This window comes from Delphinus delphis, chromosome 1 (assembly GCF_949987515.2).
Source record: "Delphinus delphis chromosome 1, mDelDel1.2, whole genome shotgun sequence".
NCBI lineage: Eukaryota > Metazoa > Chordata > Mammalia > Artiodactyla > Delphinidae > Delphinus > Delphinus delphis.
Window position 1 is genome coordinate 18,340,289 of NC_082683.1, and position 72,089 is coordinate 18,412,377.

At 44.2% G+C, this 72,089-nt stretch overlaps 2 protein-coding genes across 3 annotated transcripts; both read right to left on the minus strand.

Annotated features, from left to right (window-relative positions):
- Positions 1-6,065: 6,065 nt before the first annotated feature.
- FUCA1 (alpha-L-fucosidase 1) lies at positions 6,066-27,702 on the minus strand. Its single transcript, XM_060016089.1, has 8 exons — positions 27,277-27,702; positions 22,373-22,507; positions 15,134-15,271; positions 13,338-13,443; positions 9,932-10,132; positions 8,453-8,643; positions 7,057-7,156; positions 6,066-6,832 (listed from the first exon to the last, which is right to left on the minus strand). Exons 1-8 carry the CDS (start codon positions 27,663-27,665, stop codon positions 6,692-6,694), a joined length of 1,401 nt encoding a protein of 466 aa, XP_059872072.1. The 5' UTR covers positions 27,666-27,702; the 3' UTR covers positions 6,066-6,691.
- A 5,914-nt stretch (positions 27,703-33,616) lies between these two features.
- CNR2 (cannabinoid receptor 2) lies at positions 33,617-56,604 on the minus strand. 2 transcript variants are annotated; one of them, XM_059998237.1, is made up of 2 exons: positions 56,543-56,604; positions 33,617-34,744 (listed from the first exon to the last, which is right to left on the minus strand). In XM_059998237.1, exon 2 carries the CDS (start codon positions 34,697-34,699, stop codon positions 33,617-33,619), a length of 1,083 nt encoding a protein of 360 aa, XP_059854220.1. In that variant the 5' UTR covers positions 34,700-34,744; positions 56,543-56,604. The 2 variants fall into 2 exon arrangements, with proteins under 2 accessions (XP_059854220.1, XP_059854306.1); XM_059998323.1 differs by lacking the exon at positions 56,543-56,604 and adding an exon at positions 42,481-42,532.
- Positions 56,605-72,089: the final 15,485 nt, after the last annotated feature.

Here is a 72,089-nt window from a genome sequence, read left to right on the forward strand (position 1 = left end):
ATAAAAGGTAGAAAATTAAATGATATAGGGAAAAAAGTTACAATTGAGAGGGAATCATCCAATTAAAAAAAAAGAAAACTGGCTTTTTGAGACTAATAAAATTGACAACATTGTATAAGCACATTGATCACACACAAAAAAGCCATGAATAAAACAAGAGGACAGAATTAAAGACACTGCACTGTTTAATATACAAATTTATGGACAATAAATCTGAAAACTTTGTTGAAATGAATTTCCTGGAATATTGTAACTTTAAAAAGTGGTTTGAAAATAAAAGAATCTCCCCACATCCACTAGGATGGCTATAGTCAAAAAGACAGAAAATAGGGATTCCCTAGTGGCGCAGTGGTTGAGAGTCTGCCTGCCGATGCAGGGGACGCGGGTTCGTGCCCCGGCCAATGCAGGGGACGCGGGTTCGTGCCCCGGTCCGGGAAGATCCCACATGCCGCGGAGCTGCTGGGCCCGTGAGCCATGGCCGCTGAGTCTGCGCGTCCGGCGCCTGTGCTCCGCAGCGGGAGAGGCCACAACGGTGAGAGGCCGGCGTACCGCAAAAAAATAATAATAATAATAAAAAAAAAAAAGACAGAAAATAAGTGTTGGTGAGGGTGTGGAGAAATTGGAATCTTTATACATGACTATATAAACAGTGAATATAAATGGTGCAGCTGCTGTGGAAAACAGTTTGGTGATTCCTCAAAAAGCTAAACTTAAAATTACCATATGATCCAGCAATTCCACTCCTAGGTATATACCCAAGAAAGTGGAAAAGGAGGAACTCAAAGAAATAATTTATTCATCAGTGTTCATAGCAGCATTTCTCATATCCCAAAGGTGTAAACATTTCAGGTGTTCATCAGCTTGTGAATGGATAAACAGAATGTGATATATATGTACAATGGAATATTAGCCTTCAAAAATCCATTTGACCCAGTAATCCCACTCTATATACTCAAGAGAAATAAAAACATATGTCCACAAAAAACTTGTACACAGATGTTCATAGCAGCCTATTCCTAATTAGCTGGAAAGTGTAAGCAACCCAAATGTCCATTCAGTGATTAATAAGTAAATAAAACGTGGTGGTGTGCCCATACAATGGAATATTATTCAGCCATAAAAAGAAATAAAGTACTGATATGGGTTACGACATGCATCGACCTTGAAAAAATTATACTAACTGAAAGAAGGCAGACACAAAAGACCACATATTGTATGCCTCCACTTGTGTAAGGTACCTAGAACGGGCAAATTCACAGAGATAGGAAGTAGATTCGTGGTTAGCTAGGGCTGGGAGGGTGTTGAGGGGAGATGAGAGTGACTGCTAAAAGGTAAGGGGTTTCTTTTGGGGATGATAAAAATATTCTAAAATGGATTGTGTCAATGATTGACAACACTGTGAATATACTAAAAGCCACTGAATTGTACATTTTAAATGAGTGAATTGTATAATGTGAATTATATCTCAATAAAGCTGTTTTTTACATGGCAAAAGCATAATTAATAAATAAATTGAGGGAAAGTCCCTGAGATGACTGATGGTAGAGTCCATTGGGCCTCAGAGGCCCAGTCCCACCTTTCCACCTGCTCGAGGTTGACCGGCTGGGTCTATGGTCCAAGAAAGTCCCCCCAAGTGCGGTGTCTTGGGCCTGGAAAAGGTCTCCTCGGCTGCACCACACGTCCCCTGGTGGTCACTGTGGCAGGATTGCCTACCTTCAGAAAATTCTCAGCCCATTAGCAGACTATGGGAGTCACTTTTATCAGTTTTCTAAGATAAGCACAGTGAAAAAATACTTTGATGGCAGATGGGAGGACGTGGCCTCCCAAAGTCCCCGGCTGAAAAGTCCAGACATGCCTTGGGCCAAAATTTTGTAAGGGGTTCAATCCACTCTTCACTGCAAACTATCCAGTCCTGGCCTGGTAATCCCAGCACTGAATTATTTGAGACATTTGAATTGAAGGCAAACCCAAGAAGTTCAACTTACTCCTCTCCACTGAGATAAATCCTCCATAGTAGACTTACTAAGGATATTTGATATAATCTAGAAAGTTTAAGAGTTGGGGACACACCTTGAGCTTCCATTTTGTAAGGGGGTCCATCCACGTGGTTGCACAGCAAACCATCCCGGCCTGTGACCCTCCACTGAGCTATTCCACTGAAAGAAACAACACACCTCAGATCTCGATTTTGTGAGAAGTCAGATCTACTCATCTCCATTGTGACCATTCTGGAATCTGGAATCCTGTCCTACAGTGTGGATTTACTCCAGACTTTAAGATGCAATCTAGAAGTCTTAGAGTTGGAGACATATTCTGGGACTTGAGTTTGTAAGGAGTTGGATCTCCCTGTCTCCAGTGGAACTATCCTGGAATCAAGCCCAACAGCGCGGATTTACTCAACACATTGCATGCAGCCCTGAAGACAGAGTTGGGACCATTCTTTGGGATGAAATTTATAAGGATTTGGATCTACTCTTCTCATTAGAATCATCCTGGAATCAAGCCCTGAAGTATTCCAGACGTTCCGTATCTACTGGAAAATTTACGAGTTGAGGACACACCTGGGGCCGTGATTGTGCCAGGAGTTGGATCTATTTGAGGATCCACCCAACAGGATTTACTGGGAAACTTCCATACAATCAGGGAGACTGGGGTGCCAAAGCGTCCAAAAGGTCTGAGGTGCTGCCTGGAGCCATCTTGTTGCCCCGCCATCTCCTTCCGGTGGGAAATGGCGGTTGGAAACTTAGAGAAGTTGGAACTTCGGCTGTTGAGTCTCTTGCACAACTTTTGCTAATTTTGTTTTAGGTATTTCATATCTTTTGTTAAAGTAAATGGAATTGTTTCATCGTTTTCTAGTTTCTGGACTGTAGGTATGCAATTGCTTTTTATTGATGGATCCAAAAACCTGCTAACGTATCTTATTAATTCTAATAACTTTTTTTTTGGCTATGCCCTGAGGCTTGCTGGATCTCAGTTCCCCGACCAGGGATTGAACCAGGCCCCGGCAGCGAAAGCCCCGAGTCTTAACAACTAGACCACCAGGGAATTCCCCTAATTCTAATACTTTATTTGTATATATTCTTTGAAGTTTTCTATGTGAATAATCCCATCGTCCAAGAACAATGACTGCGTGGTTTCATCCTTTCTGATTCTTACGCCCCTGATTTTGTTACTTGTTTTACTGCCTTGATTAGGACCTCCCAAACAACATCGAATAGTAACAGTGAAGCTTGGCGCCCCATCTCGCTTCTGGTTGGAAGAGCTTTTTTCTAAACATCATGTCTTTAAGTATTATGTTTGCTATAGATTGTTAGTGTTACCAAAAGCAAGTCGTGTGCCCGATGCACAGTGAGGCCAAACAATACCTAAACATCAGAGTTTGGAACAGAGAAAGGTTTATTGCAGGGCCATCCAAGGAGACGGCTGGCTCATGCCTTAAAAACCCTGAACTCCCGAGGAAAGCTTTCAGCAAAGCCCTTTTATGGGAAAGGTGAGGGAGGGGCGTGGTTAGCTGTTGCAAACTTCTGGGGTCAGATCCTTTGTTCTTGAGGTCAGGTCACGATGTTCCTATAAACCTCCACTAAAACAAACGTTAGCAAATACCAATCAGAAACTTGAACGGAGAGACCGAAGCTGGTGAAGCTATCACCTTAATGGCAGTGTCCGTATACTTCGGTTGCTGAGCCCTCCATGGACTGCAACCCATGGAGACTGCTGCCACCATTAGGTCAAGGGCTGGGCCCAGCCAGTGGGCCGCGTGGCAAGGGCTCTGGAGTTCTGCAGGACACAGCCCTCAGCCAGCCCTCCGGGCCTCCCAGCTCACCCGCCAGCCTGAGACCGGGAGGGAGAAGCCCGATCCTCCTCTCCCTGCGCTCTCTACCGTGATCACTGCCAGGCTGACCGTTGGCAGAGCAGAATCTCCAACTGCTGCACAACAACGGTCTCGCGCTAATGGTCGTGCGCCAGTGGGCGCTTGCCAACAGTTACGCACCCGTCCGCCCCCATTACAGTGGCAGATACACCTGCAGGTCAGGCTCCCGAGGCCGACTGGGCACAGGCCTGTGCTGCCTCCTTGCCTTCTCCCCGGCCGCCTGCTTCACCTTCCTGTTATAGCCATTCCTGCGGGGAGCTGAGCAGGAGTCACGGATGGCCAGGCCAGGCTGGGGGCAGTGGCGGTGCGCGGGGCAGTGCATGACAGGGCGAGCTGGCTCCGTCGGATGTGGTGCACGAAGCTGTGACTCCTGTCCAGCCCCCCGCCAGGCTCGCAGCAAAGCCCCGGCCTGGGACGCGGCACTGCTTCCTTCTGGAGCCGCGGTGCCCGGAGCTGCCGCTGCCTCAACGGCCCCAATGGCCAGCCTTCTGCCCCATATTCTTTTCCATTATGGTTTATTACAGGATACTGATATAGTTCCCTGTGCTATACAGCAGGACCTTGTTGTTTATCCATTCTATATATAATAGTTTGCATCTGCTAATCGCAAACTCCCAGCCCATCCCTCCCCACCCTCCCTCCCTCTTGGCAACCACAAGTCCGTTCTATATGTCTGTGAGTCTGTTTCTGTTTTGTAGATAAGTTCATTTGTGTCATATTTTAGATTCTACATATAAGTGATGTCATATGGTATTTGTCTTTCTCTGTCTGACTCACTTCTCTTAGTATGATAATCTCTAGGTCCATCCATGTTGCCGCAAATGGCATTATTTCATTCTTTTTATGGTTTAGTAGTCCATTGTGGATATAGATATAGATACATGTATCTATCTATCTCTCTCTCTATATATATATCACATCTTTTTTTATTTTTTGGCTCGAACAGGGATCGAACCCAGGCCCTTGGCAGTGACAGGGCAGAGTCCTAACCACTGGACCACCAGGGAATTCCCAACTATACACACATCTTCTTTATCCATTCATCTGTCGACGGACATTCAGGCTGTTTCTGGGTCTTGGCTATTGTAAACAGTGCTGCTATGAACATAGGGGTGCATGTATCTTTTTATAGTTTTTTTCCAGATACATGCCCAGGAGTAGGATTGCTGGATCATATGGCAGCTCTATTTTTAGTTTTTTGAGGAACCTCCATACTGTCTTCCATAGTGGCTGTGCCAGTTTACATTCCCACCAACACTGTAGGAGGGTTCCTTTTTCTCCACACCATCTCCAGCATTTGTTATTTGTAGACTTTAATGAGATGGCCATTCTGACCGGTGTGAGGTGGTACCTCATTGTAGTTTTGATTTGCATTTCTCTAATAATTAGCAATGATGAGCATCTTTTCATGTGCCTTTTGGTCATCTGTATGTCTTCTTTGGAGAAATGTCTATTTAGGTCTTCTGCCCATTTTTGATTGGGTTAGTACTGTAGTATTTATTTTAAAAATTTGCATATAAATGGACTTGCACAGTTCAAACCCATATTGTTCAAGAATCAGCTACATATATATACACTTCCATGTTTTAGCTATTGTGAATAATGCTGCTATGAACATGGGTCTACAAATAATCTCTTTGAGATTCTGTTTTCAGTGCTTTTGGGTATATATCCAAAAAGTGGAATTGCTGGACCATGTGGTAGTTTTGTGTTTAATTTTTTCAGAAACCGCTGTACCGTTTTCTGCAACCAGTTGCATCATTTTACACTCCCACCAGTGACGCACAACAGTTCCAATTTCTCCATATTTTTGCCAACACTTGTTATTTTCTGGCTTTTGTTTTTTGATAATAGCCATCCTAATGATTATGAAGTGGTATCTCACTGTGGTTTTAATTTGCATTGCCCTAGTGCTTAGTAATTTTGAATATCTTTCATGCCTTATTGGCCATTTGTATATCTTCTTTGGAAAAATGTCTATTCAAGTCCTTTGCCCATTTTTGCTGAGGTTTTTTTTGAGTCACCTCAAAAGAATGGTACTAGAAGTGAGGAGTAGAAGAACCAAAGGAATTACTTTCTTTGCTCTGCATTAAAGAGACTTGGCAAGTTATCCCCCTTCTATTTTTTTATAAAACATAAGGCTATAAGCAATCCATATAGAAACTGGAAGAAGAAAGCTACAACATGCTTTTTGGTAGAAAATAATTTGATGTACAAATTTATTTATTTGATTGTATTAAAGAAAGCAGGGCAGAATCACATTCATTTTCTTCATAGTATCACTGTAAACAGACTGAATTTCAGAGCTCTTAGTTTGCTTTGGAAACTTCTAAAAAGCTGATTATTAGCAGCCTAGGAAGCACTTTCCTTCCCCTCCAGGATCTCCTGCTCCTGGGGGTAGGTGGGAGTAACTGGTCACATTTGATGCTAAATAAATAGCAAGTGGTGGATTTTGCCAAATCCTTTTCAGCTCCTCCTATAGGCAACGGGATGACTTGGCTTATTCTTGATCTGAAGTCATTTGAGTAAACAAGCAGGTTATGAAACACAGAATGGAGTGAAGTTTCCATCGTAGATAATTCCCAAAGTTAGGATGAGCTTAACTGCTCAATCCCTTCTGCTGATCAGAGAGAGAGATGCTAGCAATCGATCTCAGATCTTTGATCCTGTGAGACATCAGCATAACGTAATTCCTTCCTTTTATTAAAATGCGTTGGAAAAGAGATGTGTGAGTAGACAAGAGTAGTTTATTACAGTGATGGTACTGTAAGAGGAAAATCAAAGTGTAGGCAGTGTCCCTTTCTGGTTGAACTCCAATGATCACTCCACTCCTGTCAGCTTTACAGTCCAAGCAAACTCAGTCGGAAGAGCAGAGGGTGGTAACTGGGGCAGGTACACGAGGAGACCTTTACCTGGATTTGGGGACCACTTCAGATACTTTTCGATTCCCAGCATTGTTACCTGCAGAAAGCAAAAGGGAATGGAAAAAACATGAATGCACTGATGGGCACGGAATGTGGCCTGAACATGGTGAGAAACAACTATGCTGGGCCATGGCAGGGAAGACAGTCCAAAAGGGGAATAAATATGGGAGAAACCTGGGGAAGGAAGGAAGAATTAGAGAAGACTTGCCAATTCCTTTACAAAAAGTTACATCTCTGACAAGACTGACTGAGGCTCTTTACCTCTGTAGTCGAAGTAGTTATGGGAGATTTAAGGCTTAAGATTCCATCTTCTGGCCAGTGTAGGAAAATGGCATAAACAGCTGATCCTTTTGAGGTATACCTGGGAAAAAAGAAACATCACTGTCAAAGATACCTGGCTTATTACCCTGCCACATGACCTTATATGTTCCCCTTTCAATTATCCACCAATTCCAAGACCTTCAGTCTGTCACTGCTACAAGGAAGCACTAATAACTCGATACCAATTAAGGTCTGTGGGAAGAAAGCAGCCCTGGAAGATTCTTTCTGGTGATATCTTCCATTTTCTCTCTCTACAGGGTTCTAAGTTTTCTTTAAAAAATTTGTAACTCTTATACTAGTTACCTCACACTGAAGCCATTTGCCTCATCATTCAAATCATTCTTTGACTCCAAATCCATATGAAAAGTCAAGGATATAACAAGGGCAAGGTGTGCAACGAAGACAAATCTGGGTTTTTGTTTTTAATTTAAAATTTTTTTTTTATTTTTTAATTTTTGGCCACCCAACACAGCTTGCGGGATCTTAGTTCCCCGACCGGGGATCGAACCCTGGCCCATGGCAGTGAAAGCGCAGAGTCCTAACCACTGGACCGCCAGGGAATTCCCAAGACAAGCTTGTTGTTCTGAGATTTCACCACGCTTAAAGAAGAGGGTGAAAATCACTACATAGAAACTCATCCAGAACAGAAGGATGAACGTGTTTCCCCTGACCCAGAGACCCCTGCTCTCTGGTATAACATTTACAGAGGTCTTTCACTGAGCAGTTAGTTTGTGCCTGGCACTCTGATGATACTTTACATATGTTATCTCATTCAACCCTCACACTCTAGGAAGTTACGTATCATCACCCCATCTTGCCATTGAAAAACACTGAAGCGCAAGATCAAATAACTAGATCCACAATCCAAGCATGAATCATGACTTCTCCATTTAGCAGCTCTGTAATTCTAGGCAAGTGATATTCCTGCCCTGAGTCTGCTTTCTCACTTGTAACCTGATAATGATAGGATCAACTTGGTGGGATGGTTGAGGGGATGAAATTAGGGGAAAGAATTTAGAGCGAAGCCTGCATATTGTGAATGTCGTGCAAATATCAGCTATTAGTATTTTTAGGAGGTGGGGTAACATTGTCAAGCAAATTGACTGACACTTTGTAGCTCTTTCTTTTTTCACCAAGCCTTCGGCCTCCCTTACTAGTCAAAGATACCCTGGGGCCTAAAACATAAACCTGGGCACAAATTTAATAGCAAAAGGACCGCTTTTGCATTTCCTCAAGATGACTCCCAGCCTGGCTTGTACCACTGTGGACCCAAGGAGATGCCAGCTCAGGGTGGGGCCACATCCCATTCCTGCACGTAACAGAAGACTAGACTCACCACACAGAGGTCGTGTTTTTTTCCAATTGTACCCTCCATGGTTTGGAGGCATAGATAGCCTCCCCATTGATGCTCAGCCACTTCCCAACAGCAAGAAGCCTTTCTTGGAAGATGGGAACAATCAGTCCATCTTTAGTTGGTCCAACGTTGAGAAGATAGTTGCCTCCCAAACTTACTGTCTGAATCAGTTCCTGGAGAGAAAAGAAACAAGGAAATCCCAGCTCTGAATGTCAAGACTGGAGAAATGCTTATAACACACAGATGAAGGGAAGAAAAAGAATCTAGGCTACATTCTCCCTCTGTTTTGTGAATAGCCTTTACCCTTTGGAAAATACTATATATTTTTGTCATTATAAAAGCAGGATAGGCTTATGTGAGAAAATTTTAAAATCCTGCCACAAGGTGGAGAAATATATTAACTCGAATTCCAGGGAGTATCACAGGCACTTGCCTGTGAACCGGCACCTGCTGTGGTGCCGTGTGCAGCGGGAAGGGTCGTGTGTCAGAAGCACAGACTGTGAGCAGGGAACTGAAAACAAAGCACTTGGCCATGAAGGAATCCCATGGAGCCATCCAGAGAGAAAACAGGGATCAGAGAGGACAGATTTAGAGCAGGTGCTGTGGAGACTCTGGGGAGGTAGAAAAGATCTGATGAATTTCAGGACACTTTGTATGTGGTGGGCTATATAAGTGTGTATGTTGCCCCTTCAGGAAAACATGCTGTAAAGAGATATATTCTTTAAGATTTCTGGAGGGAGATGCGTGTGTGTTTAGTGTGACCTCAAATGGTAGCACTTCAAGGCAGCCCAGAAAAATTAAGGCTACATACAGAATACTTTAAAAAGGAGGTTTTGTTACAGTACCCCAAAGACACCACACCATTAATTTTTTTTTTTTTTGGTGGTACGTGGGCCTCTCACTGTTGTGGCCTCTCCCGTTGTGGAGCACTGGCTCCGAACGCGCAGGCTCAGCAGCCGTGGCTCACGGGCCCAGCTGCTCCGCGGCATGTGGGATCTTCCCAGACCGGGGCACGAACCCGTGTCCCCTGCATCGGCAGGTGGACTCTCAACCACTGCGCCACCAGGGAAGCCCCACACCATTAACTTTTGATGTTTCCTTTTGGTGCTTTTCCTATGCAGTTAATTCTATATAGTTGTGATACTACACCAACCCTCTAAGCATTAATCCATGTTACATTCAGAAACATTTTAATAGTTAAGGAAAATCCCTAAATCTATGTAATTACTCCTTTATGGTTGCAAGAAATTGAAACCACCCAAATGTCAAACTGAAAATAATCCTGGGAAGAACATCTCTGTACAGAACTCTTCTTAATTATACCTAGTTCCTTAGGACAGGTTTTATGAGTGTGTTCAATAACCCTAAAGGGATCTATCAGCCTGCACTTCCATCCACAGTGCTTCCACCACTCTTAGTCAGAAGGTAGTTAACAAATCACTACCTCACAGGTACTCTTACCGAAATGATTTGAGATTCACTTGCGATGTCAGCCATTGCCATGTTGCGACGATAGCCCCAGGACAGCTTGTCTATTGAGGTGCACATCTCCCACTTGTGATCTGGCAAGGTCTCTGGCTTGAATTTATCTTGACAGTTGTAGTATCCTCCATGGCGACAGGAACAGTTCTGACCCCATCGGTCATTTACTACGACAACATCCTAAAGGAGGAAGGAGTACCGGGGTCATCGGGGGTAAAATCACTTAGGTTCCTTACGTAACAGTTTGATGTATTAGGTGCTTACTTGGAAGCAAGAAGCAGACTTAGTCGAGAGCAGTGTTTCTTTTTTTTTAAATTTTATTTTACTTTTGGCTGTGTTGGATCTTCATTGCTGTGCGCGGGCTTTCTCTAGTCGCGGAGAGCGGGGGTTACTCTTCACTGTGGTGTGCAGGCTCTAGGTGTGCGGGATTCAGTGGCTGTGGCACGCAGGCTCAGTAGTTGTAGCTCACGGGCTGTAGAGCACAGGCTCAATAGTTGTGGCGCGCGGGTTTAGTTGCTCTGCGGCATGTGAGATCTGCCCGGGCCAGGGATCAAACCGTGTCCCCTGCATTGGCAGGCAGATTCTTAACCACTGTGCCACCAGGGAAGCCCAAGAGCAGTGTTTCTTAACTGGGGGCCATTTTGCCCTGGACAAGACTTTTAGCAAAATCTAGAGACAGTTGTTTTGGTTGTCACAACCGGGGCGGGGGTGGGGGTTGCTACTGCCACCTAGTGGGTGGAGACCAGGGATGCTTCTAAACATCTTAACAACATACAGGACAGTCCCCTCACAACAAAGAAATATCCAGCCCGGAATGTCAATAGTACCGAGGCTGAGAAACCCTGGCCTAGCAATGTGTAATGTCAGAGCTGGAATGGCCTGTTTAAATAATCTAGTAAACCACTTATTCTATCAAAGGAGAAATGGAGAGGAGACTTGCCCGAGGTCACAACCCCAGGCAGAGTTTCAGAAAGCTGGGCCTGTGAATCAGGTATTTAAACCCAGCCCAGGATACTTTCCACTATACAACCCTGACTTTCTTTACTTAGGTAAGAAAAAATCAAACATTCTTTTCCCTTCCCTCAAGGTTTTGCTGAACTTTGAGAAATCCTTATATGGAATAACCTAATGTAAATGTTTACTACTACTATAAGGGACTTCCCTGGCCATCCAGTGATTAACAAGCCACCTTCCAATGGAGGGGATGCAGGTTCGATCCCTGGTCGGGGAACTAAGATCCCACGTGCTGTGGGTCAACTAAGCCCGTGTGCCCTAGAGCTCGCACGCCACAACTAGAGAGCCCACGTGCCACAACTACTGAGCCCGTGCACCACAACCAAGACCTGATGCAGCCAAATAAATAAATAAATAAGTGTTTTTAAAAAAATACTACTATGAGGCTCATACTGGGTTATCTAGGGTAAAAAAAACACAGTTCTTGCCCTCAGAAATCCATCAGAGACTAGCTGAGGAGACAGATATGTGAAAAATTATAATGTGACATCACAGCAGAGTTAGGGATGAACATAAACAGGGAACACCGATCCAGGAGTGTTTCTTGCTTCTTCCAGGAAAGAATATAAATTGCCAGGAGGCAGATTTAGTTTACATTGCACCAATACTTACTATGCGCCTAACTGGGCCAAGTACTGTTCGTGGGGTTGGGGACACAGCAGTGAACAGACCCAAACGCTTGCCCTCACAAAGCTGACACTTCAGTGAGGGAGACAGATAGTAAAGAGGCAAATGATATCTGAAATATGTTAGGCCAATATCAATATCTTAGTGGTAAGAGAAAGATAAAGCAAAGAAAGACATACAGTGTGACAGGGGCATGCTGCAATTTTAGATAGGGTGACGGGGAAGGTGACCTCCCAGGGAACACCTGCAGAGAGCTCAGGAGTGAGCCACGTGGGAACTAGAGAGAATGGAGAATAAGGAGAAGGGACTATTTCTCCTAGAAGTACTTTCCTAACATGAGTGTAACTCCAAAACCACCCTCCTTCCCAATGTGTGAGAAAAGCATTCAGAACAAGAGTGGGTAGAACAGGGTCTGTGGTGTCCCACCCAAGGATCCACAACGGAGCCACCCCAGCCTGAGGACCATCGGGGAAGAAGCACAACACTGTGCCACTAGAGGTCCCCACACATCTTGCAAGTCCCAGAAAACCAATCTGAATTTGCTTCAATTTGTCACATAGGATCCTTCCTTTTTTCTTTCTCTCCACTTTCTGAATTTAGTAATATTTACCCAATGAGATCCTTAGAGGTTTATGAATCTACCAAGAAAGCTCAGTTCAAACTGGTCTTACACTTAGGCTTTTCTTTAAAATCCACAACAAATCTAGAATATGTAAAATTTTTCAAATTTGCTATAGTGAAGATTAAGATGTCTGCTGCTTTGTAAGTGTATTGAAATACAAACTTTAAATGGGTAGCTATCGTGCAGCGTAATAGTGTTGATTATGGGGGAGAGGACAAGGTAGGCAAAGTTCCCTCAGGAATTTGGAGGGACTCCCCTGGTGGCACAGTGGTTAAGAATCCACCTGCCAATGCAGGGGACACAGGTTCGAGCCCTGGCCCGGGAAAATTCCACATGCCATCCACGGCAACTAAGGCCGTGCGCCACAACTACAGAGCCTGTGTTCTAGAGCCAGTGAGCCACAGCTACTGAGCCCGTGTGCCACAGCTACTGAGCCCGTGTGCCACAACTACTGAAGCCCACACGCCTAGAGCCCGTGCTCCACAACAAGAGAAGCCACCGCAATGAGAAGCCCGTGCACCGCAACCAAGAGTAGCCCCTGCTTGCCTCAATTAGAGAAAGCTGGGGCTGGCAATGAAGACCCAACACAGCCAAAAAAATAAAATAAGTTAATTAATTTAAAAAAAAAAGAATTTGGAATATAAGGGAAATGAAATTTCCCCTTAAGAGTTAAACTACATAATCAACATAAGAGTAGGTGAAGTCATAGATATTCACATTTTATTCTTATCGTTTAATTTTACATGTTTTATATATTAATTTTTGGGGTGCTTTTCTCATTTATAATGTCTGTTTACTTAATAGTTTATTTTCTCTATGGTGGTCTGGGACTTCGCCATACTATTTCTAGCCTACTTAAATTTAAGAAGATTTAAAACTATCTTGTAAAAATCAAGAATTAAAGGAGAAGAAGAAAGATTATACTCCAAGTAAGAGGCCAAAAAAGAATTAATGGAGAAACCTTTAACATCCACTAAGTTCCCTGATCCCTACCACACCCACGTTGATATTACTATTTACTATTGTTGCTGTGGTCATTATTGTTATTACTCCGGATCTCGGTTCCTCACATTTTCTTTTATCATAACAGAAAAATAAGAGATAAATCATATAATCATGTACCTTAACTGGGCTATCATTGTAGAGCCAAGCAAGAAAATTTGTAGAGTTCCAATAAGTATCAGGACATTCCCACTCTCCATCAGACCAAATCAAGTCAGGTTTGTACCTGAGAGACAAGCAATGAGAACAATGTTTATTATCTGAATTCATTCATAGTAAAGTCTTACGGATCTATCTTTGCAACAAATATTTAAAAATTAATTTTCTCCTATTTGGAAAGTACCAAAAGACTACCGCAATGCAGAGAAGGTGGAAAACTAAAGAGACAAAAATGACAACACAGACACACACACAAGCCCCTTAGCTAACACAACCACTGTTTAATACACAGCACTTTGGTGTATTTCTTCCTAATCTTTTTCTTTTTAATGTCTTAACTTAAAAAGTAGAGTTGTAATCAGTGTGTATACAATTTGGTTTCCTTCCGGCAACTAATTCCAATGAAAAGAGTGGTGGTCCAGAACTACAGGATTAATGTTTCTGCTTTTAAGATGTATTAGAGCTTGAACTGTTCCGCCAAATGCATTTTTGGGGACAACTACCCAAAACTTTGACTATGAAAATCTATTGAATTCACTTGAGCCACAGTTGCATCTTTCACATATTATTACTCTGAGCCCTATGAGGTGTGAGTGTGTGTGTGTATTCATAACTATAAGGTAAGCATTATTATTCCCACTTCAGAAAGCTAGAACCTAATGCTCAGTAGGGTACTCTGCTTTAGGTGACAAAGCTGGTAAGTAACAGGAGCTGGAACCCACATGCAAGTCTGCCTGATGCCTAATCGTGTGCTGTACTCCGTAACTACTTAGGATAGCAGCTTGATTCCAGGAAAATGACTGCCTGTCTGAGAGGTGAGAGAAGCACTGCTGGTCTGTGTTCCACTGTGTACGAGAAACTGTACTGGGCACTTTATACTCATTACCTCATTCACTCTCAAGACAACCCTGTGATGTATAAACAGATAAAGAAACTGAGTTCTAGAAAGATGAAGTCGTTTTTTCAAGGCTATCCAGTCAGTAAGAAAAAAGAACTAGATTTCTGACTTAAAGCCTATGCTGATCTCTTACAACTGTACTATTTCCTTAGAGAAGTCATCTGGATGCAAGGAGTTTTTTTTGTCTTCTGGTCTACAATGGGAGTCCAGGCAGAGATGGCTGCCTCTTAATCTTTAAAGGTCCACCATCCTCTAGGAGGCCCCAGAAGCAAGAAGGGCAAACTCAGAATAAAACGTGGTGAAGCCTAGGGACAAATGCCAAAGTGAAAATCATCATTTTAAGAATAACGGCAATAACAACACCATTATTCGATACCAGGCATAGTGACAAATACTTCTCACATACTATGCTGAGCCCTACACAGAAGGCATTATTATCCCCACTTCACAGAGTAAGAATCTGAGGCTCAGAAGGGTGACCTGTTTAAGGTCTGTAAGTAACTAGAGCCAGGATTCAAATACAAATCTGCCAGATGCCAAATCCTCTTCAGGGTCCGTTAGACCATGTTGCCCTTCTTCAAGGTCCAGACAAAGAAAATAGCATGTAAGGAGGGAACTGAAGTTTTGACTTACTACCATCCTCAGTTTTGTTTGTTTCAATTTATAGAGGCAATATGACCATATTATGAAAGTTCTGAAAAGTAGGAAGAAAAAATATATTTTGTCTTAACACAACCACTACTTTTACTATTTTGATGTCCTACCCCTTTTCCCCTTCCCGTCAACTTAACAGTATCCTATAAGAAGCTCAGGTGTCATTGCTGAAGGTCATAAGGCCAAAAAAATTTCTGTTTTGTACCTGCTAACAAGGTCATATAGCTCTGGCATTGTTTTTGCATGGACAAAATGCTGTGTTTTGAAGCCATTTTTCTTATCACGTAGGTAGAGTGGATGGAACCATTCTAACAGTGAGTGATAGAGTCCATAGCGTATGTTCCTTAAACAGAAAAACAGGACAGCAACTGTCATTAAGCAAAGAAAAAATAATTTATTTTAAGAAAAATCAGTTGCAGCATTTTTACATCTCAGTGAAACTTATCCATAGGGCATGCAGAGGGGCAGGATCCACAACCTTTTCCTTAAATTATCTCATCATTCACTTAAGCAGAATGATCGGGCTTACTATGCTTTTGATAATACACATAACAAATTATTTTCATACATAAATATCTTAACACCAAATGTCATTTAAACCATCTTTTGTCTTTTAAGTCAATTATCTCAATAACACGTAGTCCTATTAAAAAATGTTTTCTGTCAATCGTAAGAACACATATGGAAGAGATACTAGAAAATAGAGACAAGTATAAAGAATAACTAAAATCTTATCACTTAAATAATCATTAGTAACATTTTCTGTGTAGCTGAATTAATTAATATAGGTTTATTGTTTCATATAAGATTTATTAATAGTTCTTAACGTGAGCAGAAGCAAGAAGAACTACAATCCTGCAGCCTGTGGAACAAAAACCACATTCACAGAGACAGACAAGATGAAAAGGCAGAGGGCTAGGTACCAGATGAAGGAACAGGATAAAACCCCAGAAAAACAACTAAATGAAGTGGAGATAGGAAACTTTCCAGAAAAAGAATTCAGAATAATGACAGTGAAATGATCCAGGACCTCGGACAAGGAATGGAGGCAAAGATCAAGAAGATGGAAGAAATGTTTAATAAAGATCTAGAAGAATTAAAGAACAAACAAACAGAGATGAACAATACAATAACTGAAATGAAAAATACACTAGAAGGAATCAATAGCAGAATAACTGAGGCCGAAGAATGGATAAGTGACCTGGAAGACAGAATGGTGGAATTCACTGCTGCAGAACAGAATAAAGAAAAGAGGATGAAAAGAAATGAAGACTGCCTAAGAGACCTCTGGGCCAACATTAAACGCAACATTCACATTATACGGGTCCCAGAAGGAGAAGAGAGAGAGAAAGGACACGAGAAAATATTTCAAGAGATTACAGTTGAAAACTTCCCTAACATGAGAAAGGAAATACCCACCCAAGTTCAGGAAGCGCAGAGTCCCAGGCAGGATAAACCCAAGGAGAAACACGTGGAGACACATAGTAATCAAACTGACAAAAATTAAAGACAAAGAAAAATTATTGAAAGCAATAAGGGAAAAACGACAAACAACATACAAGGGAACTCCCAGAAGGTTAACAGCTGATTTCTCAGCAGAAACTCTACAAGCCAGAAGGGAGTGGCATGATACATTTAAAGTGATGAAAGGGAAGAATCTACAACCAAGATTACTCTACCCAGCAAGGATCTCATTCAGACTCTATGGAGAAATCAAAAGCTTTACAGACAAGCAAAAGCTGAGAGAATTCAGCACCACCAAACCAGCTCTACAACAAATGCTAAAGGAACTTCTCTAAGTGGGAAACACGAGAGAAGAAAAGGACCTACAAAAATAAACCCAAAACAATGAAGAAAATGGTCATAGGTACATACATATTGATAATTACCTTAAACGTGAATGGATTAAATGCTCCAACCAAGAGACACAGGCTTGCTGAATGGATACAAAAACAAGATCCATATATATACTGTCTACAAGAGACCCACTTCAGACCTAGGGACACATACAGACTGAAAGTGAGGGAATGGAAAAAGATATTCCATGCAAATGGAAATCAAAAGAAAGCCAGAGTAGCAATACTCATATAAGATAAAATAGACTTTAAGAATGTTACAAGAGACAAGGAAGGACACTACATAATGATCAAGGGATCAATCCAAGAAGAAGATATAACAATTATAACTATATATGCACCCAACATAGGAGCACCTCAATACATAAGGCAACTGCTAACAGCTATAAAAGAGGAAATTGACAGTAATACAATAATAGTGGGGGACTTTAATACCTCACTTACATCAATGGACAGATCATCCAAACAGAAAATTAATAAGGAAACACAAGCTTTAAATGACACAATAGACCAGATAGATTTAATTGATATTTATAGGACATTCCATCCAAAAACAGCAGATTACACTTTCTTCTCAAGTGCGCACGGAACATTCTCCAGGATAGATCACATCTTGGGTCACAAATCAAGCCTCAGTAAATTTAAGAAAATTGAAATCATATCATCTTTTCTGACCAGAATACTATGAGATTAGAAATAAATTACAGGGAAAAATACGTAAAAAACACAAACACCTGGAGGCTAAACAATACATTACTAAATAACCAAGAGATCACTGAAGAAATCAAAGAGGAAATCAAAAAATACCTAGAGACAAATGACAACGAAAACATGACGATCCAAAACCTATGGGATGCAGTAAAAGCAGTTCTAAGAGGGAAGTTTATAGCAATACAAGCCTACCTCAAGAGACAAGAAAAATCTCAAATAAACAATCTACACTTACACCTAAAGGAACTAGAGAAAGAAGAACAAACAAAACCCAAAGTTAGTAGAAGGAAAGAAATCATAAAGATCAGAGCAGAAATAAATGAAATAGAAACAAAGAAAACAATAGCAAAGATCAATAAAACTAAAAGCTGGTTCTTTGAGAAGATAAACCATAAGTCAGACTCATCAAGAAAAAGAGGGAGAGGACTCAAATCAATAAAATTACAAATGAAAAAGTAGAAGTTACAACAGACATTGCAGAAATACAAAGCATCCTAAGAGACTACTACAAGCAACTCTATGCCAATAAAATGGACAAATTCTTAGAAAGGTATAACCTTCCAAGACTGAACCAGGAAGAAATAGAAAATATGAACAGACCAATCACAAGTAATGAAATTGAAACTGTGATTAAAAATCTTCCAACAGGGCTTCCCTGGTGGCGCAGTGGTTGAGAGTCCGCCTGCCGATGCAGGGGACACGGGTTCGTGCCCCGGTCTGGGAAGATCCCACATGCCACGGAGTGGCTGGGCCCGTGAGCCATGGCTGCTGAGCCTATGCGTCCGGAGCCTGTGCTCCGCAACGGGAGAGGCCACAACAGTGAGAGGCCCACGTATTGCAAAAAAAAAAAAAAAAAAAATCTTCCAACAAACAAAAGTCCAGGAGCAGATGGCTTCATAGGTGAATTCTATCAAACATTTAGAGAAGAGCTAACACCCATCCTTCTTAACCTGTTCCAAAAAATTGCAGCGGAAGGAACACTCCCAAACTCATTCTATGAGGCCACCATTACCCTGATACCAAAAGCAGACAAGGATACTAAAAAAAAAGAAAATTACAGACCAATATCACTGATGAATATAGAGGCAAAAATCCTCAACAAAATACTAGCAAACAGAATCCAACAACACATTAAAAGGATTATACACCATGATCAAGTGGGATTTATCCCAAGGATGCAAGCATTCTTCAATATACGCAAATCAATCAATGTGATACACCATATTAACAAACTGAAGAATAAAAACCATATGATCATCTCAGCAGATGCAGAAAAAGCTTTTGACAAAATTCAACACCCATTTATGATAAAAAAACTCTCCAGAATGTGGGCATAAAGGGAACCTACCGCAACATAATAAAGGCCATATACGACAAACCCACAGCAAACATGATTCTCAACGGTGAAAAACTGAAAGCATTTCCTCTAAGATCAGGAACAAGACACGGATGCCCATTCTCGCCACTCTTATTCAACATAGTTTTGGAAGTCCTAGCCACGAAAATCAGAGAAGAAAAAGAAGTATAAGGAATACAGGGCTTCCCTGGTGGCGCAGTGGTTGAGAGTCCACCTGCCGATAAAGGGGACACGGGTTCATGCCCCAGTCCGGGAAGATCCCACATGCCGCGGAGCAGCTAGGCCCGTGAGCCATGGCCGCTGAGCCTGCGCATCCGGAGCCTGTGCTCCGCAACAGGAGAGGCCACAACAGTGAGAGGCCCGTGTACGGCAAAAAAAACCAAAACAAAAACGAATACAAATTGGAAAAGAAGTAAAACTGTCACTGTTTGCAGATGACATGATACTATACATAGAGAATCCTAAAGATGCCACCAGAAAACTACCAGAGCTAATCAATGAACTTGGTAAAGTTGTAGTGTACAAAATTAATGCACAGAAATCTCTTGCATTCTTATCACTAATGATGAAAAATCTGAAAGAGAAATTAAGGAAACACTCCGATTTACCACTGCAACAAAAAGAATAAAATACCTAGGAATAAACCTACCTAGGGAGACAAAAGACCTGTATGCAGAAAACTGTAAGACACTGTTGAAAGAAATTAAAGATGATACCAACAGATGGAGAGATATACCATGTTCTTGGATTGGAATAATCAATATTGTGAAAATGACTATACTGCCCAAAGCAAACTACAGATTCAATGCAATCCCTATCAAATTCCCAATGGCATTTTTTACAGGACTAGAACAAAAAATCCTAAAATCTGTAGGGAGACACAAAAGACCCCGAATAGCCAAAGCGGTCTTGAGGGAAAAAAACGGAGCTGGAGGAATCAGACTCCCTGACTTCAGACTATACTACAAAGCTACAGTAATCAAGACAGTATGGTACTGGCACGTAAAACAGAAATATAGGTCAACGGAACAGGATAGAAAGCCCAGGGATAAACCCACGCACCTATGGTCAACTAATCTATGACAAAGGAGGCAAGGATATACAATGGAGAAAAGACAGTCTCTTCAATAAGTGGTGCTGGGAAAACTGGACAGCTACATGTAAAAGAATGAAATTATAACACTCCCTAACACCATACACAAAAATGAACTCAAAATGGATTAGAGACCTAAATGTAAGACTGGACACTATAAAACTCTTAGAGGAAAACATAGGAAGAACACTCTTTGACATATATCACAGCAAGATCTTTTTCGATCCACCTCCTAGAGTAATGGAAATAAAAACAAAAATAAACAAATGGGACCTAATGAAACTTAAAAGCTTTTGCAAAGCAAAGGAAACTACAAACAAGACAAAAAGACAACCCTCAGAATGGGAGAAAATATTTGCAAACGAATCAACGGACAAAGGATTAATCTCCAAAATACATAAACAGCTCACGCAGCTCAATATTAAAAAAACAAACAACCCAATCCAAAAATAGGCAGAAGACCTACATAGACATTTCTCCAAAGAAGACATAGAGATGGCCAAGAAGCCCATGAAAAGCTGCTCAACATCACTAATTATTAGAGAAATTCAAATCAAAACTACAATAAGGTATCACCTCACACCAGTTAGAATGGGCATCATCAGAAAAATCTACAAACAACAAATGCTGGAGAGGGTGTGGAGAAAAGGGAACTCTCTTGCACTCTTGGTGGGAATGTAAATTGATACAGCCACTATGGAGAACAGTATGGAGGTTCCTTAAAAAACTAAAAATAGAATTACCATATAACCCAGCAATCCCACCACTGGGCATATACCCAGAGAAAACTATAATTCAAAAAGACACATGCACCCTAATGTTCATTGCAGCACTATTTACAATACCCAGGTCATGGAAGCAACCTAAATGCCCATCGACAGACGAATGGATAAAGAAGATGTGGTACATATATACAGTGGAATATTACTCAGCCATAAAAAGGAACGAAATTGGGTAATTTGCAGAGACGTGGATGGATCTAGAGACTGTCATACAGAGTGAAGTATGTCAGAAAGAGAAAACAGATATCGTATATTAACACATATATGTGGAACCTAGAAAAATGGTACAGATGAACCGGTTTGCAGGGCAGAAATAGACACACAGATGTAGAGAACAAACGTATGGACACCAAGGGGGTAAAGTGGCGGGTAGGTAGTGCAATGAATTGGGAGATTGGGATTGACATATGTACACTAATATGTATAAAATGGATAACTTATGAGAACGTGCCATATAAAAAAATAAAATTCTAAAAAAAAAAAAAAATAGTTCTTAACGTTCCCCAAATGAAATACGGTTAAAGTGACCTATTTTCATATACAATAAAGCTTGTTTTGAGTTAAGAATAGTGAGTGTTTTGGAAATGCTATAATACAAGTAAGAAGTAAATGTAATATTGCAATGGCACAGATAAGACAGAAACAATTGAAGTTAAGTATTTCATCACGTGATTCACGGACTAAATAAAGAAGGTAAAAATCAAGGATCTTAGAGTCCAGATCTAATCAACACCTCAGAGTCTTACAGCAGGACTATTAGCAGAGCACAGCAGTGGGAAACTGAATATTTAACCGGTGACATAAGTCAGCAAATGCTTTCTCAATGGACCAGATAATATTTGAGGCTTTGCAGGCCTTGCGATCTCTATCCCAGCTCTGCAATTGTAGCTTGAAAGCAGCCAGAGACAATGCATAAATGAATGGGCACAACTGTGTTCCAGTCAAACTTTACTTATACAAACAGGCAGCTGGTCTACCCCTTAAATAGGACATCAAGTTTGCCAAATCACAACAGAGCTGAGATTGGGCATGACACAAATACCACTTTTCCTCCTTAGAGGCAAACATACCCAGAAATATAGGATCCAAACCCAAAATACCTGAGTTCAAATCCCACCTCTGCCATTTCCCAGCATTTTGATCCTGGGAAGTTACTTTTTATTAAGTGGCAAATATTAGAAAACATTAATTAGAATCAACAGGGTGGCTCCTTATCTCACTTTTTGCCCTTTTCAGTTCTCTCTTGATCTACTATTCATCTAACCCTTCCCTGAATGCCTGCAAAGCTCTGTGTTGACAGCTAAGGAGGATAGAAAGAGGAGAGGCCCAACCGTGGCCCCCATCAGATACTGGAAAAGGCCTGGGGTTGGTAGCCTTTCCAGAAAAAATCCTTTGCAGAAGGCAAATGAAGCATTGGGGTCTACACTGGGTATCCTTCACCTAAGCAGACAGGGCTGTGAACTTCTCTGATGGTGTCACCTTTGGTCATATGAAAACTGCCAAGCATCAAACACTGCTAAGGCCAGAAGCCCTTCAAGGTACTGGTTAAATGCAAACTTAGAAAACACACAAGAGTAGAGAAGGCATGGCACATTGGATGGCTAGATCAAAAGTGATGATGGAGTAATCATCTGTGGACACACACCTATTTCGGATGGCTGTTCCCAACTCACCAACCAGATCACGATGGGGCCCCAGATCCTCAGAGTTCCAGTTCCAGGACACAGGACTTGGCCAGTTGGTGAAGCCTTCATGATGCTTTGTTGTCAGGACTACGTACCTGTGGACATTGAAACCATATGAACAAAGGAAGTGGGCAGTGGGCCACCGGCACGAACTTACCCGGTATGCCTGGGGCTTTCAAAATGGTTGGGAGAACTTGACTATAGGAAATGTATGGTTGAACCTTGAACAACGTGGGGGTGAGGGGTGCCAACCCCCTGTGCAGAAGAAAATCCATGTATAACTTTTGACTCCCCGAAAACTTAACTACTAATAGCCTACTCTTGACTGGAAGCCTTAGCAATAACATAAATGACTGATTAATGCCCATTCTGGGGGACTTCCCTGGCAGTCCGGTGGTTAAGACTCTGTGCTTCCAATGCAGGGGGCACAGGTTCGATCCCTGGCCAGGGAACTAAGATCCTGCATGCCATGCAGTGTGGACAAAAACAAACAAACAAACAAAAAACCCCGCCCATTTTGTAGGTTATATGTATTACGTACTGTATTAATACAATAATGTGAGCTAGAGAAAAGAAAATGTTTTTAAGAAAATCATAAAATACATTTATAGTACTGTATTTATTGATACTATAAGTTTACATTGTCTGTTTACAAGAGGAACCACCTGTCAGTACCTACATCAATATTATCTTACATGATACAAAACACTGCAGATGTTATAATTATTACTAAAACTAGATGTAAAAAGTGAAAAGCTAATGTGAAAAAGAAATTCATATTTATTTGTAGGTATAACAATTTGTGCATTGATAATAAAGAAGCAGCAATGTGATTGCTTTACAGTAGCCTAGAGTAATCAATATGATTGCTTCATGATAGCCTAGCCGATACACTAATGAATGAATCATTATAAAATTTTTATGGCCTATGGTATTATAATCCTATTCATAAAACAGTATTGGAAACATTGTTACATTAAAAAAAAACACACTTGCCTGTGATGATAGGCTGATACACAGTTTATCCAATTATGAGAGGGCAGAGGGGAGGGCACACTGTATGGTAATGTAATTCTTTGAAAGCAAAGTTTTAAAACAGTAAGAAAACTGATACATTGGTAATTTTTTATTGTGTCACTTACCATATGCTTATGTAAGGATTGGCTACTCACTTCCATACCAATCTTGCATATGATGTTCTACGTGATGCATACTCAGGCAATGACGACGATGATGATGACACAAAAACGTTTCATACAGTTCTTGCCATCCAGTTCTTAGGTTTTCACATGAAGACACACACTCACACAGCAGATACATTTATTAACTGTATGGCATAATGATTATTCACCGTTCATTAAGTGGAAGGAGATCATCATAAAGGTCTTCCTGGTGAGTAGGTTGAAGAGGAAGAGGAGGGGTGGGTCTTGCTGTCTCAGGGTGGCAGAGGCAGAAGAGGTGGACGGGGAGGCAGGAGAGGCAGGAATTCAGTGTAATGTTATGGAAATACATTGCAATTTCTGTCTGCCTTTTCTGTTTTTACATTTCTCTAAAAATAACTTCTACATGATACCAATCCTTCTTCCACTATTTGCTTTTTTTGTTTGTTTGTTTTTATTTTTTGGCTGCACTGCTTGACATGTGGGATCTTAGTTCTCAGACCAGGGATCAAACCTGTGCTCCCTGCATTGGAGGGGTAACCACGGGACCACCAGGGAAGTCCTCACTGTTTGCTCTAGTTTCAGTGCTCATATCATAGAAGGGTCCATGTGGTAAAAGAAGTCAAAAGCTGTCTTGAGTAATCAGAATCCTTCTGCCAGATTGTCTAACGTCAATCTGTCTTCTGGCACTGCTTCTTCTACATCTCCTTCCTCTGCACTTGCTCAGAAGCACTCATCTCCATCAAGCTGTCCTCTGTTAATTCCTCAGGTGTGATGTTTATTAGCTCCTGAATTTCTCCAAGATCCACATCTTGAAACCCTTCACCCTGCATCTTTTTTTTGGGCCGCATTCGGTCTTTGTTGCTGCGCACGGGCTTTCTCTAGTTGCGGTGAGCGGGTGCTACTCTTTGTTGCGGCACGCAGGCTTCTCATCGCGGTGGTTTCTCTTGTTGTAGAGCACGGGCTCCAGGTGTGAGGGCTTCAGTAGTTGTGGTGCGTGGCCTTAGTTGCTCCACGGCATGTGGGATCTTCCCTGACCAGGGCTCGATCCCGTGTCCCCTGCTTTGGCAGGCGGATTCTTAACCACTGCGCCACCAGGGAAGACCTCCCCCCTCCCCATCTTTTTTGCCGTATCCACATCTCTTTCATGATTTCCTTGACTGGCTCTGTTATAAATCCTGTGAGGTCATGCAAAATATCTGGACACAGTTTTCTCCAGCAGGAATTTATTGTTTGGGGCTTGACGGCTTTCACAGCTTTTTCTATAACAACAATGGTATCTTCAGTGCTGCAATCCTTCCAGACTTTCATGATGTTATCTATATTGGGGTTCTCTTCCACAGCATTGACAATCCTTTTCACAGAGTACCATGTGTAATGAGCCTTAAAGGTCCTTATGACCCCCAAAGATCTAGAGGTTGAATTAGAGATGTTGTGTCTGGGGGCAAGTAGACCACTTTGATGCTTTTGGTGTTGAACTCTTGGGGTTCTAGGTTGCCAGGGGCATTTTCCAATATTAAAAGAACTTTAAAAGGCAGTCCCTGGGCTTCCCTGGTGGCGCAGTGGTTGAGAGTCCGCCTGCCGATGCAAGGGACACGGGTTCGTGCCCTGGTCCAGGAAGATCCCACATGCCGCAGAGCGGCTAGGCCCGTGAGCTATGGCCGCTGAGCCTGCGCATCTGGAGCCTGTGCTCTGCAATGGGAGAGGCCACAACAGTGAGAGGCCCGCGAACCGCAAAAAAAAAAAAATAAAATAAATAAAATTAAGCTGTTTGTTTTACCAAGCCCATATGAATTGCCTCTCATTCACAGAGGTGACAAAAGGCCAAAAGAAAAGGGGAGAAAAGGCAAGTGTTGAAATAACAAGCAAATCACTCACCATTTCATCTACTTTTATGGCAGAAAAACAGCTGGTGCTCACATGTGACAATTTAATCACTGGCCGATGTGGAGTGCTCAAGACTTTAAGGTCTAGACGGTATTTCAGACTCTGTGGATCACAGTCCTCTCTGTGGCATACTCTTCTTCTACTTTTTTTTTTTAATTAATTAATTAATTTATTTTTGGCTGTGTTGGGTCTTCATTGCTGCACGCGGGCTTTCTCTAGGTGAGCGGGGGCTACTCTTCATTGTGGTGCGCGGGCTTCTCATTGCAGTGGTTTCTCTTGTTGCGGAGCATGGGCTCTAGGCGCGCGGGCTTCAGTAGTTGTAGCACGCGGACTCAGTAGTTGTGGCTCGCAGGCTCTAGAGCACAGGCTCAGTAGTTGTGGCGCACAGGCTTAGTTGCTCTGTGGCATGTGGGATCTTCCCGGACCAGGGCTTGAACCCGTGTCTCCTGCATTGGCAGGCGGATTCTTAACCACTGTGCCACCAGGGAAGCCCCTCTTCTTCTACTTTTTAAAAACAACCCCTTAAAATGTAAAAATCCTTCTCATCTCAAGAAACTCACCAAAATGGGCAGAGGACCAATCCCTCTGGCCATGGTTGCAGACCTCTGGTGTGGTGGAAAGAACCTCCACCTTAGAGTCACGGGATTTGGAGTCTAGGACATTAGTTCCCTTCTTCTGTCTGGGCCAGTCATCTTGTCCATAGCAAGGGCATCTTGTCCTGGACAAAGGATGTCTCCCAGATTTTAACTTCTTCATTTGAAAATTATGGATTTCTAAGGCTTCTGGAAGACAGTGAACTCCTCCTTTGTTTGTTCAAGGCTTATATTCCCATACACTTAATTGCAAACACTAAATATCAGTTGTAATTTCTATTTAGTACAAGAGAACTTAAAGTCCAAGAGAAACTAAAACCTGGAAGACAGGTGAGGAGACAAAGTATGGGTGGAAGACTGCCCTAAGCCAGCAGCCGGGAAACCTACCTGGCCTTCATTCTTACTCTCCTCCAACTCACTTCCTGCCCAGCAGCCTCAGAGTCATCATTCCTTGACTTAATACCTGCAACATCCTGTCTTCAAGGATGATTCCTTCAGGACTAGCCCCAGCCTTCAACAACCTTGTGAGTCCTTGCCTCTCTCTTCCCAGCCCCAGTGCTCTGCACTTTCAGTTCTCTGAACCATTCACAAGTAAGTTGCAACAGTTCTCAAAACGATTCTGACATTTCTTGAGCACTCTCTATGTGCAAGGCATTGAGAAGAGCAGCTGAAAGAGAATCTGTATTGTTGCCCAAATACACTGCACACCAGAACTCCCTTCCCTTCGGGACATATTAAAGCTGAAAGGAGGAACACAATCCCTGTCTACAACCATGGAAGGAGGCGGCAGGGAGGTAAAATGCCTTGTTTAAGTTCGCAGCTGAACTAGGATCAGACTCCATACCACCGGCTTAAAATCCTGGAATCCTGATTGCCTTGTTGACCCGGAAGGGACATTAGGTATCACTTAGCTCAGTCTTCTTAATATTCAGGTACAGACACTGTGGGCTTTGCAGTCCATCACCAACCGGAAACCTTTATTTCCTTCTAATCCTCAACCAGACGCACCTTCTTAGGATCAGGCGTGCCATATTCAATTCTGCATCCTTCAGGAGGCAAAACACAGTACCCCCGGTATCTTAAGTCAGACGGACACCTGTGTGACCCGGCAAGTCGCCTAGCCTTCCCCCGCTCGGTTTTCACCTGCCTAAGCCCCCTCCCGGCGCTCGGGTCAGCCCTAGCCGGGGAAGGGGAGCCCCGCCCGCCCCGCGCGGCGGCACTCACTTCGCCCCGGCGGCCTCGAACAGGTTGGCCCAGCTGTCCGGGTGGAAGAAGCGCGCAGTGAATCTTGGCCCGAAGTCGCCATAGGTGAAATTGGGCGGGTAGTTCTCCTTCATGAAACTCTCGTACTGTGGCAGCTTTTCGCCCTTCCAATGCCACCAGAACCACTCACTTCCCCAGGCCGGCACCGAAAACACGCCCCAGTGCACAAACACTCCAAATTTGGCCTCGTCGAACCAGGCCGGCAGCGGCCGGGAGTCCAAACTCGGCCAGTCTGCGGTGTAGCGACGCGGAGGGTCGGTGCAGCGCGGAGGGTGGGTGCAGCGCAGAGCCCGCACCGCGCCGAGCACCAGCAGCAGCAACAGCTTCGCGCCCACCACCCGCAACTTCATCTCGGGATTTGGCACAGCAGTCTTGGAGCCGCACCGCCGCCACTGAACGCGCAAGTGCGGGGCGCGTGGCCCCGCCCACCCTAACTAATGATTGGCTCGGAAGGAAAAGGGGCGGGTCAACCCAGGCTGCTTGGCTACCGAGCGTCTTCCCCTCCTGGTGGGCGGTCCCTACCACCACTGGCTCTCAAAGGGAGAAAGGTGCAAGGAGGATGGGGGTGTGACCGATGATTGAAAACTTTGGAATTCACTGCCGGAGAAATCGAGGGGGTGTGGAAGGCCCGGTGTGTGCAGAGAACTGGGACTGGTCCATTTTGCCGTTGGCAGCTGTGGGAGACTTTTTGAGCTGTAGTATGGAAGAACAAGTCAGGAGGCAGGAATACCAGATGGACGGGCATTGTAACAGCCCTGGCAGAAATGACGGGGCAGAAGGACGATGGGAAGAAGCATTATAAGGGGAGAGGTGGGAGGAAAGTGGGCGCTGAAAGAGGAAGAACAGGTGTGACCATTTTGCCTGTCTAATAAATATTTTTTGAACTTGCTTTGGGAATTTTGAGGCAATTCAAAGAGCTTAACATCTAGTTGGAAAAACAAGACCCATGCACAGGCTACCACGAAGGAATATTTTTAGAGTAACAGCGTGAGAAATTCGAGAGCCTCAGGCCCAGAGTGCCTTGTGTGAACCTTGTCTGGCAGGGAGGTCACCAAATTCCTCTACAGTTGGTAGAGGCTGTGCCTGCGCAAACAGGCGGTGAGGCTGTCAGGTGTGGGAAGTCTAATGACTCCCCCGTGGCACAGCTGGTACCTACATATCAGTGAGAACTGCTGCAGGTAAGAGTTGGAAGGAACTTTGGAGACCCTCGACACTATCCCCTTCTTTACCCTTACCATTTTATGGAAGAGGAAACTGAGATCCAGAGAGGGGATTGGAGTTGCCCAAGATCATGCAACTAGTTTGGATCAGAGGTGGGACCAGAACCCAGGTATCCAGATGCAGAATCTATGTCTCTCAAATGCTGCTTCTCTCTTGCACCCCAGGAGGTGCAAGAGAAACTGACAAAAGCTGTGTCGACAGAAGCAAGCACCTCCTCATTCTAGGAGTGATAAAGAAACACAGTGGCTGTTGCTGAATGAACAGTCATTTTCTTTATTTTCCTTTACTTCCTCTGCAAGATTATATTGTAATATTGTCCACAACAGCAAGCCCAGACACCTAACACAAGCAAACAAACAAAACAACAACAACAAAAACATTCGTACACATCTTGTAGTGATCAGGGTAATGGTCTTTGATGTTACAGAACTCATCTTGGGGGAGATAAAATAGGACACCATGACCTTCATTTCTCCTTAGCCTCATAATCAAAATGTGAATCTGTAGGGGCAGGTGAGAGGCATTGCAATAGGGTGGAAAAACTGGAAGTTGGGAAACCTAGGTTTCTTGCATTGGACGCCACCTTGTTGGGTCTCCTTGGGCAAGTCTTGTCCACTCTCTGGTCCCATTTCCTCATCTAAACAATGAGAGCAGTTCTCTGTGATACCTGAGGTCCCCTTTCTCCCTTGCTCTCCCCCTCCATAAACTCTAAGCAGAAATAGAGTGTGATTGTGAAAGGAGAGAGGAAGAAAGCGTGGAAGTGCATTTAATTCAATGATTTTTAAACTCTAGTTTAAAACTCTAGTTTTATTCATTAAACAGATGTTTACTGAGTATCAATTTATGCCAGGCACTTGGGCATTTTCTTTGCTGAAATGAGATAGGACCCCACCAATGAATAAAGAAAGGCATGCCCCAAATTTAAGGAGCCACATATCCATCTTTAAAAAATCATCCAATTTCTTTGCCTTACAAAAATTTGGGTTAAAATAAAATTCGATTTTCCAAAATGTAATCTAAAGCTTTTCAGAAGCAGCTCAGTTTTCAGAAGCAGCTCAGCCACAGATGTTGATCAGCCCCTTTAAGACTCTATGCTGGGTCTTCACGTAACGCTGGGAACTGAGAGATAAACATGGAGCTCATCTTGTGGGGGAAGACAAGCCAGTGACTCCCACTTAACACAGTCCATGAGATGTGCTGTAAGAGAGGGTTGAAATTTGTCCTTGGGGGCTGTACTGGGTTGAAGCATGTCCCCCAAAACTTCATGTCTGCTTAAATCCTGTGAATGTTACCTTCTTTGGAAGTAGAGTCTTTGGAGATGTAATTTGTTAAATTAAGATGAGGTCATACTGGATTACAGTGTGCCTTAATCCAATGATTGGTGTCCTTAGAAGAAGACACCAAGAGAAAAGACCTAAATGTAAGATGGAAAACCATAAAACTCCTAGAAGAAAACATAGGCAGAACACTCTCTGACATAAATCGTAGCAATATTTTTTTGAATTTGTCTCCTAAGGCAAAGGAAATAAAAGCAAAAATAAATGGGATCTAATTAAACTTAAAAGCTTTTGCACAGCAAAGGAAACCATCAACAAAATGAAAAGAAAACCTACTGAATGGGAGAAAATATTTACAAATGATATGACTGATAAGGGGTTAATATCCAAAATATATAAACAGCTCATACAACTCAATATAAAAAAAGGAAAACAACCTGATTAAAAATGGTCAGAAGACCTGAATAGACATTTTTCCAGAGAAGACATACATATGGCCAACAGGCACATGAAAAGATGCTCAACATTGCTACTTATTAGAGAAATGCAAATCAAAACCACAATGAGATATCACCTCACACCAGTCAGGATGACCATCATCAAAAAGAACACAAACAACAAATGTTGGCAAAGGATGTGGAGAGAAAGGAACCCTTGTACGCTGATGGTGGGAATGTAAATTGGTGCAGCCACTATGGAAAACAGTATGGAGGTTCCTCAGAAAACTAAAAATAGAGCTACCATATGATACAGCAATTCCACTCCTGGGCATATATCCAAAGAAAATGAAAACACTAATTCGAAAAGATACATGAATCCCAATGTTCATAGCAGCATTACTTATAACAGCCAAGAGATGGAAGCAATGTAAGTGCCCATCAAGGGATGAATGGATAAAGAGGATGTGATATACATACATATATATATATATATATATATATATATATATATATATATATGAAATGGAATACTACTCAGTCATTAAAAAAGAATAAATTCCTGCCATGTACAACGATATGGATGGACCTGGAGGGTATTATGCTAAGTGAAATAAGTCAGACAGAGAAACACAAATAGTGTATGTTATCATTTATATGTGGACTCTAAAAAAATAAAACAAATGAATGAACATAACAAAACAAAAACAGACTCACAGATATAGAGAACAAACTAGTGGTTACTGGTGGGGAGAGAGAAGGGGGAGGGGCAAGATAGGGGTGGGTGTTAAGAGGTACAAACTACTATGCATAAAATAAATAAGCTACAAGGATATATTGTACATCACAGGGAATATAGCCAATATTCATAATAAGTAAATGGAGTATAATCTATAAAAACGTTGAATCACTATGTTGTTTTGTTTTTTTTTTGCGGTACGCGGGCCTCTCACTGTTGTGGCCTCTCCCGTTGCGGAGCACAGGCTCCGGACGCGCAGGCTCAGCGGCCATGGCTCACGGGCCCAGCCGCTCCGCGGCATGTGGGATCTTCCCAGACCCGGGCACGAACCCGTGTCCCCTGCATCGGCAGGCGGACTCTCAACCACTGTGCCACCAGGGAAGCCCGAATCACTATGTTTTATACCTGAAACTAATATAACATTGTAACTCAGCTATACCTCAATTAACAAAAAAGAAAGACACCTGGAGATAAAGGGTGGGGAAAGGCCGTGTGAAGACAGAGGCAGAGGTAGGAGTTATGTTGCCACAAGCCAAGGAACACCAGGAGCTGCCAGAAGTTGGAAAAAGCAAGGAAGGATCCTCCCCATGCAACTTTGGAGAGAGCATGGCCTTGCTGACACCTTGATTTTCTAGAGTCCAGACCTGTGAAAGAATAAACTTCTGTTGTTATAAGCCACTCAGTTTGTGGAAAACTGTTGCAGGAAGTTTAATACAGGGCATAAAATGAAGTATGTTGAGAAATAATGATGAGTTATTACCTTAAGTTTGCAGCAATCTGATGTTACAAAAGTCTAATATTATTATTGGACCTATTAAGTCATATTATCACTTATACTTTATACATATTTATCACTTAGACTTATTATTATTGAAGTCATTATTATTTATAGGCTTATTTATTATTACTATCCTAATCGAGCAGAATTTGACTGAACTAGGCCAAGAGGTTAGTGGTAAAGAGGCTTAGGAGTCAAACAGAACTGGGTTGAAAACCCCAGCTTTGGGTACATGTTAGCAGTGTGACCTCAGGCAAGTGATTTTGCCTCTCAGAGATTTCCTCATCTGTAAAATAAGGATACCAAACCCTCTTCATCAGGTTACTGTGAAGACTAAGTGAGATCCCTCATTTAAAACCACATAGCCCAGAGCCTGGCACATAGTAAAACCTCAGTAAAAGCCAGTTGACTCTTATGACCAGAGCACACAGTAGTTATACCTTACCTAATGTTACCTCAGTTAATCTCTATCCCACGACCCTGACGATTTCCTTCATTGTACCACCAGTAATCATCTTCTTTCTTTTTTTATTGGCTCTCTTCCCACCAGAATGTAGAATGTGAGCCCCATCAGACAGGGGCAGAGTCTCCTTTATGGCTGGACACCCAGGACCTAGCACAAAGCCTGGCACATATTTGTGAGATGGGTGGATGAATGAATGAACAGTGAACACCTCGTCTTGTAAGTATTAAATGAAGACACGTTTAATCAATATCTTTCCTTTTACTCCATCTGTAGCTCCAAATAATTGCATTAGGATTCCTCTGCAGTCCTCCGCACCATCAACAGTTTCTCTTGCCTACTGCTTTAAGCCCCTTTGGTAGGAACCTAGCCTCCCTGATATGTAAGATATGGGTGTCCTGGGATCTCCAAAAGTATGGGGCTGAATCCTTGCTGGAGATGATGGACTGTGGGATGTCAGAACCACACCTGGCACGTAGTAAGGGAATTTCCCCCTCCTCCCACTTGCTCTGCTTATTATTCATTATAGGGCATGGGGGTGGAGGAGACAAAGGGGCTGAATTGAGGGATGACCGGGAACAATTCGGGGATTTACAAAAGCCCTGTGAATATCTTCCTTTTTTTTGGAGTTGGGTTAGCCTGGGACACTGCCTGCTTCCAGTGGTACCATCAAATAGGTCTTCACAAAACCAATCTGCATCTCAAGCGATCCCAGTCTCCTCTGTATTCCCCACATACCTAGGAGGACACAATGGTTGTGAGTGGGGATTACCAGGGTGTCAGAGAGGGCCGGTACCATAATGATAAGATGCCCTGAACTGGAGGCTTGTCAGTTATCTCTGCAAGAGGTGGATCCACATCCTAGGTCCTCATTGCATTGCAGTTCTTGGTCCTCTGTGGGAAAGGGTGACCTGCAGGTAGGGCCTTTCATAGCTCTAGAACCAAGGTGGACCCAACAATTAAACAGGAAGAAGGGCTAGCCAGCCATCCTGAGATCCCAGGAGAGTGATCCATTCTTCCCAGATTTCCTCCAGGCCCTTTACTGCTGAGGCTGAAGGCTCCGCTTGGCTCCCGTGGTCTCTAGAGAATGCAGGCACTAAGCCGTCTTGTTGGGAAGGTTGTCCTGACCTGCAATGAGCCTGTCCCAGGCCTCCTGCCTCCTGCCCACCTTGCCGCCCCTCACAGGGTCTGGTTACCCAACAGACTGTGTGCAGACAGGTGTGGCCAGGTTACCCTCCAGGGGTCAGTGCCAACACTCAGTGAAAAGGGGTAAGTGTCCAGGCCTTTGGGGCTGGTTCAAGTAAGATGAGAGGATCAAAGACACTCTCCTCCAGGGATTGAAATGATTTCTGACTTGGCTTATTTAAAATTGTGAAAGTGACCTCATTAGTGATTAGAGCAGTACAGCTCTCTGGAGTCTGGCCCTGGGGTGATTTTCACATCAGCCTCTGTCTCAGTGACTGAGGACCTCGGGAACTCTTCTTTTCCTTCAGGCCCGAGGCCCCTCAGGCACTTCCTCCAGTGGGCCAAGCGGTGGAGGGCAGAGGAGCGGATCTCCCCACTCCGCAGGGCGTAGATGATGGGGTTGACCATGGAGTTGACAAGGCAGAGCAAGGAGCAGAAGGCAAAGACCTCCTTGACCTGTTTGCTTAGAGTGGTGGCCAGGCTGTAGACCATGAGGGTCAGTACCGGGACCCAGCATATTAAGAGCACAGCCAGCAGCACCCCCAAGGTCTTGGCCAACCACACATCCAGCCTCATCCGGGCCATTCCGAGCACTTGCCTGTCCCGGTGCTCAGCCAAGCTGGTTACATGCTGACGGGCCTTCCAGAGGACATGTGCGTAGGTATAGATGATGCCAGAGAAGAGGACAGCAATGAACAGGAGCCAGCCCAGCAGATAGTCATTGGGGATCAGGGGGAAAAGCTCGGAGCAGGGCCTGGGACAGCAAGTCCATCCCATGAGAGGCAGAGAGGAAACCAATGCTGAGAGGACCCACATGATGCCCAGGGTCACCAGTGCCCTCCCACGGGTGAGTAGGGCTTTGTATGTAGGTGGGTAGTGCAGACAGAGGTAGCGGTCAATGGCGGTCAGCAGCAGGCTGCCTACGGAGGCCGTGAAGGTCATAGTCACGCTGCCAATCTTCAGCAGGAAGACAGCTTTGGAATCAAAGCCATGGAAGACGTGGAAATTTACAAAGTTGAAGGCAAAGACCGCACTGGCCAGAAAGTCAGCCCCAGCCAAGCTGCCAATGAACAGGTACGAGGGCTTCCTGCGGAGCCGGTGTGAGGACAGGATCAGGTAGAGCACCACCAGATTCTCCAGGGCGCTTAGTATGCCCAGAGAGGTGCACAGCACTGCGATAGCTATCTTTTGGGAACTGCTCAGGATCATGTAATCCTTCATGGGGTTGAAATCCAAGCCATCAGTGGAGCCATTGCCTGCCTGTATCTTCCCGCATATCTCCATGGGTTGGGTCCCTCGGCTTCTGCCGGGCTTACCAAGAAGCCTTTGCTGTAGTACAATGAGAAGAAGAAATGAGTTCTTTTTCAATCAGCGCAATAATGACCTCATACAATCACTGACTCTAACCAAACACTTTACCTGTGCGATGGATCATATGTTGAAACAGCGATTTATATTGGTTTCTCTCTATTTTACCCTTTCTTCATCCTAGTGGGGTGCTAGGTCTGTACTGGTTGCCTTAGGAGAGGCATGTGGGAATTCAAGAAGCAGAAGCGACCTGCAAACCATATGATCTCACTTACATGTGGAACTGAAAAAAAAACCCAACTAATTCGTAGATACAGAGAAGAGATTTGTGGTTGCCAGATGCAGGGGTTGGGGTCGGGGGGTGACATGGGTAAAGGTAGTCAAAGGTACAAGCTTCCAATTATAAAATAAGTAAGTCTTGGGAATGTACGTACAACATGGTGACTATAGTTACTAATATTGTATTTGAAAGTTGCTAAGAGAATAGATCTTAAAAGTTCTCATCATAAGAAAATAAATTTGCAGCTATGTGTGGTAACGAATGTTAATGACTCACTGTGGTGATCATTTCACAGTGTATACAAATATCAAATCATTATGTTGTATACCTGAAACTAGTATAATGTTACATGTCAATTATACCTCAATAAAATAAAATAAGAAATAAAATAAAAGTGACTGCCTTTTTTGGTCTTTTTTAAAAAACCGGAAAACTACACCTAAGACTTCCCTTTGAAAGTAAGGAAATCTCCAAGGGTCAAAAACCGAGAGGAAATCAAAACCAAGAAGAAATGGAATCCAGAGTGATCTGGGGGAGGGTTTTTTGCATTGATGTTTTATTTTGTTTTGTTTGCCAGTTTTGGTAAGTAAGATGCTGAAGTTTTAACAACTGTTTAGGGATGGGAGACAAGACTTGGGTTTCACACCAGTAGATTTGCCAGATAAACTATAGGAGTCCAGATAAATTTGAATGTCAGATAATGAATCATTCTTAGTATAAGAATGTCCTAAATATTGAGAAAAACAAACAGGGCACCCAGATATTGTAGGGGACATTATTAGAAAGCAAACTCTGAGTTTCTCTAGAGGGATATACTCTCGTATCCAGGTCACACAAGATTTCCACATATAAAGGCCCATGGAATGTAAGCTCACAATGCAAACTTACAAAATGCACAAGGAAACATGAACAAGAGTTAGCAGAAATGTCAGACAGTAGAATTAGACTTCCAAGAATTCATACAATTCTTGGGTTTATGTTATAGAATATGTTTATAAGCTTTTGTTTGTTTTTTTGTTTTGGCTGCACGGCATGTGGAATCTTAGTTCTGACCAGGGATTGAACCCACCCCCGCCCCTTGCATTGGAAGCATGGAGCCTTAACCACTGGACCGCCAGGGAAGTCCGAATATGTTTAATATGATTAAACAATAAGGTATCAAAACCATGATTACCTAATGAGAGACTAGGCAGAATTGAAAACGAATCAAGTAGAGTTTCTGGAAGTGAAAAATGAAGTCATTGAAAACAGTAACCCTTAAGGGTAGGTTAAAGAGCAGAAGAGACTAGCTGAAAAGCTTTGATCTAGAAGGTGGATCTGAAGAAACTTCTCAAAATGCAGCACAAGGAGATAGAGAGATGCGAAATATGAAAGAGAGGTTAAGAGACAGGAAGGATTGAAAGAGAAGGTTTAAAATATATCTAACTGGAGTTTCAGAAGGGAAGAATAAAATTGGTGGTGGGCATTGAGGAGGCCATATTCAAAGAGATGCTAGTGGAGAATTGCCCAGAATTCTCCTGGACATGACTCTTCAGATTCAGAAATCACAGTGAACTTCGAGCATAATTTTTTTTTTAAACTGAAGTATAGTTGATTTACAATGTTGTGTTAGTTTCAGGTGTACAGCAAAGTGATTCAGTTTATATATATATATATATATATATATATATATATATATATATATATACTTTTTCAGATTCTTTTCCATTATAGGTTATTACAAGATATTGAATATAGTTCCCTGTGCTATACAGTAGGACTTTGTTGTTTATCTATTTTATATATAGTCGTGTGTTGAGCAGAATTTTAAAAACAAACCAATGGGAATTCCCTGGTTGTCCAGTGGTTAGGACTTGGTGCTTGCACTGCCAGGGCCGGAGTTCGATCCCTGGTCGGGGAGCAAAGATCCCACAAGCCACACAGCAGGGACAAAAACAAAACCAACCAACCAGCAAAAACCAAACAAACAGAAAAAGAATTCCACATTCACATATAGCATAATATAACTTCAGAATACCAAAGACAAAGAAAAAATTTAAAACAATCAGAGAGAAAAGGCAAAGGAATCACAATTAAATTTAAAAGCAGATTTTCCAATAACAGTAATAATGCCAGAAGATAGAGGGAAAAAAGCTACACTATCACTCAAAATAAAGAAATACAAGTAGAATTGTCCACTAACAGACTCTCACTGAAGGAACTCTAAAGCATATGCCATCAGAAGAAGGAAATTCTTCACAGAGGGAAGAACAGAAAGGCAAGCAGGAATTGTGAACAAATAAATTGATAAATGTATGAGTAAATAAAAAAATACGTATAAAGCAACAATAATAATAATAATGATGACTGAGACTGATTTGGAGGGTATAAAAACAAAGTGGAAGTAAAATTGTGAATGACAGTAACACAAGGCAAGAGAGATGAATAGAGTTGAAGCTTTATTTAGGAAGTGAGTAAAGGTATTGATCTAATTTAGGATTTTAAAAATCAGGCATATAAAAAAAAAATCAGGCATAATCTCTTACTTGGTTTACTACAATAGCTTCCTAACTGACTCCCTGCTTTTAACCAGGCCTGTCTAATTTCAGTACAACAGCCAAGGTGATCCTTTTAAAATATGTCAGATCCTTTACAAATATGTCACTCCTCTGTGCCAAACCCCACACAGCACCCATTCCATTCAGTGTAAAAGCTAAAGTACTAACAGTGGCCTAGAAGGCTGTGTGTGTTCTGGCCCCATTGACTCTCTGACCTCCCTACTAACCATGCTTCCCTTGGTCAACTAGCTTTAGCCACACTGGCTTACTAATGGGTACTCCCCCCCGCCCCCCAACGGGGCCTTTGCAGTAGTTGTTCCCTCTTCCAGAACACTCTTTTCTATGCATGGGTCAATCTCACCTTCTTCAAGTTGTGGCTCAAATTTTGCCTTTTCAAAGACATCTACCCTATCATCGTATTTAAAACTGTAGCTCACCCCACCCTCCTGATCATCTGGTCCCCCTTACTCTGCTCTATATTTTATTTTTTCCATATCACTAATCGCCTTCTAACGTATAATTTACCCTATATAATCTTTATTGTTTATTATCTGTTCCACTAGAATTTAAGTTCCATAAGGTCAAGGAACTGACTCTTTTGTTCACTGATATAAGGGTTTAGAATAGTTTTGGTACATAGTAGATACTCAACAAATATTTGTGAAATTGAAGTGAAATTGAATAGTCAGTGATTTTTAGCATTCCTCTCTCAGAAGTTAACAAATTAAGCAGACAATATACTAATTAATATGATATATAAGATTTGAACATGCAATTAATAAGTTTGATCTAATAGTCACATATGGAACTCAGCACCCAATAATTAAAGAATACTCATTGTTTTCAAGCAAATGTGGACATTTACCAAAACTGGTCTTGTCTTAGGTGAAAAGTAAATTGCAACAAACTTTAAATAATCTGTAACATACAAACCATGTTCTCTGACCACAGTGCAATTTATTTAGAAATCAAGAACTTAAAAAATGTAACTAACAAACTTCACAGGTTTGAAGCTCCTGAATAATTCCTGAGCCAAAAAATCATAAAGGAAATGAGAAAATTCTTAGAATTATAACATATTAAAATGAGTGGGATGCATCTGAGTAGTACTGAAAGGGAAATTTATAAGCCTACGTGCTCATATTAGAAAAGAAAAAAGACTCATGAGCTAAACATCCAATTCATGAAATTAGAAAAAGAGCAACAGCAAAAATACAAAGAAGGCAGAAGGCAGAAATAATAAGAGCAGAAATTGATGACATGGTAAAACAACAGAGAACAAGAAGCCCTGACAAAGACCGAAACTAGTTCTTTGAAAAGATCATAAAACAGACAAACCTCAGGCAAGATTACTTAAGACGAAGGAGAGAACCTACAAATAAGAAAAATATCAGGCATGAAAGAGAAACGGTCAATAATCCTTGAAAAAGATGTTTAACCTCAATAGCATCCACAGAAAGGCAAGTTTCACTCCCATCAGATCAGCAAAAAGATGAATCTGACAATATCGAGTACTGGAGAGGATGTGGAGTGCGAACGGTCAGCACTGTGACGGGGGTGTAAGTTGGGGCAAACACTGTGGAGAGCAGTTTGGCAAAATCTAGTGAAGTTGAAGATGAGCCACTGCCCTGAGGTGCACCAATTCCGCTCCTGAAAATGTGCCCAAGGAGACATGTACAATCAGCATTTTTGAAATAGCAAAAGAAAACCACCATCACCACCACCAACAAAAGTCCATCAATTGCAAAATGCATAGATAAATTATAGTACATCCATACACAGAAATAAATGAAACAGTAAAAAATGAACTAGAACTATGTGTGTCAACAAGGATAAATGTTAACATCACACCATCGAGCCAAAAGTCCAGTCCCTTAGGAGAATGTAGAGGATTTATAGAGTAGATAAAGAGAAGAGAACTCGCGGACAGTGGCAGAGGAACTAGAGAAGCAGGAGCGAGTGCAGGTTTTTTCCTCGGACTAGACTAGAAAGCAATGTCTTGCCTGAGGCAAAGGGAAAAAATGTGTTCCTCTATGTAGACATTTCCCTGTATTCTTTTTTTTTTTTGCGGTGCGCGTGCCTCTCACTGTTGTAGCCTCTCCCGTTGCAGAGCACAGGCTCCGGACGCGCAGGCTCAGCGGTCATGGCTCACGGGACTAGCCGCTCCACGGCATGTGGGATCCTCCCGGACTGGGGCCTGAACCTGTGTCCCCTGCATCGGCAGGCAGACTCTCAACCACTGCGCCAACCAGGGAAGCCCCTCCCTGTATTCTTTACTGGCTTTTCTTCCCCTCTCAAAACATTAAACACTAAAACACTAAAAAGTAGTTACTTTTGAAAAATGGAAAAGTAGGTCATTAAAACTCACAACAGCATTTTATAAGATTTAAATATTTTATTTACACTCAAAACAGAATTTATTATAATTTTTTGGCACCCATTTAAATTTTGTGCCCATGGTGAGGGCCTCGCTCTCCTCACCCTACTTCTGGTCTTGCTAGAGGTTATCAGGGAGTGGGAGTTGGGACAAGCGAGGTCTGTGGTTCCCAAGCAGTGGTTTCCTGGTGTGTCTGGGTGAGAAGACCTTCGCTGCATTTTCAAACCTCCCCTCACAGTAACCTCCAGGGTGGGTGTGCTTATGCTCATTTTAGAGCGGAAGAAGGTTTAGGAATGATAAGCTGTTTGGGCTCCCTGTACTCACTCAATTTCCTTATCTATAAAATGGGGATAATGACGGTAACCCCCCATTATAGATAATTCACGTTATAAGGACTAAGTGAATTAATACATAAAATATATTTAGAAGAGAGCTCGACACTTCACTGAACTGTTCTTAATTTGGAACCTGCTCAGGATGACCTAGTTATTTAAGAGTTGAGAACTGGGGTTCAACTCCAGTTCTGTCTATACCTGCACCATGAATGTGGTTAGTCTGAACGGAGATATGCTTTGAGTGTAAAATACACACCAGATTTCAAAGACAGTATGGAAAAAAGAAGGTAACATAGCTCATTAGTAATGTTTTTATATTAATTACCAGTCGAAATGATATATTGGGCTAAATAAAAACATTTATTTCACCCGTTTCTTTTTTGGGGGGGCGTTGCTTTTTATTTATTTATTTACTTATTTATTTTAACATCTTTATTGGGGTATAATTGCTTTACAATGGTGTGTTAGTTTCTGCTTTATAACAAAGTGAATCAGCTATACATATACATATATCCCCATATCTCCTCCCTCTTCCATCTCCCTCCAACCCTCCCTATCCCACTATTTATTTATTTTTTATTGTGGGTACTAGAACATTTTAAATGACAAGGGGCTCATGGGACAGTGCTAGCCCACCCCAACGTGCTGTACTGTCTGGTGATAGCAAGGCAAGGTCAGAAGTATTCCTCTGCAGCTGCTGTAGGCAGCCCCAGTTGGGCTCAACTGGTTGCCTCACCATTCCTCAGATAGTTCTGCTTTCTTGCACCTTTGCCCCAGGGGTTCCTCTCCCTGGCTCATCTTTTTTCTGGACTTGTCTTTCGCCCAGTGAAAGCTTCCACGACCACGCAGTCACACACCAAGTTCCTAGACTTACTCTGTATATATTATAACCAGTTCTGATTAGTCTTTTCTCCAACCAGGTTGATAACTACACCAACCAACATTTGTATGCAATTTAACTTCTACAAAATATTTTTTCTCAGCCACAATCTAAAGTAATCCACACAATCTCTGATATAGGAATTGTGGTTATTGTTATTTCATAGATAATGGAAGCTCAGAGACGTTAAACTACTTGGAGGAGGATGCACAGCTCGTCAAGGTCAGGAACTGAGCCTTCATTATTTCTGGGTCTTCTGTGCTTTGCACAATGCCTGCTACCTAGTCGGTGCTAAAAAACTGCTTAATGGGGAATTCCAGTGGTTAGGACTCTGCGTTTTCACTATTGACGGCCCAGGTTCGATCCCTGGTTGGGGAACTAAGATCCCACAAGCCGCAGCGGGGCCAAAACAAACAAACAAACAAAAACTGCTTAATGAATGAAACCCATTTGGATGGAAAGCGGCTGTTGCCAATGTGTAGATCCCAAGTAAGAGTGTTAGGGGGAGGGGAGCACATAGGGTAGGTTCAAATCCTAGCCTGGTGACCTTGTTCAAGATACTTAATGCCTCTGTTTTCCCATTTCTCATCTGTAAAATGGGTTTTTGTGAGGATTTCAGTAAAGTGCTTATTATTGTTATTATTATTAGGAGCATCTTCAAAGGGGATAATTCAACCTGCTTAGTGAGGTTGTTGACAGTAATGTGCCTGGAGCATTATATGAGCTTAATAAGCGGCAGCTCTTATAATCCAGTGTTTTTTAAATTTTAAGAGAGCAGAATGCTTCTTACCATCAATGGAACACCTATGCATAAATCAGGTAAAAATCTGAATTCATGTCACCTATTGTCCTCTCTTCCAGGCAGTCCAGATTCCTCTGTGGAGCCTCAGCTTCCAAGGAACAGATTGAAAACCTCTCTTCTAATCCACCTCTGTCATTTTACCATCAAGGAAACAGTCTAAGGGTGGGGATGTAATTTTCTAAGATCACCCAACAAATCAGCAGCAGAGCTGGAACACATCCCCCAAACCACAATCAAAACCCTCGTGCTGTAAGCATAGAAGTGAGCCTATTCCGAAAAGCTGAAAAGGAGTGTTTCCCTGAGATGGATGCCCTTTGCTGAATGTTGCCAAGGCCACCCCAGAGTGAGACAGGAAATGGTGCTAGCCGAGTTCTCAGCCCTGGACATGAATAAGAGACAGTGTAAGCCTTTCTCAGCTCCCATATCCACCCTCCCACTTCTGGAAGCTTCCTCCCTGCACCCCCGCAGCCCCAGTCCCATCCCCCTCCAACTCTCTTGCCATATTTCCCTTAGAAAACAGCCCCCCACCATCAGAGAATGGCTTACCCCACGCAGAGTCCAGCCTAGAAGAGGGAGGCCGGGGTGGTGGTGACTGGTATTTGTGCCTCACCCAGGCCTGGCGTGGCCACCAACCTATGGTTATTGTGCAAATTAAGTAAGGCCAGGAAATGCAGGCATTTGGATGGCGGTCCTAACAAGAAAACATCCGACAACAGGATGCACAGAGCAACAGGAAACCCAGCTCCCTGTCTGCCTTCCCTCTGAGCAGATAGAAATCCCTTTTGGAGTCAGAGCTTCTGGCTTCTAGATGAACCTTCCTCCCGGGCAAGGACTGGTCTGAACGCCCGGCGCAGAGAGAGACTCAGTGCTTGCTGTGCTACACAACTGTTCCAGTTCCACCTCTGCATGGCTTGTCATGTGACTTTGGGCAAGTCCCTTCAGCTTTCTGAGCCCCTCTTCTCATTGTGAAATGACAATGACAAGACCTGTCCGATTCTCCTTGGGAAAACCAAATTGGCTGGCAATCTCCCCCATGGCTCTTTAACCAGGTCCATGGGGAGGCTGTGATGGGGTACCACTCCTTTCAAAGTGTAGGTAAGACTTCATGTCAGTGCGTTTGTTAGGAGGAAAGGGTTCATTTTTTTTTTTTTTTTAATCAGCATGTCAGTGGAGTTTCAAATATTAGGAACCACTGATGCGTGTGAAAACATTTTGTGACTTGACATCGTACAAATGTAGTATTAAAAGAGAAGCAAACAACCAAGTGCTTTTCCCACCTAAGAAAAATGCCAAATCCCCAAACTACATGACACTCTTTCCCCAGGGAGCATGCCCATGCTGCAGTGGGTGTCCAGGACCTGGAGCCCTGACTCCTGCTGAGTGTCTGCGAAGCGCACATTGAGTGCCGGGAAGCTGCTCAGGAAAAGGTGCGCCTGGGGGTTTTACTGACCTGAACTGAAAGTGTGAAGTGAAAGCATGCCATTGTCACAGCTGGCCCCTCTGTACTGCTGTGTTGAAAGCCCAAAGGCACTGGGGACCATGTGTGAGTGAGAAGGAGCTGGCCCTTTGATTGTGGCCGCTACAAGTACAGTGAGAAGCTGAGACTGGAGGCCGGGAGCCAACATATTTATTTCTTACTGGGAGTGGGGAGGCCTGGGTTCCAGTCCCTGTTCTGCCACTGAGTGACTTTGGGCAGGTCCTTTCTCCTGTCTGGGTCTTTCTTTTCTCATCTTTAAAGCAAGTGGGTTGCTTAGGTCACTTCTTAGGTCTCCTCTGGGAAACTCGCAATGTTGGATCACAATGTCACAGGCTTGGCAACCAAACCTCCTTGGATTCAACCAGCCCTGGATTCAAATCCAGCTCTGTACCTCGTGGGCTGTGTGATCTTGGGCAAGTTACTTCACCTATCTGAGCCTCTGTTTCATTCATCTGTAAACTAGGAGGAATACTACCCCTATCACCCTGTTGTACAATCAAGTGATAGAAATTTATGAAATGAATGGTGGCTTCCAGTATGTGTCTAATGAATGGTGGCTTCCAGTATGTGTCTAATGAATGGCAGGACATAGTAGAATTAGTTTATAGGATTCTTACAGGATTCTGTGCTGGTCTTGTCCAACTGTCATCTGAGAACTTAGGCATATAGAAAGCTTTTCACTCATCCTCAGTGGACACTTTACTACCATGAAGTCCAGACCATCACATTAAAAAAGAAAAACCAAAAAAAACCTGTTTGACCTGCATGAATGATCCATTAGTAATAGACCAAGTTGAGGCTCTTGACTTGCTTCCCAGCAGGGCTCTTGGTACTGTGTTCAGCCATAGGAAGGGTGTCATGGGGCCTTCCTTCCATCTTTCTTCTCCTAGTTCCCCTCCGTGCTTGGTAGCACTTGGTTGCAGTTGCAAGAAAGTTTTGTGGAGTTTTGGGCTGTGGGCTATATTCCTTTGCCCAAATCTTATTTAGTTTTTCAGGCCCTATATCAAAAGCCACCTCCTCCAGGAAGCATTCTCTGGTTTCTCCTTACCTGTCTACGAGGATGAAACTCATTGAGTCCTAATGCATGGATCACTGTCTACCTTCCATTATTTGTGTCTTTTCCTCATATTGCTCCCTGTGAGCTTCTAATTTTGAGAACCTGGGTCAAGGATTGGTGGCATCTTTGTGTTCTACTCACCCTCACACCAAAAAGAGCCCACAGTAGACTCTTGGTGGAGATCTTTTGATGAAGGACCCAAGCTAGGCTAAGCAGCCCTATGGAGATGGAACTCAGCCCACATAAGCAAGGCAATTTGATGGCCCCCAAGCCACCACTCCCCATTCCCAAGTCATGGCAGACATTGTCCATCTGTCCCAGTCCTCCCGCGCCCTAAGCCTCACTGTGAGCTTCTCACTATAGTGTCCCTGGCCCACAGATCCAGACTTCTGGAAAGAGGCGAGAACACAAGCAGCAGGTTGAAAGCAGAGAGTTAACTAGAAGGTTGGCAGCTGTCCAGGATCCTTAACCTTATAAACAGAGCACCAGGATAGTCATTCCTAAAATGCATTTGCCAGGGGAGGTGGGCCAGCATGTGGAGGAAGGAACTTAAAATTTCTCCAGTGATATGAGTCGCAGGAGAAGGTTATCGATGCAAGGCAGAGTATAGAAATTGCCTTAGAGGAGAGACGCAAAGGGCTGCCAAAGGGGTTATTTCCCAAGCTGATTTCTCTAGTACTTTCCTCCTGGATTTCCAGCCCTTGGGCACAGGGCCTGGCAAAAAGTAGGCTCTTAAGTATCTTCAAATCAACTTATTGAACAAATGAATGAACAAATGTCGATTAGGAAAAAAGCAGGTTTCTTCAGACAAACTTTTGTGTTTCCTTTTCCCTCAGCTGCCAGGAAGCTCAGAGCTAAATGCAGTACAAGCCAGCAGTGCTGGGTCATTCAAGGTTGGTTCCTCATTCACTTATTGCTCCTTTTAGTAGTTTCTAGTGTTTTTCTTTTTTTTAAATTAAATAAATATATATATATTTGGCTGTTTCGGATCTTAGTTTTGGCACTCGGGATCTCGTTGTGGCTTGCGGCATGTGGAATCTTTAGTTGCGGCATGTGGGGTCTAGTTCCCTGACAAGGAATCGAACACGGGCCCCCTGCATTGGGAGCGTGCAGTCTTAGCCACTGGACCACCAGAGAAGTCTCTCTAGTGCTTCACTTTTATTTCCACTGCCCTAATTCATAACATAGGCCACCTCCAGTCCTTTTAGGAAAGCATTTGTATTTTAAAGAATTGGGGCAAAAGATCATCACTGAGGTCTCCTCTACAATTCCTTTCTCAAATGTCTATTGGTCATCAAAGAAACCCAGTCCCCATGAATCTGCCTTGTGGGGCTGAAGGATTTTGTCCCAAGTCTGCTGTCTACTCACCATTCATCATTCCTGCCCAGGGGTCTGTGGGGTCACCACCTGCTGTCTGGACACTCATTCTCCCTGGACCTTCCTTCTTCATTAATCTGTATCATCTCCAGCCTCTCTCCCAGGAGGAATTGAGCTAAATGATGCCTGAATCCTCTTTCCACTGTAGCGAAGGTTAAATGCCACATCTTCGGAATGAAGCATTGCAGGGTTCAAATCCCAGCTCTGCCACTGATGGGCTGTGTGACCTAGGGGCAGGTTACTCAAACTCTCTGAGCCTCAGTTTCTTCATCTGTAACTGGGGAAATTAATACCTGAATTCTTTTTTTTTTTTAACTGTTCACAAGTTTACTTCTGAGTTGCAAAAATATTTTCCCTGTAATACCAGCATTCTTGATGTGCAGATGAAATAATTATTTAAAACAAGCAGTAGCTTGGCCGCCTAATTGAACGACAGAGCGTGTGTGCAATGTAGTAGAAAGAAAAGCGTCCCAAGTTAGGAAGCAGATACTCAGGGTTTGAACCTGGCTCTGGCACTGGTTAATTCTATGCAGAAGTCACTTACTCTCTGTTGCCTCCATACTGCCATCTGAAAAGAAGATTGGAGGACAGTGGTGATGGGCACTTGGCATTGCACTAGCACTTTCTCTTCAGTATCTCATTTAAACCTGATATTATTATTTTCAGTATTTCATAAATGAGGAAATTGGGGTACAGGGTTGCTAAGAGACTGGCTGGGGGCGTCAGGAACCTGTGCTCTTGTTCATTCCTCTGAAGACCCAGGGTCCCATCCTATTGCTTTACACTCTTTACCTCCAAGCCATTACACGGTAAATTAACAGACCTGAAATCTGCCCACAGGACAGTTTTGTTGAGTCTTTTCAAATATCTTCTTCTTCTTTTCAACTACCTTATACTCTAGCAACTTCCCTTTCAGAGAACAGACTCATAAGGCCCACATTCAGATCATACTTGACAGTTTGCACAGCAGGGAAGGGCTCGTGGCTATTATATGAAGCAGGTAGCATTCCTTGAGCAAATGGGTTTAGAGAACGCAAGGCACTTGCCCCCAGTTCACAGCAAGTGGCAGGCCAAGCCAGACTTGAGCCTTTATGTTATGACAAAGTCAAGTTGATAAAGGGACAGGATCTAATGCATGACATTGCCCAGGTGACGCCAGACACAGGCAATCTTTTGTCTTTAGTCCCAGGGTCAAATCACATCTCTTTTCTCTTTTTGTCTTTTTCCTCTCTGACCAGTTGCACTCAGTCATGCCTCCTTTGCTACTATTAGCTGGCGTAGATTTTAGTCCTGTCCCCATCAGCCTGGTGAAGTCCTGATCTGCATGGATCTGCCAGTCAGGCTGATTTCCAGTCCTGGCTCAGCCAAGTATTAGCTTTGTGCCCTTGGATAAAGTCAATTACTTCATTCACTTCTTTTCCTCAGTTTCCTCATCTGTAAAATGGGAATAACATATAGTACACATTTCATCGGTGGTGAAGCACGAGGACTAGTTGGGATAGCATCATGCTTAGTATAGTGCCTGGTACACAGTTAGCCCGCCACTGACGGCAGATTATATATGTATATATAATATGTACACATATTGTAGCTTTCTCCTCAAAAAAAAATTTTTTTTTTTTTTTTGCTATGCCACGTGGCATGCAGGATCTTGTTTCCCTGACCGGGGATGGAACCCGCTCCCTCTGCAGTGGAAACGCAGAGTCTTAACCACTGGGCTGCCAGGGAAGTCCCTCTCCTCACTTCTCAAGTTCTTTGTTAGTTGGCAACAAATGAGAGTGACAATGCCATGTCTGCTATGCCCTTGGGCTGGTGTGAGGGCAGGGGCGTGGTCAAGGAGGAAGGCAAGAGGCAGGAGAGAGGGGGTGAGCAGAGGGAGAAGATCCTGTTTCCGGTCAGGACTTTTGGAGCTGAGTGAGCAGAAAGCTGACAGTATGTCTGGGAGCTTGACGGATTATTAACCAGGCTGCGGTAAAGAAGTCAGTACCCGACAGCCTGCAGTCATGAGGAGAGCCCTGGGCCAAGGAGATAGGAGTCTGGATTCCAGTTCCAATTTTGGGTGGAACTGATGCCTGAGAACCTCAGGCAAAACAGTCCCCTTCTCAGAATGTCCATCTGCACCAGATGAGATCTCAAAACCCTTCCAACCTGGTTCTTCTATTTTGTGAGTTGTGCAATCAACTGCACACAACTGGGGCGGGCTGGGGCGGGGCCGGGGCGGGCTGGGGCGGGGAGTGCGTGCGGGGATTCGTCAGGTGGGAAAAGAGCTAACAGCGAGAACGCCTGGAGCAGCAGTTCTCAGACTCCGTGGGCTCAGCACCTCTTTACCATCTCAAAAGTTACCCAGATCCTAAAGGGCTTTCCTTGCAGGTTACATCTTTCAACACCTACTGGGCAGAAACCAAAACTGACAACTTAGAAACAATATTTAATAAAGCTGTTACGTGTTAATAGAAATAACATGTTTTTAATGAAAATAATTTTGGGGGGCAGATGTCTTTATTGCCAGGCAGCTGGATCCTCATCTGCTTCTGCATTCAGTCTGTTACAATGGGTCGTTGTGGTTAAAGCGTATGAGGAAAAGGAATTTTTCACTGTCTCCCGGGCTTCCTTTGTGGTGGGCACTACAGGAGGCATTTTACCTGCACTCTCTCCTTTATCCTGCAAACTGCCCTTGCAGATAGAAATGCTTTATTCTCACTATCTTAGAGATCAGGAAAGTGAGGTTCAGCTGAATGGATTTGCCCAGTGTCTCACAGCTTGTAGGTGGCAGGATCAGAACCCAAAGCCAGGCTGCTCTGCTAGGTGCCAGACCCAATCCTTGGAAGGCAAGCCAGCCTGGATGGAGGGGGACGGGGGTCTTTCTCACACTCTGGGCAACAGTCTCTTCCCTGGTCTCCTTTTCCTCCTTTCCTCCTTGGACCATTTCCTCTAACCAGGGCCTCCAGCACCACCATTAGCTGCCAGGGCATTGACAGGTCAGCTCCAAGAGATCCGGGCTTCGTTGTCTGTTTTGTTCCCTGCTGCATCTCAGGGGCCCAGAACGCTGCCTGGCCCACGGCAGCTGCTCGAGGAATATTTGTCCAGGGAATTGGTTGAAGGAGTTCTGTGACACTTGTGAAAATCCTGAGGGAGGGCTACCTTCTTCGAGATTCTCAAAGTAGACACAACTGCTCGATTTATGGGGGAAAAGACGGACTGATAGAATATACATCAGCAGGAAGGGCACGCCTGGCTTAACATTTCAAAAGTGACTCTCAAAGCTTCTGTGGCAAGAGGACATAGGGAAAGCCTTTTAGAGCCTGACCAGCCCGCCTTGAATATATGGGCGAGAGGGGGATCGCAGGGTAGGGGGGACTGTACCTTAATGACAGTGGCTTGCTGTGTGCCAAGCACTGGGCTTTGCGTGTAAACTCAGTTACTCCTCACAACGAGGAGTGGAAGGTGGTGCTATTCTCATGTCCCTCTTTTACAGACGAGGAGATAGAAGCACAGGGGAATGAAGTGACTTGCCCAAGGTCATACAGAGGGTAAAGCCCAATTTGAACCCAGGCCCAGGCCCATCACCCTCAGTCAGATCCTGAAGCTTTCTCCTGGGGACCTCTATCCTTTGGGGGCGTGCGGTTCTTGAAATACTGTAAGTACATAGGCTTCCCTCTTTCCTGCTTTAGCAGATCCCAGGGTTCAGAGTCCCAGGATGGGCACCTTGACATGCTGTCTGAAGACATGTGTCTTAGTTCTGCCCCTGCAGGGAGCATCTCTACAATTCAGGGCTTCACTCTGATTCTGTGCTGGTTATCTTCATCTTGATAATAGGAACTAAAGGCCTATCTTCCTCTTTCTTTTTTGTTTTTTTAATAAATTTATTTATTTTTGGCTGCGTTGGGTCTTCGTTGCTGTGAGCAGGCTTTCTCTGGTTGAGGCGAGCGGGGGCTACTCTTTGTTGCGGTGAGCAGGCTTCTCATTGCGGTGGCTTCTCTTGTTGTGGAGCACGGGCTCTAGGTGCATGGGCTTCAGTAGTTGCAGCACGCGGGCTCAGTAGTTGTGGTGCACGGGCTTAGCTGCTCCGCGGCATGTGGGATCTTCCCAGACCGGGGATCAAACCTGCATCCCCTGCACTGGCAGGCGGATTCTTAACCACTGCGCCACCAGGGAAGTCCCTATCCTCCTCTTTCAAAGAAAACCTATTACAGAAAATTTTAGGAACTCAATCATTAAAGTGTAAATGCCCGATAAGAGTCTCTGGCTTCCCCTCACCCTGGGTGTACTTGCTGCTGGTGGAAGCTTGGTCAGGAGTCAATGGGAAGCATGGCGGGGGGAGCAGGTGGGTTTAGGAGCATTGTTAAAACTGTTAAAATTACACCTAGAAGTGGCTGGTCAGCCCCCTCCGCCCATGAAGTGCTCTCTGTAGGACAAGCAAAGCGTTGTAATGAGGTAGGGGGAGGGGGGGCAGAGAGGCCATTAGTGGATGCTGAGGACTTTTCATGGTGGCTCCTCTCTGTATAGCAGAGAGTAGGAAAAGGTTAACCGCATGGTGGGTATTCTGAATCCCCTGTGGTTTCCTTTCAGGCTGTTCTGCCTCTTCCTGGCTTGGCCAGATCCCAAAGGGTGTGGTCCCTCCCTAATCTTGATTCTGGTTGTTTCTAGGGTTGCAGCAGTGGGGGTGGCGGTTCCAATTTGGGCTGGTCCCCGAGCAGAGGCGGGAGTGGTGGGGTGATGACGCGCAGAGCCCCGGAGGCTCAGCTCTTGAAACACACCAGTGCTCACGACAAAGACAGAAAGTGACACTGAATGAGCACTTACTGTATACTGTGGGCCAGACTCCATGCTACGCCCTTTACACATGAACTCATATATTCCACACGACGAGCCAATGAGGGAAGTGGTATGACTCCCACTGTATAATTGAGGGAACTGGCATCAGTAAGGAGGCTGAGTCGTAGGGCTGCAGGCCGCTAAGATGTGAGTGGTGACAGTGGCTGGAGGGTCACAGGGACAGCTGGACAGTGGCTGATGCTAAATGAAACCTAGTGTGGGCACTCAGGCCATGGACAGATAAGGAGAGGCCAGACATCTGTGGAGCTGACCCTCATGCAAGTTCCACGATAGGCTTTTGTGATAGAATGAATTCACGTGTGTTTGGGGATCTGTCTGGCTTCTGGCCTCCGTGGCCGTGAAGAGGAAAGCACATTACCATTTCTAGCCTAGTATTTGGGATCAGATCCAGCAATACTGATTCCTTCAGTATACCCACTTGCAGGGTAACCTGGATTTCTATCTCCTGCTTCTGTGAGGAGAGGTGGTGAACAGGTAAGGATCAGCTCAGAATAAGAAGGGAATAGTTAGAGGTTTAAGAGGCAGCCTTGAGTCACAGTTGTGAGTTCTGATTCTGCCCCTTTATTAAATCTGTGGGCTCTTGGGCAAATTACCTCACTATCCTGAGCCTCAGTGTCCTCATCTGTAAAATGGGGTTAATGAAATTATCTCCCCTCAGGGCGCTTGCGAGGGGTGAATGGGGCGGGCGGCAGGTAGAAAACGCATAACACAGTGCCTGGCTGGCACTTAACAGATCCTCATAAACGTTAGCTATTACGTTTATTGTTTTTGTGTGCATTTTTCTCTGCCAGATTACTTAAGGATCATATCCAAAATTTAAAGAGTAAAATAAAATAGAATGAGATGGTTGGACTAGACCATCTCTCATCTCTCCTGACTCAGGAACTATTTCACAGTAAAATATAATTTTACAAACCCCCATGAGAATTATTTGGGCTATATCATAATTTTCTATGGTCCATGAAAAAGGAAGTGTTTTTAAGTCAAATGTACTATTTTTTTAAAATTAATTAATTTATTTATTTTTGGCTGGGTTGGGTCATTTTTGTGGCGAGCGGGGGCTACTCTGCGTTGGGTTACGCGGGCTTCTTGTTGCTGTGGCTTTTCTCGTTGCGGAGCACAGGCTGTAGGTGCGTGGGCTCAGTAGTTGTGGCTCACAGGCTGAGTCGTTCCGTGGCATGTGGGATCTTCCCGGACCAGGGCATGAACCTGTGTCCCCTGCATTGGTAGGCAGATTCTTAACCACTGTGCCACCAGGGAAGCCCCCTAAATCAAATGTACTATTTTTAATAAGTGTATTATTTCCAAAATTTCCCTAACATTTATTTTATTTAAATTATATGCATAATATATAAAAACAGATTTTGACTTCTCCCCACTTTACAGTGGCATATGTGCTTGATTTGCTTTAAATTCATGACAGAAGAAAATGCATGGTTGCTGAACAAATTTTAAAGTGATGTTTTATGGGGGGGCCAAATAGACATTAAAATAGAATGAAATGGGGAATCCCCTGGTGGTCCAGTGGGTAGGACTCAGCGCTCTCACTGCCAGGGGTCCAGGTTCAATCGCTGGCTGGGGAACTAAGATCCCGCAAGCCCTGCGAGATCACTGTCATGAGTTGGGGGTTGGCATTCTTGCATTTGATGCTTAAAAGTCTGATTTGTAGGGCTTCCCTGGTGGCACATCTTAAGACTTATCTGCGGAGGAGTCATCATCTTCCTTCTCCTATTTCCTTGTGTATTCGACCTCAGTGTTCACTTTGATTCCTTTATTTAATCATTGGTTCATAAGAGGTATAAATTAAACAATACAAGATTAAGAATAAGACCAATGTAAAACCTTGCATCAGCCAAAGCCACTCCAGTGGCCAAATGATGAACAGCCTGGTTGGGGGTCATGAGGTTATTGTTTGTTTGATCACTACTAACTGCTGCTTTTGATTCTTCCATTTATTTTATTTTATTTAAAAAAATTTTTTTGGCTGTGCCATGTGGCTTGCAGGATCTTAGTTCCCCAACCAGGGATCGAACCCAGGACCCTGGCAGTGAGAGTGCCAAGTCTTAACCACTGGACCACCAGGAAATTCCTGATTCCCATGTATCTTAAGAAGCTCTCACCCTGAGAAAAATATCTTTTAAATGGCAAAATAATTATTCACTAATTTTTCAAAAAATGAAAACATTCTAATAATGTGAACCTTCTGGAACACCTTCTTCCCTGTTGGGAAGAGCTGGTGGAAAGTAGTGGAAAGACAGACCCCGGCTTGACTCTTGTCTTTGCCATTTACCTGCTGTGTCTGAGCCTTGGTGGCCTCATCTGTCCAATAAGTATTACGTGACAACTTAGAGAAGGTCCATGAAGCACCTCACTCCCCCCTGGTCCTCAGCAGGCTCCCATCTCCTGCTTTTGGCTCCATCAGATTCCCCAGGATCCAGGCAGATACACGGAGACACATAAAAGATGGACTCATTGAACTCTGACAGAGGCAACACTGTGAATGCAGCTGTGATTCTCAAAGAGGAACTCTGGAGTGGCCGCAACCCCCAGAGAGGAAGGCAGGGGGGCTTTGGTGGGAGGGACTGCTTCTGACTCACTGGGTAAGCAGATAAGGGGCCTCCCCTGTGCAGGTGGGAGCAGGTGGGGGAGGAGAAGAGAAGCAGCAAAACCCACAGGACGCCCAACCCACCCATGTTGTCTCTTCTGCCCGAGCTCCCACAAACATCCTCCCCATTTGGACGGGATACCCACAGCTCTCCTTCCCACGCCTGGGTCTAATGACACTGGGGAGGATCCTCCCCACCTGACCTACCCCACTGATCTGCCCTGGTCTGCTATTTTCTTTCCTTTGGGGTCTTCGCTGCATGGGGGTGGGGGCAGGACACACCCCATGCTCTGTGGACCCTATCTCTCCAGGATATGTTGGGAATAGGGAATAATGGTCTTGTCCTTTTCTGCTGGAAGAGGGCTGACCCTGGAGCCTGCATTGCACCTTACTGCTTACGAGGCACTTCCCACAACTGTTTTCCTGTTTGATTCTCACCACAATGTACCGTGGTTCTGGATTCAGACACACCTGGGTTTGGGTCTTGGCTTTGCCACGTGACCAGCTGTGTGAACTTGAGCAAGGTCTTAAGCCCGTGTCAGCTTCAGTTTCTCACCTCTTAAATGTGGGTAGTGACAGCATCTCTCCCACAGGCTGCTGTGAGGATTGAAAAAGGTAAGTCTTCAGGGCTAGCAGAGCTCCAGCATATGGTGCTAGAAAGTTCAGTAAATGTTAACTTCAGAAAATAAACAAGCACCCCTTTGAGACAGGTAGGTAATGCTACCATAGCTTCATATTTAGATTTGAAGACACTGAGGTTGAGAAAGGTGATGTGGCTCAGCCAGGGCCTCCTGACTAATTGGTGAGGGAGACTTGGGTCTTCCACAGGATTCGGTGATGGACAGCACAAGCTTTGGAACCCGCAGAGCAGGACCCAACGCTGGCTCCTCTCTTCGTCGGCCATGTGACCTTGAGCGAGTACCCATTGCCTTTGAGCCTTGGTTTTCCTCCTCTGTAGGGTAGGACAGCCTGTCTCCCTTCAGAGTGCCCTTGGTGTCTCCCGGCTCAGAGACTTTGCGCAGGGGTGGGGTGGAAAGCAGAAGCTGTTGGAAGACAGCCCTTCTTCCTGTCCTTTGTGAAAAACCTAAGAAGGTTAAGCTGGTGTCCCAGGTGGGTAGGGAGAGAAGAGCCAGCATCTGTGATCGAAAGCCGAGGAGAGAGGAGAGATGGCCCCACACAGGGAGGGGACCAGAGGTCATGGGTCCTTGAGTGTTGGGGACCTGGGCTCTGGCCTGGAAGTGCCTTGGGGAGACGGTGGGACCTCTGGGGAAAGTTGCCAGGTGGCATACCCTGAGGGTGAACCCAAGACACAGGGGATTCGAGCCTTGGCAAAGAATCCGGGCTCCAGGCTGGACTTCAGAGGATCCAACCCATTTGGACAAGGGGCATTCACCAAAGGAGGAGCCTGGGTGGCTTCTCTCACTCTGTGCTCTGCAGGTGACCCTAAGAGTTGATGTGTGATGCTTGAAGGTGGGGGTGGGGGCGGGGGAAGCTCCGTACACACTGAGGTTCAGTTACTGACCAGTTCAGGAGGATGGGGGCTCAGAGTCTTATTGAATGGGCTTTAATAAGAATGAATAGGGACTTCCCTGGTGGTGCAGTGGTTAAGAATCCGCCTGCCAACGCAGGGAACACGGATTCGAGCCCTGGTCCGGGAAGATCCCACATGCCACGGAGCAACTAAACTAGACCCATGTGCCACAACTACTGAAAGCCGCGTGCCTAGAGCCCATGCTCCACAACAAGAGAAGCCACCGCAACGAGAAGCCCACGCACCGCAACCAAGAGTAGCCCCGGCTCAACGCAGCTAAAGAAAAGCCTGCGCACAGCAACGAAGACCCAGCACAGCCAAAAAAAAAAAAAAAAAAAAAGAACGAATCAAAGAACATTTTATGCATATCTGAGAGCGTGAGGTAAGATTAATAGATGCAACAAGATGAGGAAGGAAGAAAAGAGACTGGCGCTGAGGGCTCTGCTCAGCTGAGCCGGGCTGCCATTTTCCCACCTTAACCTGACCTTAACAAGCCAAAGGATGAAGGACATGCTTCATTGATAGAAATTGATGCTTGGCCCCAGGGCAGGTTAGGGGCCGTCTCGAGGTGAGCCAGAAGGCGGATGCAGAGCTGGGGCCAGAGTCGTCGGGTGCCACCTCCCAGGCCTCCCCAGATTCCTCCCCAGCCCCTCCCCCACCTCAGTCCTGGTCTTTATGCCCTGAAGGTGTCTACATGCCACCCATTCCAGGGAAAAGCAGCGCGCAGCCTCATTTATCCTCATCTCTAATCCAGGGCCAGAGCAGGTGGAGTCAAGATCAGAATCTCCACCTCAGCCACCTGCTGAGCCCAGCACAGGTACCCATCCTAGCGCCGGCATCATCCCATCGACACTCCCACGAGCCTGTGACTGATGGTCCCGGGCCCAAATTTCTCAGAAGAGGAAGCTGAGTGGGAGAGAAGTGGAGTGATTTGTCTGAGGCCATAAGGCTACTAGAGGCTGCGCTGGGGTTCGCACCTGGGCACTGACCCCAGAACACACTTGTCAACACTACTGTTCGCTGAGTGGAACCTCCAGGGAAATGGACCCCTGGCCTCCTGGGTCTAGCGTGGACTAGACTACACTACGTTACCGAGCTGCCTCAACCAGGCAAGCTGCATCTCTCTGTGCCTCAGTTTCCCCACCTGTAAAACAAAGGCTGGGACTCACCAGATGGTCTTTTCCAGCCTTAGTCTTTTGGGGTTTTTTCCTGGCCCACCATCTGCTGTTTAGGCCTGTACCTTGTAAGGCAGGAGGGCCTAGTGGTTGAAGAGTGGGCCATGGAGCCAGAATGCCTAAGTTCAAGACCAGAGCTCTCATTTAACGCCCATATGACTTCAGGTAAGTCGCCGAGCCCCCGTCTGTAAAGTGGGGAATGATTTAGACCGTCGTGAGGATTAAATAAACATGAAAGGCCCTTAGCGCAGCACCTGGCACACAGCGAGGCCCTCTGCGGGCTGTGATCGTCACCTTGTGTCCTGACTTTGGTGGACGTGAATGCTGAGAGCTGATTCTCGTCCTGTCCAAGGGTGAGGACGGCACCAGCCCTGAACCTTCCAGGGGTTGGTCCTCCAAAACCTCAGGAGTCCTCTACAACATCAATCCCCTGGCCCCAGGCAGTCGCACCCAGCTTCCTACAACCCTGGAAGGAAGGGATAAGGTAAGAACACAGGTTTTCTGGAATGAGGAAGAAGCCCAAAATAAGACAACAGAAAAAGCTACTCACGGTTGTCCCTGGCTGAGCTCCCTGACCCAGCTGGATGTTGACGGGTCCTGGCAGTTGTGTGTCTAAGGCCCAGCCCTGGGTCCCAGTCAGAGCTCCTGTGGGGCTGCTGCCCTCAAACCAGCTTTCTCTTGCTTTTGCTTTCTCACAGATGAGTGAGTGTGGGCAGCTCTGGCCTTCCGTCCCTGTCACCACTTCCCCTCTGGGTACCCAGTGTCACAACGTCCTTGCCCTTACAGTTGAACTGTTTCTCATGGGGCTCTCTGGCCAGGGCATAGGCCCTGGAGTCATGGGATTTGGGATCCAACCCAGCCTAGCTGTTATGATCTTGAGCAATTCACTCAACCTCCCTAAACCTTAGTTTCTTCATCTGTAAAATGGGGATAATGCACCCTTTTTTTTTTTTTTACACAGATCACCTAAAAGGACATTCCATTCTAATGCTCTTCCCCACCAGACTAGAGCTTTGAAATCCAAATGCCTACAGACACCAGGCAGATAACATAAATGGGTGAAGGATGCTGGTAGGGGGCAATAAGGAGTGGTGGGGACTGCAGGGGAAACGGGGAACACATCTCTCAGCTCCAGGCAAGCCTTGCTACTTGGGAGTGCAGTCTCGATTGCTAGATGTTCCAAGCATTTGGAAGATGTACCACATTTTTCAACAGATACTAGAAAACCTGACTTTTATGTAGTGGCTTCCAGTTTTAGAATGTTGACCACAAAGTCAAATCTTCTAAAAATGCTAAGTGGGTCAAATCAAACACCATTTTCAGTTTATGTTTGCTGGACCATGGGATCCCGGAGGGCAGGGAGTGTGTAGCCAGTGCCCAGTCCAACACCTGATACAGTTCAAACTATTCTCACACCTGTTATGAGCTAGAATATTTAATGAGAATCTACTTCTCCTTAGGGATACAGAGATGAGTACAATAAAGTTCTCACCCCCTAGGGTAATGGCCTTTAATTATGTCATCAGATCTTTTCACCTAATGCCCCCCACCCCCATACACACACACCCCAGACCCCAAGGGATAGATCTGGGCCAGTAATTCTCAAGAAGGGAGATTTTGCCCCCGAGGTGGAGTTACTAGATTCAGCTAGTAAAAATCTAGGATGGTAATATTTGAGACATACATATACTAAAAATTATTTGTTGTTTATCTGAAATTGATATTTAGCTGGCCATTCTATGTTTTATCTAGCAACTCCACCCAGAGGGGACCTCTGGCAATATCTGAAGATGTCACACCGGGAGGGGATCCTACTGACATCTAGTGGGTGGAAGCCAAGAACGCCGCCAAACATCCTACCGTGCGCAGGACACAGGAATCATTCAGCTCACGATGTCCATAACACGGAGGGGGAGAAATGGCTCTAGAACCAGCCCAGGTCCCTTCTGAGCAAACCCCACTCTGGGAGGCCTTTCATTTGATGACAAGTCTTTTGGGGAGCCCTCTTGTGCCTTTCCTAAGAGCAAGTAATTGACAGTAAGGATGGGAAGAGACCCTGGGATGCTAAGAAAGAGGAAAAAGGAGACAGGAGGTAGCTGGGGTGTGGGGGCCACCTGCAACCTACATCAGACTTCTGTCTGGACCGGAATTGGAGAACACCAAGGTTGAGCTGGCAAAGATCCAGCAGATGCTTCCATGACACTGACTCCCAGACCCCTGGTTTTGAGGAAACCCCATCATGAAGAAGAAAGGGGAGGTTGACCCCAAAGCCTGCTCTCCATCGCAGCCCAGAGAGTGGAATGGCAGGCTGAATGCATGAATGAGGAATAAATGATGAATGAATGAAGAAAAGAAGGAAGCTACTTAAAGGCTAAGGTGGAAAGAACACTGGGAATCTGGGTTCTAGTGTGGTCCTGCCACTGCCTGGCTGTGTTGCTTCCTTTGTCTGGCCTCGATTTCCCCACTTCTAAACTGATAGGTGCTTCTGTAACTTGCGCGTGTATCAGAATCACCCGAAGGGCTTGTTAAAACACAGATTGCTGGCCCACCCCGCCCCAAGTTTCTGACTAAAGTATTCTGGGGTGTGGCCTGGGAATCTGAATTCCTAACAAGTTCCCAGGTGATGCTGTTGGTCCTTGGCCACACCTTGGGCAGCACTGGACAACGTGATGGATAAGGGCCCGTCTTGCTCGGTCGGTCCAGATCTCCAAGTCCTCTGGCTATCGTGGGCAGGGCTGAGGGGGCCCACGCAGGAAGTCTGTTCTGCTTTTCCCCAGGGAGGGCTAGGTGCACCTGCAGGGGAGGGTCCAGGAGTCGGTTTTTTTCAGTTCCTAGTGGACAGCTTCCCCCGGCCCTTGTTCTGTGAGACACTGCCATCTACTGGACGCATCTGCCCATAGTTGGGCCCAGAGCACTGCCATATTTGGGGCCCGATTGAAGGAGGAACATTCTTGGGTCGTGTCTTTCCTACCAGGCTTCAGGGAAGCCGCCTTGGTAACTTCTAGGCCATCTGACTCTTTCAGAGGACTCAGCTTCCAGTATACAGGGCACCTGAATTAACCTGGGAAAATAAAAATAAAATGCTCTGGCAAGCTTGTGGAATAACATTTTCACCAAACTGTTGCTATTTTCTGCTTAAAAAAACCCTGACGTACAATTATCTTCATCTACTAAATGCAGATATTGGTGGCGATACTTACACGGAAAAGGATTTGTGTATCTTTGCAAGTTTTTACTACTAGCACCCTTTTAGTAGGTGGTTGCATAATGCATGCTTAAGTCATGGTTATTCACTTACCAAATCGGGCAAAAAAAACAATAGCAATGCTGGAAAGCCTGTGATGAGACACTCTTGTACATTTAGTGGGAATATAAGCTGAAAGTAAGTGGAACTAGGTTCTCCAGTGTGGTGGGTGGTTTGAGTGCAGTCTCTGGAATTGGGCTAGCCTTAGGTTTACATTCTGGTTTGGGGAGAATCTACAGTTGCTCAGTCAAAGCACTTTCTTTTTTTTGGTCTCAATTTTTTCAACCAGGAATGAGGAACCAGGTCCCGGTCAATGTTTCTCAAACTTTAACTTCATCAGACTCTCCAGGAGAACTTATTAAAGTACAGAGATGCTGTACAGATGGCCAATAGGCACATGAAAGATGCTCATCATTGCTAATTATTAGAGAAATGCAAATCAAAACTACAATGAGGTACCACCTCACACCTGTCAGAATGGCCATCATTAAGAAGTTTACAAATAACAAATGCTGGAGATGGTGTGGAGAAAAGGGAACCCTCCTACACTGTTGGTGGGAATGTAAGCTGGAGCAGCCATTATGGAAAACAGTAAGGAGCTTCCTCAAAAACTAAAAATAGAGTTACCATATGATCCAGCAATCCCACTCCTGGGCATATATCTGGACAAAACTATAATTAAAAAAGATACATGTACCCTTATGTTCATAGCAGCAAAATTGACAGTAGTCAAGACATGGAAACAACCTAAATGCCCATCAACAGAGGAATGGATAAAGAAGATGTGGTACATAGATACAGTAGAATACTACTCAGCCATAAAAAAGAACAAAATAATGCCATTTGCAGCAATGTGGATGCAACTAGAGATTATCATACTAAGTGAAGTAAGTCAGAAAGAAAAAGACAAATACCGAATGATATCACTTATATATAGAATCTAAAATATGACACAAATGAACCTATCTACAAAGCAGAAACAGACTCACAGACATAGAGAACAGACTTGTGGTTGCCAAGGGGGAGGGAGGGTGGGGAGGGATGGACTGGGAGTTTGGGATTAGTAGATGCAAACTGTTACATATAGAATGGATGGACAACAGTGTCCTACTGCACAGGGAACTATATTCAATGTCCTGGGATAAGCCATAGTGGAAAAGAATATAAAAAAGAATGTATATATCTTTATACACACACACAACTGAGTCACTTTGCCGTACAGCAGAAATTAACACAACATTGTAAATCAACTATACTTCAGCTGAGAGAGCCCTTGCCATGTCTCAGGAGGTTGACACAAAGGAGGTTGTGCCTCTCGGCTCTGCTGATTGTTCCTTGAAGGAACGAGCTCAAGTGGCCAAACCATATGACTTTTCAAGAGATACCCCAAATCTGGAATTCCTTGATTTTTTAATCAAACATTAAACAAAAAACACATCTTCAGCCCGGATCTATCCTGCGGGCCTCCAGTTTGCAACCTCTGCCTAAGGACCCTTCTGGCTCTGCATTTCCATGTTGTCCCATCCTCTCCCTCTCCAGCCCTCCCAGTGAGGATAGCAGGTAATTTCTCATAGATGAATGCACGCACATCGCCTCCCCAAGGGTACCTATTCTTCCCTTTTCCAAGGTATTGCCTTTGTATGTCAAAAGAAGGGGACGTGTGACTCCGCATCCACTCACAGCTAACTCTGAAATGCATCAGACCCCACCTTTGCTACTTGTTGGGCCTTTTTTTCTGATTATGAAATTAAACAGAAGTCACAGACAATGTCCACATATGTGCAAGTTAAAAAAAAGAGAGAAGCAGAATAAGACGTGTGGCATACTACTATTTTTGTAGATTAGAAAACACCTACACACAGAAGACAATACAACATATTTTACAAGGATACATTTAAAGTCAAGGTTATTTGGTGACCAAAGAGGTACCGCATAGAGGTTACCTGTAGTGGAGAGGGAGGGGCAGAGGGGAGCGCAGGAGGAAGGGGGATAAAAGAAATTCAGTACATCAATGAATCAGTTACCTGCGAGGAGGGTACCCTAGACTGGAGGGGGCTACTTAAGACAGTAAACTCACCCAAGGGGCCCCCCTAAAGGTGTAATAATTCTCATTGCAGACATTTGGGAAATTTAAAATATATGTGAGGGAGAAGACAAAAATGCCTGCCTCCGATCCCTCTGCAGGGAACCAGAGAGCCACTGCTAGCTTTTTGATCTTTTGCTCTCGGCTGCCGCAAGTCCAGGCCTCAGCATGCCTGTGGGGGCCTTGGGGACGGAGGAGAGAGGACGGTTAAAAAGATGAATTAGAGGGTGGATCAACAGAACCTGAATTTGGAGCCAAACTTTGAGCTCTGGTGCCCAGGCGAAGCGTGTGGGTCTTTCCATCGGCTCTTTGCCCTGGGGGGCAGAGCCCAGCCAGCAGGGAAACAATTAGCTCTATAAATAATAGCGTTGGCAGGGGCTGAGGGCAGATCTGAGCCTGCTAGGCTCAGGGACCTGAGAGAGTTTAATAGTAGCCTCGTCTCTCACCATTGGGCTCAGACAGCAGTGCAAGTGCAGGCAGATAACCTCTGGGCTCCCGATCAGGACCTGTGGCAGGCGTCTTCAGTAGCAGAGTACTGGATTTGGATTTTCCAACTGGGTCTGGCCATGAGAAGCAATGCAGCGCGGTGGTTAAGCATCTGGGCTCTGAAGCAGATGGACCTGGGCGTCCATTCCCAGTTCTGCCACTGAACAGCTGTGTGACCTTGATCAAGTTACTTAATTTCCTTGAACTTCAGTTTTCCTTTGTACTAATACTCCCTAGCAACTAAATGCAAGAAATGGAAAGCACCATATAAATATCAGGGACAACTGTAAACACAAGATTAATAAGACAGATATAGATGCCATCACTAAGACTCTCTCCCCGACCAAACTGTAGACAGGTTCCTCGGAGTCCCCTTTTCAACTAGGCCTTGATGTTGGTCCCTGTCCTGCCTTAGGCCTGCCCAGCCCAGTCTTAGCAAAGAAGGCTACTAAGTCATCCTCCCCTCCCACCATCGATATCCTTCAAATTCCTCATCCCCCAACTTTGTTTTGTTTTTTGGCCGCGTGGCATGCAGCAGCTTAGTTCCCTGACCAGGGACCTGCAGCGGAAGTGCGGAGTTTTAACCACTGGACCACCAGGAATGTTCCCTCATCCCCCAAATTTGCTGTCTCAGTCCTTGGCCTGCCTTTAGCAAGAATCCCCCTACCCTCAATATCTCTTCTTAGTAACTTTCAACTCACTGGCACCCTCACCCTGCGCCTTGGCTTTAAATCCCCAGCTGCCTTTGCTGTATTTGGAGTTGAGCCCCATCTCTCTTCCCTATTGCAATATTCCTATCGCAGTATTTCTGAACAAAGTTTTCCTTACCATTTTAACAATTGTCAGAATAATTTTTCTTCAACGTCCCCAATCAGAACAAAAAATTTAAAAGTTAACCCAAGAGAAAACCATTGTCGGGCAGTAAATCCTACATTCCCATCGTAAACTTCATACTATCCCAGTACCTGGCGCAAATGCCCAACCCACGGTGGGCGCTCAACAAGTATGTGTTGAATGAGAAAATGGGGAGTGTCCCCGGGGAGGGAAAAATACTGGGAGTCATAGTGCTTAAGAGCTGAGTTCTATCTGCTCCCTTAGCTCAGGGGGTGGGATGCTTTGTGGAAGAGCCCCAGGGGTCAAGAGATCTGTGTCCGGTCCCCAGGGCTGCCCTAGCTCTCGCTATGAGCCCCAGTCCCCTCATCTGTGAAATGAACAGGCTGGTTTAGTAAAAGTTAAAAAAAAATTTTTTTTACTGTAATCCATGAAAAATTCATTTTACATTATGACCCATTACATTTCTAACATTTATACTCGGCCATAAAAAAGAATGAAATAATGCCATTTGCAGCAACGTGGATGGTCCTAGAGATGACATGCTGAGTGAAGTAAGTCAGACAGAGAAAAACAAATATCATATGATATCGTTTATATATGGTATCTAAAACAAATGTTACAGATGAACCTATTTACAAAACAGAAATAGAGTCACAGATGTAGAAAACAAACTTATGGTTACCAGGGGGGAAAGGGGGGGAAGGGATAAATTAGGAGATTGGGATCAACATATACACACTACTATATATAAAATAGATAACTCATAAGGAAGGACCTAGTGTACATCACGGGGAACTCTTTTTTTCTTATGGAATAACTTTTATTTATTGAGCTTTTTTAAAAAACATCTTTATTGGAGTATAATTGCTTTACAATGGTGTGTTAGTTTCTGCTGTATAACAAAGTGAATCAGCTATACGTATACATATATCCCCATATCTCCTCCTTCTTGCGTCTCCCTCCCACCCTCCCTATCCCACCCCTCTAGGTGGTCACAAAGCACCGAGCAGATCTCCTGTGCTGTGCGACTGCTTCCCACTAGCTATCTATCTTACATTTGGTAGTGTATATATGTCCATGCCACTCTCTCACTTTGTCAGCACAGGGAACTCTTCACAATACTCTGTAATGACCTACGTGGGAAGAGAATCTAAAAAATAGTGGATATATGTGTATGCATAACTGATGCACTTTGCTGTACAGCAGAAAGTAACACAACATTGTAAATCAACTATACTCCGATAAAAATTAATTTAAAAAGAAAGATGAACATCCAGGACACCATACGACATTGACCCAGCTGTCCTTCCTCCCCCTCCCCCATATCCTTTAGTTTTGTGGGTCTTTCCAAGGGAAATAAAAGTGAATCGTGCAAGACCATCTTAAATTGATCTCGTCACTTCTCTCAGGACCTTTGTTTCCTGCTCTGGCGAAGAGCATATGAATTATGAGCTGTGTGGAGCTGAGGCTATGCCGACGTCAGGTGAGGTTGTTGAACGTGCATAGTGTGCTCATCCTCTCTGAATTATTTGAAACACAGAGCCAAGTGATTACCATATCAATATTTCCTTCACACGCTCTGTGATGGAGTTTGCTGGTCAAAACGTCATTATTTCTTTGTTGGACAGTTTGAGATTTGATATCTGAGTCTTTGAGATATTCCAAGTTTTCCATTAGCTTTTGTGGCAAGCATTAGTAAAAAAGGAAAATTGTACTTAAATAGCAATTTAATTACTTAAATAACCAACTATCTAAAAATAATAATAATAACATTTACATGCTATGAATAAAATTACATCAATTTCATGTAACAGTAATAATCCTCTTCATTCTCTTCAAATCTACTCTGTTTTATTCTTTAAAATGTTATTTGTAGCCAAAAACATAATTTTTAATCACCCACAAACTGAAATTTGCAAACACTTGTTAGAGGGCCTCCTGTCCGGGTCTGGAATTCTGACCCGCCTGCATATCACTGCCTCTGCATCTTTGGTTATGCTGTCATCCCAGCCTGTAGTGTCCTCTCCCTCCTGCTTCTCTGTCTGATCTTGACTCCTTCCTCCAGGCCTAACCAAATCCTTTCCCCTATGGATCTTCCCTGCTAGGTCACAAATCCCACTTCTCAATCTGTTTTTGGTTTTGCTTTTTCTTGAATGGTTACATCTGTCAAATAGCTGGTAGGTATTTATTTGCCTACTTCTGTGTCTAGAACTGTGCTTGGGTCTATGGAGGAGTCCAAAAGGCACATGTGATCAGCAAGACATAGGGAACAGGGAACAGGAGAACGCAGCCTGGGTAGGGTGGGGGCGGTTTGAGTAGCGGGCGTTGTCCTGGAGGAGTGGGGAGGGCAGAGAACCCTCTTTTCACTTCCCAATTCAGAGAAATGCAGAGAGGGCAAAGAGAGTTAAGGCTGAGGACAAAATGAGCCCAAAGGCAGGGGAGGAGCAGGAAGGACCGTTCTTTAAACAAAGAGGAGGCAGCGTCCAAGGCCTCCATGCAGGGTCAAGGGAAGCGGGTCAGAGGGAGGCCCTTCCTGATGCCTGACTGGCTGGGCCCGGTGATTAAGCAATCTTAGGGTCAGCAAAGGTGGTTTCCACTCTGGGCAGGTTCCAAAGTGTCCAACTGGCTGGACACTCCTGACTCAGAGTTGGCTCAAGAAGCTGTCGATAGGTTTATCTTGAACCTTCCGAGAAAAGAAAGTTGACTGGACTATTTCACGGTTTTTAATCGTAGACTGAATAGCAATAAAGATTCTCTCCTCGACCAAATTCTACTCAGGCTCCCCTGAACTTTTCAATCAGCCTTCAACTTTTGGACTTTCATGTTCATCTCTGCGCTGTCCAATTTTAGCAAGAATTCTGCGAGGTTGGTTTAGTTAGAATCTCCCATCCTCCATGTCTGATCGCCCTCCATATCTAATTGGGTTCCTCAGCCTCCACCAGCCCCAGGTGATGCCTGATCACCCTGGCCGGCCTTCAGCAGGAATCCTGTTAGGGCAGTTTAGCCAGAATCCCACCCCTCACACCCCTTACTCCTGATGTTGCCTCTTAGTAATTTTCCATCCACTCACACCCACCCTGCCCCTTGGCTAGAAATCCCCACGTGCCCGTACTGTATTCAGAGCTGAGTCCGATCTCTCTCCCGCTGCAAAAAACCATTGCAGTGGTCCCTACACTCATCATAATGCTCCCCTACCCCCAGCCCTTGAATAAAGCCTTTCTTGTCATCTTTAACAAGTGTCATGAATAATTTTCCAATAGCTTTCAGGACCCACGAGAGGACATAGGAGACAGTCCACAAGCAAGGGGTTGTGGGGAATACCTGAATGGTTGAGGAAGCAACGGTGGAGGCAGGACTGGATTGGGGTTCAAGTTCTAGCTCTGCCTCATCCTGGCTGTGTGATCTTGAACAAGTCTGAGCCTTAGATGCTTCTCCTGTAAAACAGAGGATGGGGTGGACCACCCAGCTCTGACTTTCAGTAGGTACTTAGTAAACATCCATTGGACAAATGAAAGGAAAATAAAAACAACCCCCAGGTATTGAACCCTCACCATGCACAGTTCTAGACACATAAGCAGACAAACAAATACCTACCAGCTAATTGACAGATATAACCATTAAAGAAAACAAAAACAAAAACAGATTGAGGGGACTTGCCTGGTGGTGCAGTGATTAAGAATCCACCTGCCAATGCAGGGGACACGGGTTCGATCCCTGGTCCGGGAAGATCCCACATGCTGCAGAGCAACTAAGCCTGTGCGCCACAGCTACTGAGCCTGCACTCCAGAGCCTGTGTGCCACAACTACTGAAGCCTGCAAACCCTAGGGCTTGTGTGCCGCAACCACTGAGCCAGTGTGCTGCAACTACTAAAACCCGAGCACCTAGAGCCCATGCTCCGCAACAAGAGAAGCCACCACAATGAGAAGCCCGCACACCGCAACGAAGAGTAGCCCCCACTTGCTGCAACTAGAGAAAGCCCGCGTGCAGCAACGAAGACCCAACACAGCCAAAACAAACAAACACTTACCATCATCTGACACCCACTATATAGTTTTTGAAATATCACCAAACACTTTATTTAAAAGGCTGACATTTACTATTACTCACTCATTCATTTATTCCAACGTTCAAAGTGATGTTGAATGCCTACTCAGTTCTTGAAGAGTTCTTCATTTATTCCTTCTACATTGCTCTTCTTTATGTGCATCCAAGTTTCTGACCTATATTTTACTTCTTCTTGAATAACTTCTTTCAAAATTTCTTGCAGAGAAAATCTGCTAGCAATTAATTCCCTCAGTTCTTGTTTGTCTGAGAGTCTTCATTTCTCATTTACTTTCGAAGGATAATTTTGCTGGATAGAATTCTAGGTTCATGGGCTTTTTTCTCTCAACACACTAAATTATTCACTCCACTCTCTTCTTACTTTCCTGGTTTTGGATGAGAGGTCTGGTGTAATTATTATCTTTGTTCCTCTATAGATAAGGTATTCTTTCTATCACACTATCCCCAACTTCCTGACACCTTTCAAGATTTTCTCTTTGTCTTTGGTTTTCTGCATTTTGAATATGATATGTCTAGCTGTGCATTTGGGGGTATTTACCTCACTGGATAAGATTTCTGTGCTTCTTGGATCTGTGGTTCAGTGTTTGTTATTAATTTTGGAAAGTTACCAGCCATTAATATTTCAAATATTTCTTCTACTCCATTCTTTCTTTCTTCTCCTTCTGGTAGTCCAAGTAAGCATATCTTATGACTTTTGATATTCTCTCATTGTTCTTGGATACTCTGACTTGCTTTTTTCTCTTTGCATTTTAATCCAGTTCAGCATTATGGTCTGAAAGCCAGAAACTTGTATTTATCCAAAGGTCCTTTCTATAAATCTCTATATTTCACTTATTTGTTCATTTGTCTGTTTCTCTTCCCTAAAAAATAAACTCCACGAGGGCAGGGATCTATGTCTATTTTGGTCACTTCTACATCTCCAATGCCTAGAACGGTGTTTGGTACATACTAGGTGTTCAATTGATATTTATTGAATGAACAAATGAGTGAATGAAGTAGCTGAACCTCAGAAAGGTTAAATAAAATGACTTACCCAATGTTATCCAGCCAGGAAGGGGCAGAGCTGAAATTCAAATCCATGGAGTCAACCCATTTAACTTCTATGTCATAACTGTCTCTTTTATTCAATGAATGTTTATAGAGATCCTAATTCCCATTGGGCCCTGTTCTAGGTGCTGGGGTTACAGCAGTAAACAGAACGAAGTCCTTGCCCTCATGGTGCTTGCATCCTAGTATCCTCTCATAAGAAAAGAGATGTAACTTTATAATATTGGGAAGATGGATGCAAGGCCGAGAATTGAGTTGCAACTCCCAGTTGCATGCCCATGGTAGACATGACTAGTCGATAGAGGCCCTTATTCCTGCTGAGCCCAGTGCTACACACAATCCTCCACAATGCAGCACTACAGGCTGCCACTGTCCACTGGAGTTGGCACTGAAATAAACCTTATTTGCCATGTGTGAATAGGTGAATCAATAAGGGCATGAATCCTAGTCATGCACTGTGCAGCCAGAACCTCTGGAACCACAAATGCAAGGCCCATGGCTGGCCCAGGGCTTGGGGTTTCTTCCCACTGGTCCCAGGCAGTGTCTTCCTCTTTCCTTTTCCCAGCCAGTGACCTACCCTGGGGGAATGGAGGGCAAGGAGACTCACCAAGGTGCAGATCAGATAGAAAGGCCCTACAGGTGACCAGGTTATGTTGAAGCTGGGAGTGTAGCCTGGTGTGAGGAATGGGCATAGGCTCTGGAATGGGCAGCTCTGGGTTAAAATCACTGCTTCTCCATTATTTGTGTGGCTTCGGGCAAATCACTGCACCATTCTGAGCTTTAGTTTCCTCACCTGTTAAATAGGATAATGCTCTGGCTTCAAAGGGCTGACACGAAGATTAGATGAAAAAATCTATATAAAGGGACCGGCTTAGTGCTTGACACATAGTAGGCACTCAACAAATGTTTGATGAGTGAACAAATGACTGCATGAGTGAATGAATGCACAAGTGTTCTAGCATGGAAGGTGGACACAAAAGCAAGACTGGCAGACTGCATTATCCAGAGACGACCTAAACAAAGTCTCCCATCTGTATGACTTCTCCCATTGAGAGGTGAGGTTTATGTCACCTCCTCTTGAAATTAGGAAGACTTTCATGATTATTTTAACTGACGGAGTATGCCAGAAGTGATGCTATGTGACTTTCAAGGCTGGGAACCCTCGCTCTTGAACACTTCAGTTACCATGTAAAGGATCTGACAGCCCTGCGGTTGCCATGCTGTGTGGAAGCCCAAACTCACCCATGTGAAGAGACCACAAGGAGAGGCTGTGAGAGACCATGAAGACAGAGAGATGCCCAGTCGGCTTCATCCACCATCTGCCACCAGCAACCACATGAGAGACCGAAGTCAGTCTGCCCGGCCGATCCTTCCTGTATGCTGGACCCACAGAAACTTGGAGAGATAATAAAACCATTGCTGTTGCTTTAAACCATTAAGCTTTGGGGTGACTTATTAGGCAACAATAGTAACTAGAACCACAGGTAACCCAAATACTCTCCAATGAGTGCTATAATAGAAGTGTGCACTGTGTGTTTGAAAACACAGAGGAGGGAGCCATGAAAAGTAATTGAATGTACGACGTGAAGAAAGAAATTACACTAATACATCTAAGAGGATACACTGTCAAACTGAGTTGTTGTTGGAAGAAATCTTTACTTTATTTTTTATTTTATTGAAGTATAGTTGGTTTACAATGTTGTGTTAGTTTCAGGTGTACAGCCAAGTGATTCAGTTATGTATATAGATAGATAGATAGATAGATGATAGATATAGATATACATATATTCTTTTACAGATTCTTTTCCCTTATAGGCGATTACAAAATATTGAGTACAGTTCCCTGTGCTATAGAGTAGGTCCTTGTTGGTTATCTATTTTATTTATAATGGTGTGTATATGTTAATTCCAACCTCCTAATTGATCTCTCCTCCACCCCTTTCCCCTTTGGTAGCCATAAATTTGTTTTCTATGTCTGTGGGTCTATTTCTGTTTTGTAAATAAGTTCATTTGTATCTTTTTTTTTTTTTTAAGATTCCACATGTAAGTGATGTCATATGATATTTGTCTTTCTCTGTCTGGCTTACTTCACTTAGTATGATAATCTCTAGGTCCATCCATGTTGCCACAAATGGCATTATTTCACTATTTTTAATGACTCAGTAGTATTCCATTGCATATATGTACCACATCTTCTTTATCCATTCATCTCTCGATGGACATTTAGGTTGCTTCCATGTCTTGGCTATTGTAAATAGTGCTGATGTGAACATTGGGGTGCATGTATCTTACCGAATTTATCTTTAGATGAAGGTTTTCTGATACGGGAACTCAAGGACAATCTCCATTCCCCGCTGTCTTAGGAAACCTCCCTGGATTTCCATTGCCCCCACCCCCAACCCCTTTTCCCAGACCTGGGGTCAAGTTCTGAACTCCCATAGCTTTCAGGCTGCTGAACAACAGAAAGAGCATTGGACTTGGTGTGAGAATTCTTGGGTTCAAGCCCTGGTCCACTGGCTACTAGCTGAATGATTCTGGGCAAGTCAGTTTGTCCAAGTCAGCTAAACCTCAGGCTCCTCATTTATGGAAGGGAAATGCTGTAACTGCTAATGTTATTAAATGCTCTGTACCTCCTGGGCTTTGAGCCCGTTAAACACCACTTCCCTTAATCCTCACAACCACCCAGTGAGATACAGATTATCATCTCCATTTTCCCAATGAGGAACCTGACCCAGAGACATTAAGATACTTGCCCAAGGCTGTGCATCATTCGAGTGGCAGGGCTGGGATTCAAAACCAGGCTGTCCAACTCCAGAGCTTGTGCTCTTAACATTGTGTTGACCCAGTGGGGTGGGGCGGAACTCAAGGAGAGCTTGTGAAAGTAAGTGAAAGTGCTTCTCTAAATGAAAGTAGTGCTGTATGCAAAACGTGAAGAAACTTATAGTTCTTTGTAGCTCCCTCAGAACACTTGGCTCGCTCTGCTGTACAGTGTACACAGTTGCTCTCATTTCTGACGCTTGTCAAAATGCCTTAAAGGCAAGATCCATGTCTCATTCATCGCTGCACCCACAAAGGATCCAATCCAGCTCCAAGGACCGAATTGGAGCTCAGGAAAAAAGAGTGGATGGAGGGAGTGGATTCCTTGTTTAAGCTGAAGGGCTAAGGCAATTATATCTGCTCATTACAGTGTAATGAAAACAAGAACACCTTTCAAAAACACATAAAAAAAAATCTCAGTGTTCCTGAAACACTTCTAAACCACACTTTCTATCCTGGGCTTTAAAACTCAACGTATCATTTTCTCGCTGAGAGTTTGCAGATGCGGTCTCAACAGAAGGGGAAGAAAGAGAAGCAGAGAGGCTTTATGGCTCCAGCAGACTTTCCCGGACACATTCCTCAGGGTAGGAAGAGGACCTTCCGTTCACAAGCAGCAGAATCTGACTGGGGAGGAGGTGGGGGAGAAGTTATTTGAAAGCAGAAGTCTCTCAGGCCCAGAGGTTCTGTGGAAACCTGTTTTTTCAAAGTTCTCTTGTGTGTGACCTGATCCAGAAACTCTGGGGAAGTTCAAGAGATTTGATGTTATGAGCTGCCCATGAAGTTAGGTCCAAAAGCTTCCCTCAAGCTGAGGTTCTTCTTACAGAAGTCATGAGAACTGGGACTTCCCCAGTGGCGCAGTGGATAAGACTCTGCGCTCCCAATGCAGGGGGGCCTGGTTCGATCCCTGGTCAGGGAACTAGATCCCACATGCATGCCGCAACTAAGAGTTCCCATGCCACAACTAAGGAGCCTGCCTTCTGCAACTAAGATGTGCTGCAACCAAATAAATAAATATTAGAAAAAAAAGAGGGCTTCCCTGGTGGCTCAGTGGTTAAGAATCCGCCTGCCAATGCAAGGGACATGGGTTCGAGCCCTGGTCCGGGAAGATCCCACATGCCGCAGAGCAACTAAGCCCGTGTGCCACAACTGCTGAGCCTGTGCTAGAGAGCCCGCGAGCCACAACTACTGAGCCCGCGTGCCTAGAGTCTGTGCTCTGCAACAAGAGAAGCCACCACAATAGGCCCATGCACGGCAACGAAGAGTGGTCCCTGCTCGCCACAACTAGAGAAAGCCCGTGTGCAGCAACGAAGACCCAACGCAGCCAAAAAAATAAATAAAAAATAATTTAAAAAAAAAAGTTAAAAAAAAAAAAGAAAAGAAAAGAAGAAGTCTGGAGAGCCTATACCATTTCCAGTGTAGCAAGAAGGGAAATTCTTCAACATGTTTGTGCTAGTGGGCTTGTCACTCATTTTCCACAGTGAGTAGCGAACTTCCTTAACAAGTTGACATTGAACCAAAATAGG

Coding starts and splice junctions, on each gene's coding strand:
- FUCA1 (XM_060016089.1), bottom strand. CDS start 27,665: ATGAAGTTGCGGGTGGTGGGCGCGAAGCTGTTGCTGCTGCTGGTGCTC. Junction 10,133..13,337: donor ACAATGATAGCCCAGTTAAG/GTACATGATTAT, acceptor TTCCTCCTTTAG/GATGTTGTCGTAGTAAATGA. Junction 7,157..8,452: donor AAAAACACGACCTCTGTGTG/GTGAGTCTAGTC, acceptor CTTTTTTCCCAG/GTATACCTCAAAAGGATCAG.
- CNR2 (XM_059998237.1), bottom strand. CDS start 34,699: ATGGAGATATGCGGGAAGATACAGGCAGGCAATGGCTCCACTGATGGC.